The following is a 72,089-nucleotide window of genomic DNA, read 5'->3' as shown; positions in this document are numbered from 1 at the left end:
AGGTATTTGGCTGTGGTTGACTTCCTTGTGGCCTCTTCATGGTTTCCATTAGCCTGTGGAATGCCAAGGCACTTGTAGCTGTCTTGGATATCACCTATGTTGCCCTCTGGTAGGTCAATCCCCTCAGTCCGGATGATCTTGCCTCTCTTTGAGACCATCCGGCCACACTTGTCCAATCCGAATGACATCCCTATGTCATCGCTGTAGATCCGGGTGGTGTGGATCAGCGAGTCTATTTCTCGCTCGTTCCTGGCATACAGCTTGATGTCATCCATGTAGAGCAGGTGGCTGATTGTTGCCCCACTACGGAATCGGTACCCGTAGCCGCTCTTCGTGATGATCTGACTGAGGGGGTTCAGGCCTATGCAGAATAGCAGTGGTGATAGCGCATCTCCTTAGTATATGCCGCACTTGATGTTGACTTGGGCAATGGGTTTTGAGTTGGCCTCTAGGGTTGTCTTCCACATTTCCATTGAGTTCTGGATGAAGGTCCTTAGGTTCCTGTTGATCTTATACAGTTCCAGACATTCCAGTATCCATGTGTGTGGCATTGAGTCGTAGGCTTTCTTGTAGTCAATCCAGGCAGTGCACAGGTTGGTCTGTCTCTTCTTACAGTCTCGGGCGACTGTTCTATCGACCAGTAGCTGGTGCTTGGCTCCTCTGGTGTTACTGCCAATTCCTTTCTGTGCCTCGCTCATGTATTGAGCCACATGCTTACTCATTTTTGCCGCAATGATGCCTGACAGGGCCTTCCATGTTGTGCAGAGACAGGTAATTGGCCGGTAGTTGGATGGGATGGGTCCCTTCTGGGGGTCCTTCATGATTAGGACTGTCCTGCCTTGGGTTAGCCATTCTGGGTGGGTTCCACCCCTCAGCAGCTGGTTCATCTGTGCTGCTAGGCGTTCATGGAGTGCAGTTAGCTTCTTCAGCCAGTACGTATGGATCATATCGGGGCCTGGTGCTGTCCAGCTCTTCATCTTTGACACTCTTTCTTGGACGTCTGCCATTGAGATGGTTACTGGTTCTTGTTCTGGGAGGTTGCTGTGGTCAGCTCTTAGGTCCACTAACCATTGGGCATCAGTGTTGTGTGATGCCTTTCTTTCCCATATGTCTTTCCAGTATTTTTCCACCTCAGCTCTTGGTGGGTCTGACCGGTTGTTGTTCCCCTGCCACTGAGAGTACACCTTGGCTGGTTCAGTGGAGAACAGCTTGTTTATTCTCCTGACCTCTCCCTCCTTGGTGTATCTCTTCAACCGGCCAGAGCTGTTAGTCGCTGTTTGGCAGTTTCGAGTGCCTCTGATCTGAGTTGTACTTCCTGGGTGCCCCTTTATTCACCATGTTCCCTTTCTGTAGTTCAGCTAGCTGGCTAACTTCTCTCTGTGCTGCCTTTATCTTGGCCTCTAATCGTCTCTTCCATGGTGGATACTGTTTGTTATGTCCCGAGCCCACCTTGTGTCCAAGCATCTCCATGATTACTGTTGCTGTACTGTGTATCAGCTTGTTGGTCTCAGTGATGGTTCTTGTGGAGATTGTCTTCAGAGCAGCATTCACATCTACTAGTAGATCTTCTGAAGGTACTTGGCAACTCAGCTTCGGTATTTGACAGGGGCTCCAGGTTTCCAGTTGGGTCACGATCTTCCTTCTCAGGTCTGTTAGTTGTTGGGGCTTGGTACCCAATCTCTGGTTGTGGGGATGATGACATCTCCCCGCTGACCTGTCTTCGATGCATCGTTGTTGTATTTCATTAATCTCTAGTTGTAATAGTAGATTTCGATTACGGATGTTGGAACACTGGGCTAATAGCTGTTTCTTTGTTAGCCTTGATTGTGGGTTTCAAAGTATCCAATGGTCCAATGAGGTCTGAGCTGGTATGACTCTATCAGTTATGTCTTCACTCATTCCTGAGGTAGGCTGATATATCATGAGGGGTTTTTGCCTAAGAACCCTTACTGGATGATGTTTTGCCCCGACCGGGAATCGAACCCCGATCTCCTGCGTCATAGTCAGTGAGCGTTACCACTGTACTATCCAGCTGAGATAGATTATATATATATATATATATATATGTGTGTTAGGGTTTTGCTGGGATTCGAACCTGGTTCGTTGGTGTGATGATCCAGCAAACCCCCACTAGGCCACCAGGGGAATGACTCAAATGCAGAGGCATGAGGCGGAAGTAGAAAAAGTAACAAAAGGTTTATTTATACTATGTACACTATATACAATCCAGGGCAAAAAAAACAAAAAACAAAAACAAAGAGTATAATTCAAAAAGAAAAAGGCAAAAATGCAAAAGCTCAGAAGATCCACAAAACACAGTACAAAGGAAACTGGAGATAAACATAACAGCACAAAGACTCCGTGACAAGAGGACTGAACTAAGGGGTATAAATACACAAACTAATTAAGGACACAGGTGAAGATAATTAGGACTAACAGGCAATTAACAAAAAAAAAACACAAAACACAGGAACAGTGGCGGCCTCTAGAGGCCAAAATAAATATGACACGAAAAGGAAATAACAGCGGCCTCTAGAGGCCAAAACAGTCCAAGTCCTAACAGGACCCCCCCCTCTAGGAGCGTCTCCTGACGTTCCCAGGGCGATCCGGATGGGCCGAATGGAAGTCCCGACACAGTTCTTTATCCAGGACATCCCGAGCAGGAACCCAGCAGCGCTCCTCAGGACCATAGCCCTCCCAGTCCACCAGATATTGCAACCCGCCGCGGACCCGGCGGGAGTCAAGCAGGCGATGCACAGTGAACACAGTCTGCCCCTGGAAGATGCGGGGGGGTGGGGGGTTCCTAGGGGCAGAGGCATACGTAGACATCAGTACAGGCCGCAACAGGGAAACATGGAAAGTGGGGTTGATCCTCAGAGTCCGGGGCAACTGAAGCCGGTAGGAGACAGGGTTCACCCTGCGCACCACCTTGAAGGGGCCAATGTAGCGAGGAGCAAGCTTGCGGTTCTCCACCCGCAGCGGAAGGTCCTTGGTGGACAGCCAAACCCGCTGCCCAGGGCGGAAAGTGTGTGCAGGTCTTCTGTGGCGGTTGGCCTGAGTCTGGTTGGTTCTGGAGGTCTGTATGAGGGTCTTCCTGACCTTGCTCCAGGTCTTGCGACACCGTCTCACATATTGGTTGACCGAGGGCACCCCCGCGTCCTCCTCCTGGTCCGGGAACAGAGGTGGCTGGAACCCGAATTGGCACTGGAATGGCGACAGCTTGGTGGCCGATGACTGCAGGGTGTTGTGGGCGTACTCTGCCTATGGCAGCCAGGTGCTCCACGATGTCGGGTTATCCATAGCCAGGCCTCGCAGGGTGGTTTCCAGGTCCTGGTTGAGCCTCTCCGTCTGACCATTGGACTGTGGGTGAAACCCAGAGGAGAGGCTGGCAGTGGCTCCGATGACCTTGCAGAACCCGTGCCACACTCGGGAGGAGAACTGGGGCCCTCGGTCTGAGACGATGTCCTGTGGAAGACCAAAGACTCGGAAGACATGATTAAATATAAGTTTCTCTGTTTCAAGAGCAGAGGGGAGTTTGCACAGAGGTATGAAGCGGCAGGCCTTGGAGAATCTGTCAACAATGACCAAAATGACCATGTTACCTTGTGACTCAGGGAGACCCGTGATGAAGTCGACTGCCACGTGGGACCAGGGACGCCGGGGAATGGTCAGAGGATGCAGGAGACCCTGGGGACGCTGTCGTGGGTTCTTGGTTCTGGTGCAAACCTCACAGGACAGGACAAATGACCTTACTTCCTGCTCCATGTTAGGCCACCAGAAGCGTCTTTTCAGGAAGTCCAGGGTCCTCCGAGCTCCCGGGTGGGCGGTGAGAGGGGAAGAGTGACCCCACTGGAGAACCTTGGCCCGGGCTTGATGTGGGACGTACAAGAGGCCCGGTGGCCCCGTCCCAGGACCGGGGTCCTGGCGTTGGGCTCGTCGAACAGCCTCCTCAATACCCCAGCGGACAGGGGCCACAATCCGGGACACCGGGATAATAGGCCCGACTTCATTCTCCCTGTTAGTGGCAGAGAACAGCCTGGACAGTGCGTCAGGTTTGGTGTTCTTGGAGCCGGGACGGTACGAGAGGGTGAAGTCAAACCGACTGAAAAACAGGGCCCACCTAGCCTGTCGAGGGTTCAGTCTCTTGGCTTGCTGGAGGTACTCCAGGTTCTTGTGGTCAGTCCAAACCAGGAATGGATGTTGCGCTCCCTCCAGCCAGTGCCTCCACTCCTCAAGGGCCAGTTTGACCGCTAGCAGTTCTCGATCCCCCACATCGTACCGGGACTCCGCAGGACTCAGGCGGTGGGAGAAGTAAGCGCAGGGGTGCAGCTTTCCTTCCGAACGTTGAGAGAGTACCGCGCCGACACCACTGTCCGAGGCGTCCACCTCCACGATGAATGGTTGGGAGGTGTCCGGGAGGACCAGAATGGGTGCCGTGCAGAAGCGGGCCTTGAGGTCTTTGAACGCCTTTTCTGCCTGAGGAGACCAGCCATAAGATCCACCTGTCCCTTTGGTGAGGTCTGACATGGGTGCTGCCACAGAACTGAAGTTCCTGATGAACTTGCGGTAGAAGTTAGCGAATCCTAAGAACCGCTGAACCTCCTTAACGGACTTGGGAGTAGGCCAGTCCCGGACGGCCAGGGTCTTGGCAGGGTCCATTTGGAGTTGGCCTGTCCGTACAATAAATCCCAGAAAGGAGACCTCGGGAACATGAAATTCGCATTTCTGGGCCTTGGCGAACAGATTGTTCTGTAGCAGCCTCTGGAGAACCTGGCGGACATGGTGGCGGTGCTCCTGCACGGTCTTGGAAAAGATAAGGATGTCATCGAGGTAGACAAAGACGTACAGGTTAATCATATCCCTTAAGACGTCGTTGATTAGGGCCTGAAAAACAGCTGGTGCGTTGGTGAGTCCGAAGGGCATCACCTGGTATTCGTAGTGCCCAGACGGGGTGTTAAAGGCAGTCTTCCACTCGTCTCCCTGTCGGATACGGATGAGGTGGTATGCGTTCCGTAGGTCCAACTTGGTGAAGACGGTGGCGCCTTGGAGCAGGTCAAAAGCAGTGGACATCAGCGGAAGGGGATATCGGTTGCGCACAGTGATTTTGTTCAGGCCCCTGTAGTCAATACATGGTCGAAGCCCCCCATCCTTCTTGCCGACAAAGAAGAAACCGGCACCAGCAGGTGAGGTGGAGGGTCGAATGAACCCAGAGACCAGGGCGTCTTTGAGGTATTCCTCCATAGCCTTGCGTTCTGGCTGAAAGAGGGAAAACAGTCTGCCACGAGGAGGGGTAGTCCCAGGGAGCAAGTCGATGGCACAGTCGTAGGCCCGGTGCGGAGGAAGAACGGCGGCCCTGCTCTTGCTGAATACCTCCTTGAGATCCCAGTACTCTGTGGGAACTTGAGATAACTCGGTGAGATCAGGGGGCTCGGCAGGAGACACAGGAGAGCTAGAGAGCAGACAAGAGGCATGGCATGCAGGGCCCCATTCCACAACCTGGCTTGTTACCCAGTCTATGCGAGGGTTGTGGCGAGTAAGCCAAGGAAGGCCTAGAATAACTGGGAACTCAGGTGAAGGAATCAGGTGCAGGGATATTTCTTCCTTGTGACCTTGAGACTGGAGGAAGACTGGAGAAGTAACTTGGGTGACTCTTCCATCACCTAACGCTTGGCCATCGAGGGCAGACACAGACAGAGGGACTTCAAGAGGTGCAGTAGGTATATTGATGCTTTGGGCGAAGTGAATATCCATAAAGTTCCCAGCCGCCCCTGAGTCTATCAAAGCTTGACAAGAGTGGACAGACTCACCCCAGGAGATGGAGACCGGGATGTAGATTCCTTGGCCAGGGAGTCCGGGAGAGAGGGTAGGCCCCGTCACAACCCTCCCTCGGCTGGACGGGGCGGTCCTTTTCCCAAGAGTTCGGGACATGATGCTCGGAAGTGACCAGGCTTGCCACAGTAGATGCAGCACTTGTCCCTCCTTCTGCGCTCCCTCTCAGATGCGGAGAGGCGAGTACGACCCACTTGCATGGGTTCTGGACAGTCACTGAAGGAGGTAGACGGTCTCCAGGTAGAGGTAGGGAGGCTGGGGGGGCTCAAGGCTTGGTGGCGTTCTCTCATCCTGTTGTCCAGACGAATAGCATGTGAGATGAGGGTTTCGAGGTCACTTGGGCATCCAATAGAGGCCAGACCGTCCTTGATGGGGTCAGACAGACCATGGTGGAAGGCTGACACCAGGGCAGTCTCGTTCCATCCACTTACTGCTGCGAGTGTTCGGAACGAGATGGCGTAATCTGCGACGCTTCCTCCTTGCCGGATGGACATGAGCTTTCGGGCTGCGTCGGTACTGATGTCTGCCTGATCGAAGACCCGAAGCATCTCTTCAGAAAACAGCTGGAAATCAAAGCACTCAGGTCCCTGTCTTTGCCAGATAGCAGTAGCCCAGGCTCGCGCCTTACCAGCTAATAAGGTGATCACAAAGGCAATCTTGCGGCGATCCGTAGTGTAGGTGGTAGGCTGAAGCTCAAAGGTGAGTTGACACTGGGTAAGGAACTCTCGGCACTCACTGTGCTTGCCGTCATACCTCTGTGGTGCAGGAAGGCTGGGTTCACGAGGTGAAGAAGGCAGCATGGCAGGAGGCACTGGAGCAGGAGTGGGAGCTGGATCAGGAGCAGGAACTGGATCAGGAGCAGGAGATGCAGGCAGAGATGTCAGCTGTGCCAGGGTTTTCCCAATTTGCTGAAGCAGTTCCTCGTGGCGAGCAAGGGCCTCACGTTGGCTGGTGAGCGTACGTCCATGAGCGTCCATGGTCGCTCCGAAGCGTGTCAAAGCTGCCATAATTCCCTGAAGGTTGGCCGGGTAGACAGTTGAAGCAGCCTCTGCTGAGTCGGTCATGACGGAGTCTTTCTGTTAGGGTTTTGCTGGGATTCGAACCTGGTTTGTTGGTGTGATGATCCAGCAAACCCCCACTAGGCCACCAGGGGAATGACTCAAATGCAGAGGCGTGAGGCGGAAGTAGAAAAAGTAACAAAAGGTTTATTTATACTATGTACACTATATACAATCCAGGGCAAAACAAAAAAAAACAAAAACAAAGAGTATAATTCAAAAAGAAAAAGGCAAAAATGCAAAAGCTCAGAAGATCCACAAAACACAGTACAAAGGAAACTGGAGATAAACATAACAGCACAAAGACTCCGTGACAAGAGGACTGAACTAAGGGGTATAAATACACAAACTAATTAAGGACACAGGTGAAGATAATTAGGACTAACAGGCAATTAACAAAAAAAAAAACACAAAACACAGGAACAGTGGCGGCCTCTAGAGGCCAAAATAAATATGACACGAAAAGGAAATAACAGCGGCCTCTAGAGGCCAAAACAGTCCAAGTCCTAACAATATATATATATATATATATATACTGTATGTGTGTTTGTGTGTGTTAATGTAGCTTGTGCTACATCGACCTCCTTTCTAAACACTAACGTACTTCCTCAACCTATGCATGGCTCTAAATACTGTAGCTCTAAAGTAGTGAATGGACCTCGGTAGAAAGAGAAATAAAGATGTTGCTGTAGCTGTAAAGAAAAATATAAAACCCCATCTCATTCTTATCAGGTCACACTGCAGGAAACACAGGGAGTCTTGTTTCTAAAGTTATTTTTCATTAGCATTTTTTAAAGCTCAGTGCTTCCCTTATCCAACACAATCTACAGCATGGAATGAAAATATCTCACTTGCAGTGTATTTGTAATTACTGGGTAGTTCCAGGAGGCACTTTTGAGTAAAAGCCCTGTAGATATTTCTTGGCACATGGACCAACCAAAAATAGGAATATATTTTGCATCCCAAACATGAGGCTGCGTTAAGAAGAAGAAAGTAAAATGATAAATCAGTTGCAGCCACTGCTAATGTTCTTGGTCATCCAGAAATTATATGACTTGTGGATATAGTAGCATTCGAAGCAGAATATGTTATACATTCAGGTTTTAGGTTGCGTACTGGTGGAATTAACTAAAGGAAAAATATGGACATCTTCCATTTACTGGCCACTTTATTAGGAACACCCATCCATCCATCTGCTGTTCGATGCAGTTCTCTAATCAGCCGATCCCTCGATAGCAGCACAATGCATAAAATCATGCAGATACAAATCAAGAGCTTCAGTTAATGTTCACTTCAAACATCAGAATGGGAAAAACTGTGATCTCAAAGTGTGACTTTCACTGTGGCATGGGTGTTGGTTTGAGCCAGATGGACTGGTTTGAGTATTTCAGAAGCTGCTGATCTCCTGGGGTTTTCACACACAACAGTCTCTAGAGTTTACACAGAATGGTGCGAAAAACAAAAAACACTGCATGAGCGACAGTTCTGTGGGTCGAAACAAACATCTTGTTGATAAGAGAGGTCAGAGGAAAATGGATAGATTGGTTCGAGCTGCCAGGAAGGATATAGTAACTCATATAATCACTCTTTACAACTGTGGTGAGCAGAAAAGCATCTCAGCATGCAACAGCAGAAGAACACATTGGGTTCCACTCCTGCAGCCAAGAACAGGAACCTTAGAATCAACAACAAGTTCCTATTAAAGTGGCTGGCGAGTGTGTGTAACTCAGTCATGAGCATTTAATGTCCATTTGAACTTTTATGCATATATTTTGTGCAGAATTCATCTTCATTCAGAATTTTGTCTGACAAAATGTCTTCATTACTAAATCTGTTATTTAGATTTGATCAATGGATGCATATAATACACATTGGTATCTGCTCTGTACATAATGAAAGCCAGTTGATTTTGTGACGCACATATGAACTAAATAAACAAATAATAAATTGCACTGACTCACTGGTTATTGACTCATTTGTTTTAATAGGTTTGACAGAATCCCAGCATGACTGTCACTGTCGACCCACAAATGGTTTGACTGCTCTCATTACACATACAGCAAGTAACCGAAGCTCAATAACAGCAGTAAGCACCAATAATCGTGCCTGAAATTTATCACTCATATCTCTGTCATAGCAAGTATTGCTGCACACTGGAGAAATAAAAAGTTTGTGTTAATATTTGCATTTATTTTTTAGTATTCATGGAAACTCTGGCTGGAATGAAGCCCTTTGTTGGTCTTTCTTCTCACGGCGTGTCCATCCACACACAGCTTGAGAGTGGGATTCACAGTGTTTGGATCCAGAATCACTTTGGCTTAACAACAAATGTGCTGTGTTGAACAAATGATGATGCAACATTGTTAGTGCTGGTATTTTTAATATAAACACCAAGTGGTGTCTCGATCATTGTGCGTCTACATTAATTGTACATAAGTTAAAATTGTGACACAAAAGGCACGCACAAACAAACAACAACATCATTATTACTCTAAAATGGCTAATGTTTAAGGAAGGGAAAGAATCAAGTGTCAAGAATCAATTATGAATTTTTTTTGTATTTAAATAAAATTCTATTTTATATATATATGGTGGTGTAGTGGTTAGCGCTGTCGCCTCACAGCAAGAAGGTCCGGGTTTGAGCCCCGTGGCCGGCGAGGGCCTTTCTGTGTGGAGTTTGCATGTTCTCCCCGTGTCCGCGTGGGTTTCCTCCGGGTGCTCCGGTTTCCCCCACAGTCCAAAGACATGCAGGTTAGGTTAACTGGTGACTCTAAATTGACCGTAGGTGTGAATGTAAGTGTGAATGGTTGTCTGTGTCTATGCCCATGTTTACATTAGACCGTATCAGCGGATCATCAGATTAACGTTTTTAAAACGATTAGTGTGCACACAGCAACGCCAGTACACGATTCGCGTGCACACAACAATACCAATACGCGGATACGCTCGGCTCCGCAGGCATCCTGCGCTCCAAATCACTCTGCCCTGAACAGCGAGTGCCCTCTGGAGGGTGCGCACTCCGGCCCTGCGCAGCTCACAGAGCGCGCAAGTGAAGCACACTAGCAGTGTTTTTGGGACTGAGCCGCTGTGTGTGTGATCCCAGCGCATATCACTTAACACTTGCAAGTGGAAGGATGGCAAGCCTAAAGACAGTCATAACTACACAATGGGCAGTATTTGCAGTATTTTCATACTTTTATACTCTTTAATGAAAGGTGATACCATGCGGAAGTCCACGCCGTTTTTCAGCAGTCGCGTCACATGACCAACGCCAGCGAATCAGGAAGGTGGATGTCACAGTGACGTTGTCCAATGAGGACGCCAGCTAGAGCTCAGCACAGCGTATTCGCGTATCTCAATGTTTACACAGCACCGGACCAGATACGATCTGGATTGAATACGTGGACGCCGGCTGATTCCCGTTTCCCGGCGTTTCCAGGTGGTTTAATGTAAACGGACAGTGCATCCGCGAAGAAAACGAGACAGATACGGTCTAATGTAAACGTAGCCTATGTGTCAGCCCTGTGATGACCTGGCGACTTGTCCAGGGTGTACCCCGCCTTTCGCCCGTAGTTAGCTGGGATGGGCTCCAGCTTGCCTGCGACCCTGTAGAAGGATATATATATATATATATATATATATATATATATATATATATATATATATATATATATAAAATATTTAAAAAACAGTTATTCCCAAAATTGAGTCGTACACGAGCTGATAGCTGACGAAGCCAATGAAGCCATGTACGATGAGATTGAGTGAAATAGCTGTTTTATTCTATCCACATTCACTAGATTTTGAGAAACAGAGCATTTTTATTTTTATTTTCTGCAAATTCGATAAATAAAAACTTTATACAAAATGCAGGGCTCGAAATTAACTTTTTTTCTTTGTGTCCCCCAGTGGTCCCGAATTCTGTGTTGTATTGTCCCGAATGGAAGCAATAGTGTCCCCATTTTTTTCCTCTCTGAAATAACCAGTGGTTAATATTATCATATGAAGTTACTATTATATTTGTAACTATGCGATTTTGAACCCTTTATATCATTTTTACAATAAGTCACAAGACACAAGCGACACATGTCCTATACATCATCTACTTCAAAATTACAGTTATTGCATTTTCAGTTTATTAAACTTTGGCGATCTCACTGTATGAATAGATACCCGTTTATTTAAAGGGGCCAACTAGCTCATTCAGAAAATGTTTCAACTCCCTACATCTGCAGTACACTTTAGTTGAAAATAAGACCCCTTTTATGTTCATTTCATCTACTTATACCTTGAATATCTGTTGGCACTTATAAGGCCAACTTATCATTTTCACCATTACCGTTATCCATAGCCCTGTGATGACCTGGCGACTTGTCCAGGGTGTACCCCGCCTTTCGCCCGTAGTCAGCTGGGATAGGCTCCAGCTTGCCTGCGACCTTGTAGAACAGGATAAAGCGGCTACAAATAATGAGATGAGATGAGACCGTTACCCATTTTTATGAACTTTCCGTTATCCATTTTATGTACTTTCCGTTATCCATTACCATTACCCATTTTTATGAAAATTCCGTTATCCATTTTATGAACTTTCCGTTATCCATTACCGTTATCCATTTTATGTACTTTCCGTTATCCATTACCATTACCCATTTTTATGAAAATTCCGTTATCCATTTTATGAACTTTCCGTTATCCATTACCGTTATCCATTTTATGAACTTTCCGTTATCCATTTTATGAACTTTCCGTTATCCATTTTTATGAACTTTCCGTTATCCATTTTTATGAACTTTCCGTTATCCATTTTTATGAACTTTCGCTGCCGGGTGCAAATGTTAGCAACATCAGCATAGTGGCAGGTCTGAGCCTAGTTGTGCTGCTGACTGACTAAACTTTCTGAACTAGAAAGACACCAAGAAAACTCACTTATTCTGCTGAACAGTATCTTCCGTCAATATCATCCACATCATTCCTGTTGTATTTTATAACGTGTCTAACAGTGTTCATTAAGTTCATTCAGTTGCTAGCGTTGCCTGCAGACCAGGCGATGACACTTTGGATCCTGAAGGTCCCGGAGACGTTATGTCTGGGCTTTCAGTTTCTTCCCCGCGGTCGGTCCACTTCAACCACTTCAGCATTTTTGTTCTGGCAAGAGTCGGCGCAGCGTGTGCGCTAGCAATTCCATTCCAAGTCCATATAATGCGGACTCCGGCCGAAGATTCTAGAACAGAACGCGCTGCTCTGTAGCCTACGGATGCAGGTGCATCGAAAGTGTAGCTACTATGTATTTTTCACTGTTAACGTTTTAAAATTAAAATTGACAAATTAGGTGAATGTCTACGTATGTGTTACGGCTTTGTAAATAATATTAATGTAGAACTTTTTTTCTAGATCTATTTTTTTCCATTGTCCCGGGATTGTCCCAGATATGATAATTTTGTGTCCCGATGACATTTTTTATGGTCCCCGGGACATCGGGACACCGTTAGTTTCGAGCGCTGACAAAATGTCTGACAAAATCATGTCTGCTTGGAATGTAAACAAATCGGCGAAATGGCAGTAGCAATTTGTGAAAAATTCTCTAATAATAATCCTGGAAAATTAAAAAAAAAGAAGATACATTCTTATCTGTTCTTCTTCAAATACTTTTATTCCATATTTTGTTGCTTTTTTGTATTTTTTTGGAGTTTTGTTTTCAAGTAGAGTTTTTATTTCATCCTTGGTTGGTTCAGCAGCACGCGCCGCCATTTTTTCCCCTCTACTCACGGTATATGAGCTGATAGCCTAGTAGTAGAGTAACCAATCAGAGCGTGCGATTGCTCATATCCAGTGAATGTGGATAGAATAAATGAATGAATGTGTGTGTACACTCACTGAGCACTATATTAGGAACACTATACTAATACTGGGTCGGGGTAGAGCTTCCCTTTACTCTCAGCATAGCCTCAATTCTTAATGACATGGATTCCACAAGATGTTGGAAACATTCCTTTGAGATTCTGGTCCATGTTGACATGATTGCAGCACGCAATTCCTGCAAATTTTTAGGTGCACTTTCATGCTGTGACTCTCTTGTTCTACCAAAGGATTCAGATCCAGTCTCCGGGAAAACCACTGAAGTATACTGAACTCATTGTGATGTTTTGTGTTTGGTACATTATCATGCTGGAAGTAGCCGTTAGAAGATGGTAAAATGTGGGTATGAAGAGATGCACAGTCAGCACCAATACTCAGACAGACTGTAACATTCCAGTGATGATGGATTGGTGTTTATCAGCCCAAAGTGTGAGAAGAAAACAATGGTCTTCTCCTGTTGTAGTCCATCCACCTCATGGTTCAATGTGTTGTGCATTCTGAAATGCTTTTCTGCTCACCACAATTGTACAGAGTGGTTATCTGAGTTACTGTAACCTTTCTGTCAGCTCCAACCAGTCTGGCCATCTCCAGTGACCTCTCATCAACAAGGCATTTCAGTCTGCAGAACTGATGATCGCTGGATAGTTGTTCTTTACTCCACTCTTCTAAGTAAACTCCAGGGACTGTGTGTGTGTGTGTGTGTGTGTGTGTGTGTGTGTGTGTGTGTGTGTGTGTGTACATACTTAAACCAGTCCATCTGGCACCAACACCCATGCCACAGTGAAAGTCATAGAAATCACGATTTTTCCCATTCTGATGTTTGAAATGAACATTAACTGAAGTTCTTGATTTGTATCTGCATGGTTTTATGCATTGTGCTGCTGTCGAGGGATCGGCTGATTAGAGAACTGCATCAAACAGCAGGTGGATGGGTGTTCCTAATAAAGTGGCCAGTGTGTGCGCGCATGCATTTCATAATTTCACATTGAATAACATTCAGTAATATAAACCACATAAAGTTAGTTATATAAAGTTATCTAAATGCCTATGTGTCCAGTTTTAATGTCAAGTGACATTTTAACAAGTGTACATAATATTAAAGCTAGACGGCCTTTCGATTTCATAAAATCGGTGAAATTTAGTTCCCTCAGAAATTTGGTCACTGTGATATATGCTTATTTTTGTAATATCTTTAAAAAAACCAGGCCATTCTGTGGCTGGGAAGTTATTTGATTTGAGGGGATTCCTTAGAAAATAACGTGCATGAAATCGCTTGCTTCGTGCAGTCAAGCAGACAGAGGAAGTCCATGTGCGCATGTGCAGGTTTACCTGAGTCGTCGTCTTCTTCTTCATCTTTCAGGTTTTACGGCAGCTGGCACTACTTACTTACTGCGCAGGCGCCGACATGGCTGCCACAAGTTTTTTAGCTCTCCCAATTTTTATCTATTTTAGCCTATATACCATAAATTTGAGTTTCCAAAATACCAAAAACGTTATGATAACGTTAGGGAGCTCAAGTGGCCAGATTTGTACTAGCTCTGAAGTCTTTCTGTGCCTTAAATATCAAGTCTGTCTCGCTACGAGAACTCGACAGAGTCGAGTAAAGCGACCCATTGTGAAATGGACAAGGCGTGGAGTGACTTCTCTGGCCGTACCAGAAAATAGCATCGTTCTGGATATCACTATCTGCTGCGACATTGAGCCGAATCCAGGACCTGAACATACTGAACGGAGAACATCTGAAACTTCGCCTTTTACACGGCAGCCATCTTGTAACTTGACTTACCGGCTACATTACTCTAGGGGCTCATTACTTCGTCTTCGTCATCATTCGAAGTTGGACACTGACCCTCGCATCCTTCGTGATTTGAAAACCTTAGGGCTTTTGCGATATCTGGGAAAATGAGGAAGCGGCAAAAGCACTGCTAGGAATATTCCTAGTTTAATCACCTATAATCGCTCCGAGACGAACAACCATGGAGTTAGGAATATCAACAACCTTATTGTTCCCAGTCGAACTCCTATTACACCTCCAAGGAGAATGATGTGCCTAGCCGCCGGTAAGTTTGCTGTCCCTAAATGTATGTTCCTGAATATCTGTAGTCTGGTAAAGTCAAAGAAGGGGATCCGTGCTAATGTTGCACTAGAGGCGGACTTGTTCGTGAATGATATTGACATCTGTGTCGTGTCCAAATCACACTTGAAAAAAGCTGCCCCGGACTCCCTCGTCGCTATATCGAACTACACCGTTCACCGAAGAGATTGAAACTGGTTTGGCACTGACAAAAGAGAGAAAGGCGGTATTTCTACACGAGGAACAACGTCAAGGTTAAGAGAGTGACGCGATCTGAGCTCTATGAGTCTATAAGTTTAGAAATAGAATTGCCGTCTGGTCATCAAATGCTATTGTGCGGAGTTTATAATCCGCCAAAGCCCAAATACTCCCAGGACGATCTTATAGACAACATCATTGACACTGTAGATGACTTTCTCGAGTTACATCCTGATGGACTAGTTGTATGTGGTGGTGATATAAATCGGTTGGACCTAGATAAATTATCAACTTTGTCTGGTCTCAAAGTTCTGGTTGATTTCCCTACGAGAGGTGATGCAATCCTGGACAACTGTCTAATGAACAATGAATCTCTTTTCTCCAAGTGTTATCCCTTTGTTGCGCAAATGAAAACAGATCACAAGGGTTTCATACTTCCAGCGGGCGTCAAGCTTAAACCCTTGAGGATAAAACGGACAATGCGCGATTATCGGGAGCATCGAAAAATCGCATTCCATCGTAAGCTCTTAGAGCTTGATTGGTATTCTCTAACAAACAATGATGATTTCGAAACAGCGGTGGAATCCGTCCATTCTACCATCACGAACTTAATGGATGAATGCTTCCCCGCCAAAACTGTGTGTATGTCCTCGAGAGATCCCCCCTGGATGAGCCCGTTACTAAAATTTATCTTAAAGATAAAGGCAAGATCGCAAAGAAATGGAGGAAGGGACTTGGAAAAATGGTCTAGGAAGGCTGCACAATTAATTGCAGAAAATCGCCGCGCTCTGGTCTCAGGCCCCCTTGGATCACGTGCTTGGTGGAGAAAGGTTGATTGTCTTAGTAGTAGAAAGGAAAACAATCACAGCTCAAGTCTAGATCAAGAGTTTGTAAGGGGACTGAATGACTACTTTGGAGAGCTCTGTTCAGATCAGAACTACATCACCCCGATTCCAGCTGAAACGGGTGATGCCTCGATCCCACAGCTTTCAACAAGGCAGGTTTTCCAGGTTCTGTCTAAGATAAAGCGCACAGCCACTGGCCCTGACGGCATCCCCTATTGGGTGTGGCGGGATCATGCGGCAATATTTACACCTGTAGTTGAAGCGCTCTGGAACTCATCCCTTAGTCTGCACTCATGGCCCAAGATATGGAAAGAGGCAGATATTAGCCCTATTCCCAAGGTCGATATCCCAGAGGTAAAGGCAGACTTTAGAGGTATAAATGTTACACCTGTAATTGCTAGGTCTTTTGAAAGAACTGTTTACGAGGCTTTTAACAAGAAACATGTGGAGGAATTTTTAAGTGATTCTCAGTTTGCCTACCGTAAAGGTGGCAGTTGTGTAAATGCATTATTGAAGTTGCAACATGTAAGCTTAAAAGCCCTAGATAAGAGGGAAAATGCAGCGGTTAGGCTATTTACTATGGGCTTTTCTAAGGCATTCGATAATGTGAGACATGACCTATTGCTTGAAAAACTTAAGCTTTGTCCGCTTAATCCTCACATGATTAATTGGTATATTAGCTTTTTAGCTGATAGGAAACAACGGGTTGCCTATAATAATATAATATGCGAGTGGAAATCGGTAAATAAAGGCACAACACAAGGAAGTGTGAGTGGGCCTTATTTATTTAATTTATTTTTAAATGATTTAGATATAGAGCACCCGGAAATCACTTTAATTAAGTATGCGGACGATACCACAATTGTAGTAGAGGTCCCAAGAGACCAATCAGATAAATCGAATTTAGCTTTGGAACAGTTTTTTAATTGGACCGTAAATAATGGAATGAGCTGTAATACAGCCAAATGCAAAGAGCTGGTTTTAAGGAAAAAAGGCAACAATAGTGTCTATCCAGCCATTAGCATCATAAAGCGGCATCAGAGTATAAAGCTTTTGGGTGTAACTTTTCAGGAAAATTCTAAATTTAGTGTACACATTGGTCTAAGTTAAGTGAGGCTAATAAATGCTTGTATGTGATTAGAAGTCTCCGTAAAGAGGGTTACACTCAAGAGGAAGTGGACCATCTTTTTAAGGCCATCGTTATGCCTAAGATTATCTATGGCCTGCCCGTCTATGGAGCTAGTCCATCGGATCTTAATGTAGTACAGCAATTTTTGAGAAGGTGTTTCAAGAGGTGCTACACATCGATACCTTATAACATACATGAATTACTGCAACATCACGATCAGCGCCTCTTTGATAAGTGTAAATACGCATCCTCTTCATGGATTTCTTACACCTTACTCTATATATTCAACACAGCGCCTCCGCAGTAAACATATTGTAAGACCTATTACTAACACAGAACATTTTAAGAACTGCTATTTTAATAGGCTTATTTTTAGATATAACTTGGGAGTATGATATATGTAAATAGCCACTTGTATATTTCTTGCTTAGCGCAGACGTTTTTTTTTGTCCTATTAATTTTTAACTGTTATTTGTAATGCTTGAAATGTATTTTTTATCTTGCGAATAAAGACACAATCAATCAATCAATCAATCCAGTGCTGCATTACTGCCATGTATAGGTTTACCTTGACCGTGCGCTGACAGTTCCATCATTCTGTCGCTAAATGAACAGCTGATCACACCGAGGTGCTCGCTGACCACCGATATTTATTAGTTTGGTCCTGCGTTTCCTTTCCTGCGCAACATAATGTCTTTTCTTCTCGCGTTCCGTTACTGTAGTCGGTCTTTCACGTTTCATTCGCACACTCACGTCCTCCATTTTTCTCTCCCATTTCAGATTTGTATCCCACAATGCCTTGCATAAACAGGGAAAGCCCACCACATGATACATGATGTAGTATCTTGAATGAGGTCACGGTGAAGCAAGAAAAAAATGGTGGAGAATTTCGGGCCACGGGGCTCTAAATTCATTAATTGTTCTTTTAGGAAAAAAAGTAATAAAATTGGAAGTCTGTGATTCAAATTCAGTAGTTTTCGGTCCATGAAAAAAAATAATTGGGTGTCTGGGAAAATCCTTTTCATGACTTAAACATGAAAAATCTGAAAGGCAGTTGTAGGTACATTTGGTAATTATTAAGTGATCAATCTCATTAAATCAGTCTCATTAAATTTGAAGGTTAATAATTAAATTGAATCAGTCTCATTTGAATCGTTTAAATTGAATCAGTCTCATATTATCATTAAATCCCTCATGGAATCAATTAATACCATTAATTGTGATGCTTAATAATAAATTACCAAACAGCTAAATTATGGTATATTCCAAATTATGATCACATATCATATTACATAAATTATATGCACCTTTTTGAATTCTTTGGGAGATTGGGGACTTCAAAGATATTGGAACACAAATAAAACACACAGTTTCAATAATAAATGAATTTATTATAACAAAGATAAAAATGGATAATAGCAGATTGAAATATATACAAACAGTGAGGTGTGTGTGTATGTGTGTGTGTGTGTGAGAGAGGCCTTGTGTAGGTATGGCCTACACAAAAGAATTAGCTTTGGTTGCTAAGACAAAAGAATTAGCTTTGGTTGCTAAGACAAAAGAATTAGCTTTGTGTAGCTAACTAAGATATGCTTGTGTGTGAGAGAGAGAGACCTTAGGTATGGCTTACAAGAGGGTTAGCTCTTGTAGCTAACTCCACGTGTGTTTGTGGGGGAGGAGTTGACCATGTGGTTAGGCCTAGATTAGCCTCATGTGGCTAAGCTAAGACAAAGAAATGCTAGCTAAGGTGTGTGTGTGTGTGGGGGAAGGACCGCCACGTGTTAGAGACAAAAGATTAGCCGTGTGTAGCTAACTCCACATGGTGGAGGCCTTGTGATCCCTTGAGACAATACAATTAGCCCTGGAGGCTAATAGAACAAAAGAATTAGCCGTGTGTTTAGCTAAGGTTTTTTTTTTGTTTTTTTTGTTTTTTTAGCTAAGGTGTTTGTGAGGCCTGTGAGCTAGCTTTGGTTGTTAATTAGACAAAGAATTAGCTGTATGTGGCTAGCTAAGGCCCAAGGATCCTACCTCGTGGAGTTAAGACAAAAGGTGTTAATAAGGAATAAAAAGAGAAGCATGCAAAGCCTATCTATTAAAACAATTGAGATTAAAACAAAACAGAACAATCAACAATTCAACACACTGCGTGTCTATAGTGTAACAAATAAACCTGAGTTTAAATTCACACTACTTCAATAAAAGCTAATTCCTAAGACTAGCTTTAATTATGCCCAAAAATGCCAACTCTTACTTAGTATCTTGCTTATAGCAAGATTATGAGAAGATGTTCCGAGACTTTGGAGTTTCGCCGTGGTGAAGCACGTGAGTCGCTTCTGTAGAAAGCGTAGAGAACTTCCTGGTCCGGCTCGTGGTCGCTTGTGATGAAAAGAAAGTCTCTGATTGAACAATGTGCACAGTGCTTCAATCAGGAGGAATTCTGGTTTTCTAATTATAAATTAACTGCTTTGAGCTGCAGTCATACGTACTTAATGAATGAAACCGGTTGTGACTCACTGAGTTTAAAATCATGCTATTCTGGATTTTTACCGTGGCCAGTGGTAAACAAAGAAATCGCGCTGAATGGTGGATCTTGCAAGAAAGAAAAGAAAAAGACGTCTTATCTGCTTTGCCCGGCGGAGCGAGCAGCCTCTTTGTGTCTGCAGACCACTGGTCCCGCGACGGAAAGAGAGCGAGCTGAGCGTTTCTGGGTCTCTTATGCATTCATGGAGGACGTGACGTTGGTGATCCCACCCACACGTGACGTAGGTCAATGTGGAAGTTGGCTGATGGGAAATGTAGTTTCTTAAAGAGACGGGCTGTTGTAGTTCTTAGATGGACTGTGTACCTACGCAGTTTACCTTTAACTGCTTTAATTCATGTTTCCAGACTTCACTTCAGAATATTTGCAAAGGAACTTGAGAACATATATGTTATTTACCAGCTGGGAGGTCCGTATGGTGAAATACCGTAACCGAGGTCTTGAAAGTACTGAGCGAGGCCCTCTGGGCCGAGGTCAGTATTCAAGGCCGAGGTCACAGTAGTTCACCATACGGACCGACCTTAAGCTGGTAAATAATATATTAATTTTTTTCTTTACCAAATTCTAACAGAAAACGAGAGCGCCCGAAAGGGAAAACCGAGCCGAGCCGCCATTTTGAATCCTCATTCACGGCTATAATGCAAATTGCTTCCTCCTCAGTATACAAGTGCACTTCCATGGCAGGAAAAAAACTACATTTTGCCGCCTATGTAGTCCCCTATTTATACAAATAGGAGTCATTCAGGATTCAGCCATGTTTTTGCTCGGTGTTAGCAAGTTAGAGGTTTTTACCTTTCTCCTGAAATGTTTTCTTTTATTTCTTCTTCCTCAGGGTAGTAAAACTCGCTTTTGCTGTGAACACTGTCGTTATCGCTATCCATGCTGTAAAATTAATGCTATTTTGAATCCTCATGCATGGCTGTAATGCAAATGGCTTCCTCCTCGGTATACAAGTGCACTTCCATGGCAGGAAAAAAACTACATTTTGCCACCTATGTAGTCCGCTATTTATACAAATAGGAGTCATTCAGGATTCAGCCATGTTTTTGCTCGGTGTTAGCAAGTTACAGGTTTTTAGCTTTCTCCTGAAATGTTTTCTTTTATTTCTTCTTCCTCAGGGTAGTAAAACTCGCTTTCACTGTGAACATTGTCATTATCGCTATCCATGATATAAAATTAATGCTGTTATACTGAGAAATGCTGGCAAAAATTTACAAGATTTTTAATAATCTTATAAATAAATCTTATAAAAAAAGATAAATGTTGACAAAAAATTCTACTATGTTTGTTGTTGTTGTGAACGAGCGAGTGGCCAGAGGTCCATAACCGGGGTCCATATCGTAGGATACGGACCCGCTCGTCAGCCAGTCAGGGCACAGGATTTGATGGAAACCGGACCGCAAACAAAATAAATTCTCTTAATTTTCTTGTCTGTTGCTGACAATGGTCCTGCTGGTCTGATATGAAAATATAGAATTTCATCCAGTAGTTATGTCAGTGTAAGGTGCTGAAAGAGTCTGTAGGTTTTAGTAGTCATAGGGAAGTCAGAGGCATGGAAAACTTGTTTATAACTTCCTGTAGGCTGTGACTAATCTCTCAAAATATATTTCCTGTAAAACATGCTCAGAGTTGGCTTTAGTTTCCATTTTGTGATTGGTAAGAACAAACTTTTTCAAATACCAAAATTGTTCTGCCAATAAACCCATTACATTTAAAAGAAAAAGTAATTATTTTTCATGAAAAGTAATTACAGACAAGTTTTGAGATATATGCAGCATTTTCCAAGCACTTCAGCTGTCACTACACAAACTGAAGTTTAAAATCACAACGGCAGAAACCACCTGTGCTGCAACCATGAAAAATGCTTTCACTTTTGACTTGTTTATGGCAAATCCCTGCCATAAAATTATGACCACTGACGGGTGAAGTGAATAACACTGATTATCTCATTTCAGTGGCACCTGTCAAGGGGTGGGATAAATTAGGCAGAATGAGAACAGTCAGTTCTCGAAGCCGATGTGTTGGAAGCAGGAAAAATGGGCAAGCGTAAGGATCCGAGCGACTTTGACAAGGGCCAAATTGTGATGGCTGGATGACTGGGACTGAGCATCTCCAAAATGGCACATCTTGTGGGGTTTTCCTGGTATGCAGTGGTTAGTACCTACCAAAAGCAGTCCAAGGAAGGAAAACCAGTGAACCAGCAACAGGGTCATGAGTGTTGAAGGCTCACTAATTCGCATGGGACACAAAGGCTAGCCTCTATGGTCCAATCCCATAGAAGAGCTACTGTAGCACAAACTGCTGAGAAAGTTAATGCTGACACCTTTCTGTTTTAGCCAGCATGAACTTTTTCAGCAGTTTATGTAACAGTAGCTCTTCTGTGGGATTGGACCTTATGGGCTAGCCTTCGTGCCCCATGTGAATCAATGATCCTTCAGCACCCATGACTATATATTTTTTGTGTATGTAATACTATTCTGAGCAAAATATATTTAGCAGACAGCTTTAGATTGGAGACTTGCAGACGCAACTAAAGAATATGGTAGATGGGCATCATGGATCTCGATCATGAACATTTAATGCCTACTTTAATTTTCCCAAGATTTTCACCACTAATCATTACAAATATTAATATATTTTTAATTTACAAAAATAAAAGTAGAAAAATAAAACATTTGAAAAGATTTTTACAAAGTACAATTTATTTTCATAATAAAAAGTGGAATTTCTTTCACATTTCTTAAGTGTACAGACTAGCTTACACAATAAATGCCATTTAATATACTACATTTAAAGTCAGCAGTGCCAGTAAAGCCAATTTACAGCCACAAAAATAACATGGAACTATATTATGCAATTGCGGATTTCATTAAAGAATTTGGTGAGAAAATGAAAATTAATATCTGTAAATTATAAAATTGTAGCTTTTTTAAAATACATGTGCAATGTTTGTAGTTCATTCATAAAAAAAAAAAGTGCAAGTTTGGGGTCCATCTACCAATTGATTCTAATAGAATAAACTGTGTGGCTATAAGCGTGAATGTAAGTGTGAATGTGAGTGTGTATGTGAATGTGTATGGCTGTTTTTCTCATAGTTAGCCCTGTGATAAATTGGTGACATGCTCAGTGTGTACCCTGCGTCTCACCCAAAGTCAGCAGGGATTTGACTCCAGCTCCCCCACGACCCTGATAGATATAAATGATGGACATTTCAATCAATATAAAGACCAGTTAAAAGTCATGTTTTGAGAATCTTTAGAGGTTGATCTGTCTCCACGGTTCCAAACACAGGGTAAAGTTTCTCACACTTACTGAATTCTGCTACAAACTTGTAAATAACTTTCCTTTTCAATGCATCATAGAAAGTAAGCTGACCTTCCTCCAAATCTAGATACACTCCTATCTTCGAAGGCGGCTCCTGATTGAGTTTGATGGCTGGTTCAGTCAGAGCTATGAGAGAACCTAACTGCAGACGCAGAGTCCAATACCCTGTTGTTGTGTTCAGTTTGGCAAAGCCATTGCGCTGTGCAGACTCTTTCACTACACCGATTCTCCAATCATATTTCCCCTTTACATCTACCTCCCAGTAATGTTTGCCTGTACTGTAGCCTTCTTGAGCTTGGACACACATCCAGCCATCATACTTATGCTTGGATTTTCTGTAGTAGTCATAGTAACTCTTTTCAGCATGAAACTCTTTGTGGGTCTTTGTTCTCACAGAGTGTCCATCCGCAGACAGCTTGAGAGTGGGATTCGCAGTGTTCGGATCCAGAATCACTTTGGCTTAAAAACAAAGAAGTGATGTGTTGGACACATGATGATACAGCATTGTTAGTGTCAGTATTTTTAGAATAAACACCAAGTGGTGTCTCAGTCACTTTGAGTCTAAATCAGACGTCAAGGTGTAAATGCAATACCTGGTGATCTTGTCAGGGTTTTCCATTCTAAAACAAGAAACACATCCACCATGAGCATTAATACAATGGGTCAATCAGCTGTATCAAACATCTGCAGGCGTTAAGTCTGAAAGTAATTTCCAAAATTAGAACTGACCTGCCTTGGGAATCTGCGAACCACCTGGAAATGAAAAAAAAAGGCATTACACAAAAGGCTTATTTAAATCTGAAGAAACATATTGAAGTCTTCATTTAAGTTCCATGTGATTTTTGCAGTAATAATTCATTCGACTCCGACAGTTTAATCCAGTGACACAAAATACAATCACTCAAGAACTGAACAGTGGCTCTATAATGCTTTTAATCTCACCTGCTTTTTCAGATTTCTCTTCCTGATGTGTAAGGTGTGGCAACTGGAATGACAAAGATGTAACATGAACACACGCTGCAGGAACAGACATGACCTTACAATCTAATTCATCATAAGATCATATCTTCAGTCACACATGAGTGCGTTTACCTCAGACTTGTTTTTCTGTGGCTGGTTTCTTATGCTGTTGTCTCTGATGAACATCTGTCCTTTCTTCCTCGGTTTCTCTAAATCCAGTGGCACAGGAGTTTTATTCTCTCTGACACTTTCTGAGCACTAGATGAAGAGAAATACCATCAATCATTTAGGAGGTGATATAAACTCTAAATAGTGGATAGACTGAAACTCATTTAAAGCTCATGGGACTGTCCATATTTTGCCCCCAAAAAACTTGTGCAAGTTATTATGACATCATTTTCACTTGTTTTCATTTTATTTTGAAATATCTGTTTGCTGTGGGTCATTTTGTGGCTTCTTTAAATAAGTGAGTAAAATGTAAAATGTTTAAAATGTGAACATTTATTATGGTAAATATGCAAGCCACAAACCAAATTAACCTGTTATTCCTGGAGAACTGCTCACATTTAGAAATGGGAAAGAATGAAGAATTCAGTATGGATTTTTCTCCCCAAACTAAACTTACCTTAAATTTGAAAGATGACAAAATGGCCTTTATAAACCCCACCTAGAAAAAAAAAATCATACTTGAAACTTTCCATGAAGAAACAAACTCCATTTTAACTGAATTATTCAGATGTGTGATAAATATGCATGGTTGGTGTGTTTTGGGTGAACTGTGTTGTTGGTGAACTAATGATGAGTAGATTGTTATTGTATCTTACCTGCTTTAGGGACATTCTTGGTTTAAGAAAAGGCTCTGACTTGCAGACTCTTTGAGGTGCCCTCCCTTTGTGTAGATTTCCCAGACTGGCATGACTGAGGGAAACCCCAGCGTTGTCTTCTCCTGTAAGAATAAAAGGAAACCTGCTTATCAAAAACATTTGGCACTCTTCTTCTTTTATTATTATGTCAATAAGAAAAGTCATCACACTGAAGATGATGATTAACTAAAGACAAAGTCAATAAGGAATAAGGACAGTGTGGGTGCGCTGCTGTAGGGAGCTGCTCATAAAAGTTACTTTGCTTCTGAAATGTTCCTTTGTACACAAGAATTTCTCAACATACTTGAATCCACACATACACTAACACAGTGAGAACGCACTTGTTTCCTGTGGAAGGAAATGAATTCTAACACTCAGGAGTGTTAAAGACACGAATCACAAACCAGCCAAACTAGAAATGCTACAATCATACACAGGCAAGAGGATTAACACAACGTAAAGTAATGGACAACATGAATAAGTCAAATACACAGACTCAGAGGGAGTGTGTACATACAGTATACAGTACAGTATACACTCAGTTTTGCACACTTTTACATGTTTCTGTTTCTTGTTATGATCGTACAATGTTGACATCTAAAAAGAGGAAGTGGTCAAATGACATAACCCTCACTGTTCTCATTCTGCCTTCACATGCAAAGTTACAGAGCAGTGTCTCTTCAAATCTAATATTATTTAACACATTCTCACACTCAGAATAAAGAAAGCTGCTCAACATTCAAAGTGTGTTTACAGGTTTAATGTGTCCCAAGTGCACGAATACAAACAGTATAAACGATTTTAATCAGTTTCATCAGAGGTTACTTCAGACTTGTATTTTTTGCAGTGGAAATTGTAAATAAAAAATCATCCTGTTTCTTTTTTACCTGTTGTTGAGGAGATCATGTCGGTCTGACATGAAAATATCAAAATTAATCCAGAAGTAAGGTCTATTCAGTTTGTTGAAATGGTCCATAAGCGTTGGCAGACAGAGAGAACTGAGAAGGAACAAAACATGAACTTGTTTTTCACGTCCTCACATGGAGGGAGTGGCTGCACTGTCAAGACTTGTTCTCTGTCTACAGTTGATTGACCTTCTTTCACTTTTGCTGTTTTGAAGTGTTTTGTTTTATACACACACACAGCGGTGTTTTTGATTCTCTTTGTAATTTTCAACATTTTATATGGCCTAAAATATTGTAAGATTTTCACACACATAATAAAAGTCAATAAACAGAAACCAATTAAACAATTGAGACACAAATCTACTTGGTAATTTATTTATTGAGGAAAATAATGCAATATTTTACATCTCTGAGTGGCAAAAGTATGTGAACCTTTGCTTTCAGTATCTGGTGTGACCCCGCTGTGCAGCAATAACTGCATCTCGTAACTGTTGCTCAGTCCGACACATCGGCTTGGAGGAATTTTAGTTTTAATTTTCATTTTATTCTTGTGCACATTGCAACTTGCACATCTCCACATACACATAATTACAGTGAGTGGCAAGTTATGGTATTGCTAATATTGCTATTGCAAATTACATTATGTTTCATTGCATATGAATAACAGAAGGACTGTATTATCTGAATAAAGTACAATATAAAGTGTATGTACATGTTAAATACAGGTTATTGTGTATAATAGTATTACACAAGTTATTACCAGAGGCAGCCAGATTTTGATTTAAAATGTCCTGCTATTTCATGGAGTCCATGATGATTTTACAGTTGGGATCGAGTTCTTTTCATTATAGCCATTCTCCTTTTTACACCAAACCCACTTTGAGTGTTTTATTGTAAAAAAGCTACATTTTTGTCACATCAGAAGTTGTTGTAGTGTTTCGCAAACTTCAGGCGCTAATGTTTGTGGTTAACTGACAGAAAAGGCTTTTTTTCTGGTGTACCTTCCAAATAATCTGTTGACATGGAGGTGGAGTCTGATGGTGGTTTTGGAGACGTGGAAACCCCAAGAGTTTACTTTTTTCTTGTAATTCACCAACAGTGATCCTTGTTTTCTCTCTCTCTCTCTCTCTCTCTCTCTCTCATCCTCCTCCTCACTGTACATGAGGGGAAATAAACTTAGTTTCTCTTCGAGGCAAGTTGGTAACAGTTCCAGTTGATGTCCAATGTTTTTTAATTTAACAATTTTTTTTATGATTGCCCTAACAGTAGAAATGAACATTTTCAGGCAAGTAGCTATTTTTTTAAAACCATTCCCTGACTTATGAAAGTCAACAGACCTCCCTCATTTGGTTTGTGTGTTCTCTTATCTTTCCCATGTTAATGGATGACTATCATCAGGAAGTCATGAATTACAGCTCGAAGGTTCCTACACATTCCAATCAACTCAAAAATGGGCAATTTAATGGGAAACATGCTTCAGTTACATCGAGTTCACTATTATTTCCAGGGGTGCCAAGACTGGTACATGTGTTTTTGTTGGAAATAATTATTTCTTGATGAGGAATTTGTTTTTCTCTGAATAAATTTATTTCAAATAAAGGTTGAATTTTTCTAATTTTTTTTTCAGTATGAGATGAAACTACTTCAACAAAAGGTGGATTTTTTCTAACCTTTTATTTTGCTAATCTTTACAAGGGGTGCCAATAATTGTGGAGGACACACATACAGGGACACGCACACAAAATTATCAATAATTTGATTCATTTAAGGCTGGTTTGATTAAATTATCCATCCATTAACTGTAACCACTTATCCTGTACAGGGTCGCAGGCGAGCTGGAGCCTATCCCAGCTGACTACGGGCGAAAGGCGGGGTACACCCTGGACAAGTTGCCAGGTTATCGCAGGGCTGACACAGAGACACACAACCATTCACACTCACATTCACACCTACGGTCAATTTAGATTAGATTAGATTAGATTCACTTTATTGATCCAACATTGGGGAAATTCACGTGTAGCAAGAAATTGTCATACAGATAACAAATAAAACTGAAATAAAAATTAGACAAACGAAAGATTAAAAAGATTGACATATCAATTGCATTGATGAGAGATGGCAGAGGTAGTAGTTGTGAAGTAGTGCAAATATAACGACAAACAGGTTATTGGTGCTACATTACAAGTTGTGGGTGTTATACAGTCTGACAGCATTTTAGAGCCACCAATTAGCCTAACCTGCATGTCTTTGGACTGTGGGGGAAACCGGAGCACCCAGAGGAAACCCACACAGACACGGGGAGAACATGCAAACTCCACACAGAATGGCCCGTCAGCCGTGGGGCTCGAACCCAGAACCTTCTTGCTGTGAGGTGACAGTGCTAACTACTACACCACCATACAGCGTTTGATTAAATCAGTTATGACATAATGAAAAAGAGCAATGTTTCATTGTTTTCTTTCATCATTCACAACACAAAATTGTCATTTATTATTGAACGAAAGTGGCATCAAGGGTGAAGTAACAAAAAAAAACACCTGATAAAAATGGAGGTGATGAAAATGGATGTGAACTGAAAAATCGTGATAAATTGTCAAATCATTTGACAAACTTGGTTGACATTTTACTTGAAACAGTGTTAGTCTGATAATCAACTCAACAGATATTATTTATATGAGGCGACAATACTAACCACAAATATATATAGTGGTTAGCACTGTTGCCTCACAGCAAGAAGGTTGTGGGTTCGAGCCCAGTGTCTGACGGAGGTCTTTCTGTGTGGAGTTTGCATGTTAGCCCCATTAGGCTAATTGGTGGCTCTAAATTGACTGTAGGCATGAATGGTTGTGTGTCTCTGTGTGTCAGCCCTGCGATGATCTGGTGACTTGTCCAGGGTGTACCCTGCCTATCACCCATAGTCAGCTGGGATAGGCTCCAGCTTACCCACGACCCTGCACAGGATAAGACGTTATGGAGGATGGATGGATATTATAGATAGATAGATAGATAGATAGATAGACACACACTGATCAGCCCACTGACAGATGAAGTGAATAACACCGATTATCTTATTGCAGTGGCACCTGTCAAGGGGTGGGATAAATTAGGCAGAACGAGAACAGTCAGTTTTTGAAGTTGATGTGTTGGAAGCAGGAAAACTGGGCAACCGTAAGGATCTGAGTGACTTTGACAAGGGCCAAATTGTGATGGCTGGATGACTGGGACTGAGCATCTCCAAAATGGCACATCTTGTGGGGTTTTCCTGGTATGCAGTGGTTAGTACCTACCAAAAGTGGTCCAAGGAAGGAAAACCAGTGAACCAGCAACAGGGTCATGGGTGTTGAAGGCTCACTAATTCGCATGGGACACAAAGGCTAGCCCCTATGGTCCAATCCCACAGAAGAGCTACTGTAGCACAAACTGCTGAAAAAGTTAATGCTGACACCTTTCTGTTTTAGCCAGCATTAACTTTTTCAGCAGTTTATGCAACAGTAGCTCTTCTGTGGGATTGGACCTTATGGGCTAGCCTTCATGTCCCATGTGAATCAATGATCCTTCAGCACCCATGACTATATATTTTTTGTGTATATAATAGTATTCTGAGCAAAATATATTTAGCAGACAGCTTTAGATTGGAGACTTGCAGATGTAACTAAAGAACATGATAGATGGGCATCATGGAACTCGGTCATGAACATTTAATACCTACTTTAACATTTCCCAAGATTTTCACCACTAATCATTACAAATATTAAATTATTTTTAATTTACAAAAGTAAAAGTAGAAAAATAAAACATTTGAAAAGATTTTTACAAAGTACAATTTATTTTCACAATAAAAAGTGTAATTTCTTTCACATTTCTTGAGTGTACAGACTAGCTTACACAATAAATGCCATTTAATATCTCATCTCATCTCATTATCTCTAGCCGCTTTATCCTGTTCTACAGGGTCGCAGGCAAGCTGGAGCCTATCCCAGCTGACTACGGGTGAAAGGCGGGGTACACCCTGGACAAGTTGCCAGGTCATCACAGGGCTGACACATAGACACAGACAACCATTCACACTCACATTCACACCTACGCTCAATTTAGAGTCACCAGTTAACCTAAACTGCATGCCTTTGGACTGTGGGGGAAACCGGAGCACCCGGAGGAAACCCACGCGGACACGGGGAGAACATGCAAACTCCACACAGAAAGGCCCTCGCCGGCCACGGGGCTCGAACCCAGACCTTCTTGCTGTGAGGCGACAGCGCTAACCACTACACCACCGTGCCACCCGCCATTTAATATACTACATTTAAAATCAGCAGTGTTCAATAAAGCCAATTTACAGCCACAAAAATAACATGGAACTATATTATGCAATTGCGGATTTCATTAAAGAATTTGGTGAGAAAATGAAAATGAAAATCTATAAATTATAAAATTGTAGCTTTTTTTAAAATACATGTGCAATGTTTGTAGTTCGTTCATAAAAAAAAAAAGTGCAAGTTTGGGGTCCACCTACCAATTGATTCTAATAGAATAAACTGTGTGGCTACAAACGTGAATGTGTGTATGTGAATGGGTATGGTTGTTTTTCTCTGTGTTAACCCTGTGATAAATTGGTGACATGCTCAGTGTGTACCCTGCCTCTCACACAAAGTCACCTGGGATTTGACTCCAGCTCCCCCACAACCCTCATAGATATAAATATCGGACATTTCAATCAATATAAAGACCAGTTAAAAGTCATGTTTGGATACACTTTAGACGTTGATCTGTCTCCACGGTTCCAAACACAGGGTAAATTTTCTCACACTTACTGAACTCTGCTTTAAATGTGTAAATAACTTTCCTTTTCATTGTATCACAGAAAGTAAGCTGACCTTCCTCCAAATCTAGATACACTCCTATCTTCGAAGGCGGCTCCTGATTGAGTTTGGTGACTGGTTCAGTCAGAGCCATGAGAGAACCGACCTGCAGACGCAGAGTCCAATACCCTGCTGCTGTGTTCAGTTTAGTAAAGCCATTACGTTGTGCAGACTCTTTCACTACACCGATTCTCCAATCATATTTCCCCGTTACATCTACCTCCCAGTAGTGTTTGCCTGTACTGTAGCCTTCTTGAGCTTGGACACACGTCCAGCCATCATACTTATGTTTGTATTGACTGAGGTAGTCATAGTAACTCTTTTCAGAATGAAACTCTTTGTGGGTCTTTGTTCTCACAGAGCGTCCATCCGCAGAGAGCTTGAGAGTGGGATTCGCAGTGTTCGGATCCAGAATCACTTTGGCTTAAAAACAAAGAAGTGATGTGTTGGACACATGATGATACAGCATTGTTAGTGTTAGTATTTTTAGAATAAACACCAAGTGGTGTCTCAGTCACTTTGAGTCTAAATCAAATGTCAAGGTCTAAATGCAATACCTGGTGATCTTGTGAGGGTTTTCCATTCTAAAACAAGAAACATATCCACCATGAGCATTAATACAATGGGTCAATCAGCTGTATCAAACATCTGCAGGCGTTAAGTCTGAAAGTAATTTCCAAAATTAGAACTGACCTGCCTTGGGAATCTGCGAACCACCTGGAAATGAAAAAAAAGAAAAGGCATTACACAAAAGGCTTATTTAAATCTGAGAAAATATACTGACATCTTCATTTAAGTTCCATGTGATTTTTGCAGTAATAATTCATTCGACTCCGACAGTTTAATCCAGTGACACAAAATACAATCACTCAAGAACTGAACAGTGGCTCTATAATGCTTTTAATCTCATCTGCTTTTTCAGATTTCTCTTCCTGATGTGTAAGGTGTGGCAACTGGAATGACAAAGATGTAACATGAACACACGGTGCAGGAACACACATGACCTTACAATCTAATTCATCATAAGATCATATCTTCAAATCATACATGAGTGCATTTACCTCAGACCTGGTTCTCTGTGGTCGTCTTCCTATGTTGTTGTCTCTGATGAACATCTGCCCTTTCTTCCTCGGTTTCTCTAAATCCAATGACAGGAGTTTTATTCTCTCTGACACTTTCTGAGCCCTAAATGAAGAGAAATACCATCAATCATTTAGCATGTTCTCTCATCTCATTATCTCTAGCCGCTTTATCCTGTTCTACAGGGTCGCGGGCAAGCTGGAGCCTATCCCAGCTGACTACGGGAGAAAGGCGGGGTACACCCTGGACAAGTCGCCAGGTCATCACAGGGCTGACACATAGACACAGACAACCATTCACACTCACATTCACACCTACGGTCAATTTAGAGTCACCAGTTAACCTAACCTGCATGTCTTTGGACTGTGGGGGAAACCGGAGCACCCGGAGGAAACCCACGCGGACACAGGGAGAACATGCAAACTCCACATAGAAAGGCCCTCGCCAGCCACGGGGCTCGAACCCGGACCTTCTTGCTGTGAGGCAACAGCGCTAACCACTACACCACCGTGCGGCCATTTAGATATAAACTCTAAATAGTGAATAGACAAACTTATTTAAAGCTCATGGGACTATCCATATTTTGCCCCCAAAAAACTTGTGCAAGTCATCATGACATCATTTTCACTTGTTTTCATTTTATTTTGAAATATCTGTTTGTTGTGCATCATTTTGTGGCTTCTTTAAATAAGTGAGTAAAATGTAAAATGTTTAAAATGTGAACATTTATTATGGTAAATATGCAAGCCACAAACCAAATTAACCTGTTATTCCTGGAGAACTGCTCACATTTAGAAATGGGAAATAATTCAGTATGGATTTTTCTCCCCAAACTAAACTTACCTTAAATTTGATCAAAGACAAAATCATCTGTATAAACCCCACCTAGAGAAAAAGATAATTGAATTTTTCCATGAAGAAACAAACTCCATTTTAACTGAATTAGTCAAACTGATGTGTGATAAATATGCATGTTTGGTGTGTTTTTGGTGAACTTTGTTGTTGGTGAACTAATGATGAGTAGATTGTTATTGTATCTTACCTGCTTTAGGGACATTACTGGTTTAAGAAAAGGCTCTGACTTGCAGACTCTTTGAGGTTCCTTCCTTTTGTGTGGATTTCCCAGACTGGCAAGACTGAGGGAAACCCCAGCGTTGTCTTCTCCTGTAAGAATGAAAGGAAACCTGCTCATCAAAAACATTTGACGCTTTTCTTATTTTATTATTATCTTAATAAGAAAAGTCATCACACTGAAGATGACCATTAACTAAAGACAAAGTCAATAAGGAATAAGGACGGTGTGGGTGCGCTGCTGTAGGGAGCTGCTCATAAAAGTTACTTTGCTTCTGAAATGTTCCTTTGTACACAAGAATTTCTCAACATACTTGAATCCACACGTACACTAACACAGTGAGAACACACTTGTTTCCTGTGGAATGAAATGAATTCTAGCACAATCAAACACAAGCAAGAGGATTAACACAACATAAAGTAATCGACATTCAGTCGTATGCACACAGACTCAGAGGGAGTGTGTACATATACAGTACAGTATACACTCAGTTTTGCACACTTTGACATGTTTCTGTTTCTTGTTATGATCGTACAATGTTGACATCTAAAAAGAGGAAGTGGTCGAACCACATAACCCTCATTGTTCTCATTCTGCCTTCACATGCAAAGTTACAGAGCAGTGTCTCTTCAAATATAATATTATCTAATGCATTCTCACACTCAGAATAAAGAAAGCTGCTCAACATTCAAAGTGTGTTTACAGGTTTAATGTGTCCCAAGTGCACGAATACAAACAGTATAAACGATTTTAATCAGTTTCATCAGAGGTTACTTCAGACTTGTATTTTTTGCAGGGGAAATTGTAAATAAAAAAATCATCCTGTTTCTTTTTTATCTGTTGTTGAGGAGATCATGTCGGTCTGATATGAAAATATCCAAATTAATCCAGAAGTAAGGTCTATTCAGTTTGTTGAAATGGTCCATAAGCGTTGGCAGACAGAGAGAACTGAGAAGGAACAAAACATGAACTAGTTTTTCACATCCTCTCATGGTGGAAGTGGCTGAACTTTCAATACTTGGTCCCTGGCTACAGCTGATTGACCTCCTTTCACTTCTTATGTGATGTGAACATTGAAAGTGCTGTGACACTCCCGAAGTGGAGCGTTAACACAGATCATTACTTCCTGCAGACTGTACAACCAGCACTGCTCACAGTAGACTCACATCTGTATGTCTGTCAATAGTTGATCCATGGGGGGGGGGGGGGGGGGGGGGGGGTTCAGGTTTTTTTCTGTTTTATCTTTTGCAATTACGACCACCTGATGTGTGCAATAAGTGTGTTCATCTACTTCATAATTCCTTTTATTTAATATTTATCTTAGGCATATTTGTCTCTTTTTAATGTGTGTGTGTGTGTGTGTGTGTGTGTATAGAGAGAGAGAGAGTGGAATTGGAATTTTCAATATTTCTGCATAAATATGGCCTAAAACATTGGAAATTTTTCATACACATCCTAAAAGTAGATAAACAGAAACCAGTTAAATAATTGAGACACAAATATACTTGATAATTTATCTCTCATCTCATCTTATTATCTCTAGCCGCTTTATCCTTCTACAGGGTCGCAGGCAAGCTGGAGCCTATCCCAGCTGACTACGGGCGAAAGGCGGGGTACACCCTGGACAAGTCGCCAGGTCATCACAGGGCTGACACATAGACACAGACAACCATTCACACTCACATTCACACCTACGGTCAATTTAGAGTCACCAGTTAACCTAACCTGCATGTCTTTGGACTGTGGGGGAAACCGGAGCACCCGGAGGAAACCCACGCAGACACGGGGAGAACATGCAAACTCCACACAGAAAGGCCCTCGCCGGCCCCGGGGCTCGAACCCGGACCTTCTTGCTGTGAGGCGACAGCGCTAACCACTACACCACCGTGCCGCCCTTGATAATTTATTACTGAAGAAAATAATGTAATATTGTTAGGACTGGGACTGTTTTGGCCTCTAGAGGCCGCTGTTATTTCCTTTTCTGGTCATGCATACCTGCAAACTCGTCAGAGAAAAAAAGGTGACAGTGTCCGGGGGGGGGGGGGGGGGGGGGGGGGGGGTGCGGATAATGGTGACGCCGACACTGAACTCAAGTAAGTGTTAAGAAATAAGAAAACAATAAAAGAACCAAAACACAAATTATATTATACTGAAAAACATTTATTTTTTCCTTCTCTAGCCTGGACAAGGGCTTCACAAACACTCTTACGCACGCAAACACCATGGAGGGAAACTGAAAAACACTATTTTTCAGTATGTTTTGCATGAATAATGAAAATGAATGAATATGTTTTACTTGAAAAACATTCGTGTTTTTTTTTCTTCTTAGCCTGGACAAGGGTTTCACAAGCTCGCTTTCGTTGTTTGGCCGCATGCCTCCTTCTGGCCAGACCCTCCTCTTCTGCCTTGGTTCTTCTGGCTGCGGCAGCGCTTGAGGATGGCTGGCAGTCGAACACCCTCCGTCTCTCCATCTCCTTCAAGGCTGCTTGCTTTCTTAAAGCTTTGTCCTTACTTCCAGCCGACAGGATGTTTTAACACATCTTCTGATCCACTGGCCCATACTTTATGTCTTCTCTATTGAACATTTCTACTGCAGTCTTCTTTTGGGTCAGCATGGTATGTTTCACAGTTTGGATGGCACTCAGAGTGCTGATGCTCATGCTGCCACTTTTTGAGTCAATGATTTCTGACATGTAACTGAAAGATGACTCAATCAGTGGCCCATGGCCTCGCATTCGTTGCATGCATTTCAGTGGTCGCTTCAAGTCTCTTCTAAAAAGTGGACATGCACACTATTCAGGCGCGACCTAATACGATCAAATTGATCGCAGTGCAACGCACGAACATTAGTACGAATGTTTTGCAACGTTTTGTGCACCTACAAGACTGATGCACGAGTTTTAAAGATCATAGGATGAATCGCAGCTCCCTGTGCGTCTGTTTTGCAACAATGAGACTGTTGCGCAACATTTTATGTAATCTTGCAATGTTTTACTATCAGTGCGCGATTTATCAGCTTCAATTTGCCACGCTTTGTCACTAGTATATAAACTCTGTATAGTCAGCTGCTTCAGACCACCACTGACCATGGATGCTGCTGCACCAATACCTCCTCGCCGTCTATTGGGATTGCTGAATGTCCGAGTACAACTCCAAGAACTCCAGCGAAGACGTTTGGGCGTGCTGGCATTACTTATCCGTCGTCGACTCTAACCTGACTCGTACGTGCACTCGTACCATGGATTCGTTAATTGCACGAGCGCCGCGCGTTCAATCGTCCAATTACCAGATGATTCGCGCCACCCTATCGCACTATCTTACAACACCTGCTTTCATTGTACAACAGTCGCAAGATATATCGCAAGATTTCATGCTTTTGCATTGCACAACGGTCGCTTTAGACGTGCAGGTTTTGCACGACTACTTTTTCATATGCGATTATTTCGGCAACAGTTAACGATCAATATGAAAATGTATCGGTCGCACGAATGTTTGTTCGCTTCTGATCGTGATCCAATTGTGAAACATGCTTTAGCAAACAAATATCTGTTGTTTTAGCTCCAAAAAGGCTGACTTACCCTCAATTACCATCAGAGTTTCCACATTAGGTTCAGGGGTCTCTTAACAAGCGCGAACATAGATGGCAGTGTGTTTCAAGATCCTGAGGCAAAGGCTGAGATTCCGATTGGTCCAGAAAAAATGTCAATTATAAGAATTGTCCAATAATGGCCTATAACATGGCAGCAAGCCCACCCCCCCTCTCTTGACAGGCGCGAGCTCAGTTGAGATTACGATCGGCCCAGATGCCCCCCCCACCCCAAAAAAAACCTCTCCGGTTCTACACGATTCACATGAATGACCAATTGACAATGAAAAAGGTGACTGTCGCCAAAAAGCGACAAGTTTGCAGGTATGAATGAGAGGGTGGTGCTTGAAAGTTTTTGAGCCCCTTTGAAATTTTCAATATTTCTGCATAAATATGGCCTAAAACACTGGAAAATTTTCATACACATCCTAAAAGTAGATAAACAGAAACCAGTTAAACAATTGAGACACAAATATACTTGGTAATTTATTATTGAGGAAAATGATGCAATATTTTACATCTGTGAGTGGCAAAAGTATGTGAACCTTTGCTTTCAGTATCTGGTGTGACCCTGTTGTGCAGCAACAACTGCATCTAAAGGTTTCTGGTAACTGCTGCTCAGTCTGACACATCAGCTTGGAGGAATTTTAGTTTTAATTTTCATTTTATTCTTGCGCACATTGCAACTTGCACATCTCCACATACACAATTACAGTGAGTGACAAGTTATGGTATTGCTAATATTGCTGTTGCATATCGCATTATGTTTCATTGCATATGAATAACAGAAGGACTGTATTATCTGAATAAAGTACAATATAAAGTGTATGTACATGTTAAATACAGGTTATTGTGCATATTAAACAAGTTATTACAAGAGGCAGCCAGATTTTGATTTAAAATGTCCTGCTATTTCATGGAGTCCATGATGCCGTGTACCCGAACAAGGTTTCCAGGGCCTTTGGAGGAAAAACAGCCTCGAAACATCACAGAACTTCCACCATATTTTACAGTTGGGGTCGGGTTCTTTTCATTATAGCCATTCTCCTTTTTATACCAAACCCACCTTGAGTGTTTTATTGCCAAAAAGCTCCATTTTGTTACATCAGACCATAGAACATGGCTCAAAGTTGTAGGATTATTTCACAAACTTCAGGCGCTTACTGTATGTTTGTGGTTAACTGACAGAAAAGGCTTTTTTTCTGGTCTACCTTCCAAATAATCTGTTGACATGGCGGTGGAGTCTGATGGTGGTTTTGGAGACGTGGAAACCCCAAGAGTTTACTTTTTTCTTGTAATTCACCAACAGTGATTCTTGGATTTTTTTTAACCTCTCTTACCATCCTCCTCACTGTACGTGGGGAAAAAATAATCTTGAGTCCTCTTCCAGGCAAGTTTGTAACAGTTCCAGTTGATGTCTACTTTTTTATTGTTGCCTGAACAGTAGATGAAAATTTTCAGGTGAGTAGCTTTTTTTTTCATAACCATTCCCTGACTTACAAAGGTCAATACACATCTCTCTCAATTGGTTTGTGTGTTCTCTTATATTTCCCATGTTGATGGATGACTAAGTGAATTTTTCCTCTGTGTCACCTCATATTTGTACCTCAGTTAATCAGGAAGGTTCCTACACACTCCAATCAACTCAAAAGTACAATTTTATGGGAAACATGCTTCAGTTACATCATGTTCACTATAATTTCCAGGGTTGCCAATAATACTGACACGTGTTTTTGTTGGAAATAATGATTTTTTGATGAGGGATTTCTTTTTGTCTGAAAAAAATTATTTCAATTAAAGTTTGGATTTTTCTCATTGTTTCAGTGTGAGATGAAACTACTTCACCAAAAGGTGTATTTTTTCTTGCCGTTTTTACTCATATTTACAAGGGGTGCCAATAATTATGGAGGACAACTCTCTCTCTCTCTCTCTCTCTCTATATATATATATATATATATATATATATATATATATATATATATATATACACACACACACACACACAGTGGGGCAAAAAAGTATTTAGTCAGTCACCAATTGTGCAAGTTCTCCCACTTAAAAAGATGAGAGAGGCCTGTAATTTTCATCATAGGTACACTTCAACTATGAGAGACAAAACGAGAAAAAAAAATCCAGAAAATCACATTGTCTGATTTTTAAAGAATTTATTTGCAAATTATGGTGGAAAATAAGTATTTGGTCAATAACAAAAGTTCATCTCAATACTTTGTTATATACCCTTTGTTGGCAATGACCGAGGTCAAACGTTTTCTGTAAGTCTTCACAAGGTTTTCACACACTGTTGCTGGTATTTTGGCCCATTCCTCCATGCAGATCTCCTCTAGAGCAGTGATGTTTTGGGGCTGTCGCTGGGCAACACAGACTTTCAACTCCCTCCAAAGATTTTCTATGGGGTTGAGATCTGGAGACTGGCTAGGCCACTCCAGGACCTTGAAATGCTTCTTACGAAGCCACTCCTTCATTGCCCGGGCAGTGTGTTTGGGATCATTGTCATGCTGAAAGACCCAGCCACGCTTCATCTTCAATGCCCTTGCTGATGGAAAGAGGTTTTCACTCAAAATCTCACGATACATGGCCCCATTCATTCTTTTCTTTACACGGATCAGTCGTCCTGGTCCCTTTGCAGAAAAACAGCCCCAAAGCATGATGTTTCCACCCCCATGCTTCACAGTAGGTATGGTGTTCTTTGGACGCAACTCAGCATTCTTTCTCCTCCAAACATGACAAGTTGAGTTTTTACCAAAAAGTTCTATTTTGGTTTAATTTGACCATATGACATTCTCCCAGTCCTCTTCTGGATCATCCAAATGCTCTCTAGCAAACTTCAGACTGGCCTGGACATGTACTGGCTTAAGCAGGGGGACACGTCTGGCACTGCAGGATTTGAGTCCCTGGTGGCGTAGTGTGTTACTGATGGTAGCCTTTGTTACTTTGGTCCCAGCTCTCTGCAGGTCATTCACTAGGTCCCCCCATGTGGTTCTGGGATTTTTGCTCACCGTTCTTGTGATCATTTTGACCCCACGGGGTGAGATCTTGCGTGGAGCCCCAGATCGAGGGAGATTATCAGTGGTCTTGTATGTCTTCCATTTTCTAATAATTGCTCCCACAGTTGATTTCTTCACACCAAGCTGCTTACCTATTGCAGATTCAGTCTTCCCAGCCTGGTGCAGGTCTACAATTTTGTTTCTGGTGTCCTTTGACAGCTCTTTGGTCTTGGCCATAGTGGAGTTTGGAGTGTGACTGTTTGAGGTTGTGGACAGGTGTCTTTTATACTGATAACGAGTTCAAACAGGTGCCATTAATACAGGTAACGAGTGGAGGACAGAGGACCCTCTTAAAGAAGAAGTTACAGGTCTGTGAGAGCCAGAAATCTTGCTTGTTTGTAGGTGACCAAATACTTATTTTACTGAGGAATTTACCAATTAATTCATTAAAAATCCTACAATGTGATTTCCTGGATTCATTCCCCCCATTCTGTCTCTCATAGTTGAAGTGTACCTATGATGAAAATTGCAGGCCTCTCTCATCTTTTTAAGTGGGAGAACACTGTAAAAAAAGAATAGTTGAGAATACTTGAAATTTCAAGGCAACAGTCTGCATTAAGAATTTTATGTTTTGCCAATGATGTGCCCATGATAATCCAAACTATGATAAAACTGTTATCTTTATTAAGAATTCTTAATTAAGTCAATTTTCAATTCCTCATTCTGCCAACATAGATTTCTCTTTTTGCTGAACAGTGGCATTCACAGTAGTACAAAAAGGCAATTGAGGTTATCAGACTTTTTTCACCTTTATTTGGATAGGATAGTGTAGAGACAGGAAATGAGCGGGACGGGGAGGGATCGGGAAATGACCTCGGGTTGGAATCGAACCCGGGTCCCCGGATTTATGGTATGGCACCTTATCCACCTGAGCCACGACACCATACCCACGGTGTTGGTTTTAAAAACTTTATTTCAATATTGAAGTTTTGTAATTGTGTAGAACAATGAAAAAAGGCATGTATAGTTTAATGATAAAGTGTGATAACCTCGGGGGTGTTGTGGCTCAGGTGGATAAGGCGCCATACCATAAATCCGGGGACCTGGGTTCGGTTCCGACCTGAGGTCATTTCCTGATCCCTCCCCGTCTCTCTCTCTCCCACTCATTTCCTGTCTCTATGCTGTCCTATCCAAATAGAGGTGAAAAAAGCCCTAAAAAAAAAAATTGTGATAACCTCAATTGCCTTTTTGCACTACTGTGAATACCACTGTTCAGCAAAAAGAGAAATCTATGTTGGCAGAATGAGGAATTGAAAATTGACTTAATTAAGAATTCTTAATAAAGATAACAGTTTTATCATAGTTTGGATTATCATGGGCACATTGTTGGCAAAACATAAAATTCTTAATACAGACGGTTGCCTTGAAATTTCAAGTATTCTCAACTATTTTTTTTTACAGTGAACTTGCACAATTGGTGGCTGACTAAATTGTGCAAGAGATGGTAAGAGAAGTAAAAAGTTCTCCAAAGCTCACTGTTAGAGAATTGCATCAAAGAGTAGCATCTTGGGGTCACAAAGTCTCCATAACAACCATCAGGCGCTATCTACACGCCAACAAGCTGTTTGGGAGGCATGCACGGAAAAAGCCTTTTCTCACTTACCGTACAAGCATAAATGTAAACGTCTGGAGTTCGCTAAGTGGTACTGGGACTATAACTGGGACCGTGTGCTTTGGTCAGATGAGACCAAGATAGAGCTTTTTGGCAACAAACACTAATACATCACAAAAGACGAATATGTGGAAAAGCACCTCATGCCCACTGTGAAGTATGGGGGAGGATCGGTGATGCTGTGGGCCTGTTTCTCTTCCAAAGGCCCCGGGAACCTTGTTAGGGTGCATGGCATCATGAACTCTTTGAAATACCAGGACATTTTAAATCAAAATCTGGTGGCCTCTGCCCGAAAGCTGAAGATGGGTCATCATTGGGTCTTTCAGCAAGATAATGACCCTAAACATGTGGCCAAATCTACATAAAAATGGTTCACCAGACACAAAATCAAGCTCCTCCCATGGCCATCTCAGTCCCCAGACCTCAACCCAGTTGAAAACCTGTGGGGTGAGCTGAAGAGGAGAGTGCATAGGAGAGGACCCAGGACTCTGGATGATTTAGAGAGATTGTGCAAAGAGGAATGGTTGAATATCCCTCTCTCTGTATTCTCCTATCTTGTGAAATGTTATAGGAGAAGATTAAGCGCTGTCTTGTTGGCAAAAGGGAGTTGTACAAAGTATTAACATCAGAGGTGCTAATAACTGTGGCACACATGATTTCATGTAAAAGAATTATTTCTTAATGTGGGATTTTTTTTCCCACTGAATAAATGCATTTGAATTAAAGGTTGGATTTTCTCTTTTTTTTTGCATTGTTGTCCTATATTATTAAAAAAAAAAAGAATTTATTAGAAGCCTAAGAACATATCTTAACGAAGGGTGCCAATAATTGTGGAGGGCGCTGCATATGTATGTATGTATGTGTGTGTGTGTGTGTGTGTGAGGAGTGTCATCTCATCTCATCTCATCTCATCTCATTATCTCTAGCCGCTTTATCCTTCTACAGGGTCGCAGGCAAGCTGGAGCCTATCCCAGCTGACTACGGGCGAAAGGCGGGGTACACCCTGGACAAGTCGCCAGTTCATCACAGGGCTTGTGAGGAGTGTAAGTAAGAAAATTAATTGATAAAAATGGAGGTGATTAAAATACATGTTAGTTGAAAAATAGAGATGAAAATGGATTTGAAATAAATATGTTTAGTTGATAAATTATTAGATGCAGGCATTTAGTAGATGCTCTTATCCAGAGCAACATACAACATACCCAGGGCAGCCTGGGGAGCAGTTGGGGGTTAGGGGTCTTGCTCAAGGGCACTTCAGCCATTCCTGCTGGTCCAGGGAATTGAACCAGCAACCTTTTGGTTTCAAAGCTGTTTCCCTTTAAGCCATGGGCTTCCCCTCAAATTAATCAAAATGGTTTTATTAATTTAAGGCTGATTTGATTAAATCAGTTACGATATCATAAAAAGAGCAATGTTTCATGGTTTTTGTTCATCATTCACGACACAAAACTGTCATTTATTATTTAATGAAAGTGGCATCAAGGGTGGAGTAACAAAAAAAAAACCCTGATAAAAATGGAGGTGATGAAAATGGATGTGAACTGAAAAATAGTGATAAATTGTCAAATGATTTGATAAACTTGGTTGACATTTTACTTGAAACAGTGTTACTCTGATAATCAACTCAACTGATTATTATTTACAGCAAGTAATTTGTGTTAATTCTGCCCAAAGTATCAATCAAAAATAAAACTGAGGAGAATTTTTTTGTTTTTCTGTTTTAAAACCAAAACAGGAAACCAGAAAATTAAAGGAGCAATGCTTTGTTTTCTTCATGACTGTGGTTAATTGAGCCTCTGTTCCTGAATCCACAGTGATTAGCCTCAGGTAAAATTTGGGGCCGTGGCTTTGAGATGCGTCGCGGTCATCGCACCGAAAGCAGAAAGCGCTCTTCCAGAAGCTTCTACACAACCAGAGCAACATAACCTTCTACAAAATGATTTATAAATTTATCATTTTTAAAATTTGGTTGAATGTTTCATAGCATCTCTCTAAGTTGACGAATTATTTTGCCAATTTTTTAAATGTCAAAATGTAAATATAAAAAGCTTTAGCCCATGCGCTCATAGATACTGTGAACCAGTGCTTTAAGTGGGCCGGTACGCACCGGTACGGAGTACCGGCACTTATCAATTTTAGCCCCTAGCGTACCAGGACTTTTTACGGCGTACCGGCACTTCTCATGAGCTCATCGTACTCTGTCTAGAAAGTTCTATTTCTCTCCTTGCGATTTGTGATCATACTCTTCCTGTATGCTCACGCATATCAATATCTCTCAGTGCTTTAAGTGGGAAAAAATAAGTGCCGGTACTCACATTATTTGACTGTTGCCAGGTAAATTATGCGGTGGGTGACAGTAACAGCAGACCAAGTAATATTTAAATAAATTTTACAAATATTTTTACAAAATAAGTTTGTTTTTTATTGAGCTTTCACATTTCCAGATAATTTATGTTTATCTTGTTCATTTGGATATTGGCCCAAGGGAGGTCATCGGGGGGGGGGGGGGGGGGGACCTCAGGCTGATGCACAAGGGAACTGTGGACACACATGAGAGAAATACAGAGATGAAAGATGTAGACAGTGTGTGTGGTTCGTCGTTCTTTGTCATCATATTCACCCGGTCCGTCAGTAGTCCGCGCTCTCTTTTGGCCCTTTTGAATCCACGCCAACATTCGCGATGTATGGTAGTTTAATTTAGCGAATTAACCTAAGTTACCTCAAACCAACCGCAGAACCAGAGACTACCACAATGACCGCCCAGTAACTCAAACTCGCGGTAATGTTCAGCAGCACTCAACGTTCGCGAGACCTAGTGACACTTCAATATCCCTCCTCCTCTCGTCTCCTCCGTCCTCTGTCCTCCTCCACTGTCAAACACAGACTGTATACGGTCTATGGCAGCCCTATGGTCAAACACGGTGCCGGAGGGCAGAGGACACGATTGGAGGAGAGACAGTGCTTTAAGTGGGCCGGTACGCACCGGTATGGAGTACCGGCACTTATCAATTTTAAGGCCAATTTATGCTGACAACCCAGTCCTCACAGATGGTGTCGCAGATGGCGTCTGCGAAGCCTCCCCCCTTCGCAGACGCTCTGCGCGCACCACCCAAAAATTGTGAGACGGAAAAAAGAACGACGGACCACACACACTGTCTACATCTTTCATCTCTGTATTTCTCTCATGTGTGTCCACAGTTCCCTTGTGCATCAGCCTGAGGTTCCCCCCCCCCCCCCCCCCCCATGACCTCCCTTGGGCCAATATCCAAATGAACAAGATAAACATAAATTATCTGGAAATGTGAAAGCTCAATAAAAAACAAACTTATTTTGTAAAAATATTTGTAAAATTTTAAAATTATTTAAATATTACTTGGTCTGCTGTTACTGTCACCCACCGCGTAATTTACCTGGCAACATTCGAATAATGTGAGTACCGGCACTTATTTTTTCCCACTTAAAGCACTGCTGTGAACTGCTCTGTTAGGTTTCCTATCTATCTATCTATCTATCTATCTATCTATCTATCTATCTATCTATCTATCTAAAATTATAGTTTTGTAAAGCACTTTTTTCAGAAAGGTGGCATTTCCATTTGCTTTTCATGTCATGCATGTGACTTAAATGCCAAAAATGTGTTTGCATTTCAATTTTGCAAAATCTTGTTTTATACAACTGTCTGAAAAACTGCCTCATGTGAGGCATAAAACCTTTTTGCAACATTTGAAAGTTTTTTTTTTTAAATTTGCCTGTTTCCATTACTCTTTTTTTTAGATCACTACTTTAGGTTGGGGAGGAGAAACTATTGCAAGAGGAGAAAACCCAGCTTTAATCACATTATATCACTTAATACACATACAGACTATTCGCAGTTATGTTTTGTCAAAGTCATCTAAACATGTAGACATCACCGTTCTCATCCTGCCTTCACATGCAAAGCTGCACCACAGTGTCTCTTTAAATCTTATATTATTGAACACATTCTCACACTCAGAATAAAGAAAGCATAACAATCACAGTGTGTTTACAGGTTTAATGTGTCCCAAGTGCACAAGTACAAATATTATAAACTATTTTAATCAGTTTCATCAGAGGTTACTTCAGACATACTTTTTTGCAGGGGAAATTGTAAATAAAAAAAAGCATCCTGTTTCTTTTTTTTTTTTTACCTGTTGTTGAGAGGGTCATGTTGGCCTGATATGAAAATATCAAAATTCATCCAAAAGTAAGGTCTACTCAGTTTGTTGAAATGGTCCATAAGCTTTTGGCAGACAGAGAGAACTGAGAAGGAACTGTTTTTTCACATTCTTATGTCCATCCATCCATCCATTCATTATCTGTAGCCGCTTATCCTGTTCTACAGGGTTGCAAGCAAGCTGGAGCCTATCCCAGCTGACTACGGGTGAAAGGCGGGGTACACCCTGGACAAGTCGCCAGATCATCGCAGGGCTGACACATAGACACAGACAACCATTCACACTCACATTCACACCTACGGTCAATTTAGAGTCACCAGTTAACCTAACCTGCATGTCTTTGGACTGTGGGGGAAACCGGAGCACCCGGAGGAAACCCACGCGGACACGGGGAGAACATGCAAACTCCACACAGAAAGGCCCTCGCCGGCCCCGGGGCTCGAACCCAGGACCTTCTTGCTGTGAGGCGACAGCGCTAACCACTACACCACCGTGCCGCCCTAAATAAAATGTGTGCTTTACATTCACTTTTCAGTTTTAACATTCAGTTGTCAACATTCAGTTGTCTTTGCTCTTATGCTGTTTTGTTAGCTCCTCTACTTTCTGTAGCTTCTGGTCAGCATTTAGGTTTTTCAGCTTGTCCTGATGTCTCGTCTCGAAGTGCCTTCTTAGATTAAATTCTTTCAGTACAGCCACATTGGCTCCACAAATAAGACACACGGGTTTGCCAGCAATGTCAGTAAACATATACTCAGCCTCCCATCTGTTTTGAAAGGCTCTATTTTCTGAATCAACTTTTCTTTTCGCCATTGTCAAAGGCTAGCTTTACAGACAGTAACCATAGAGACAGTAACAGACGCTTGACTTGAATAACCCGGGAATGTTGGTGCGCTGCATTATGGGACATGCAGTTTGTGTGTTATCCAGTCCTGTCGCGAGATCTCAGTCTTAAGGGGGACTTATGAAATCCACCAGGGGGGCACCACTATTATTAGCTTATTTTTGCACACTATTCGGGCAGCCCTAATCCCGCACAGTAATCATCACATTAAACATAACCAACAGCAAACATGACCGGACCAGCAACAGCCTGCGACATCAGTCCCCTCTCTCTCTCTCACACACACGCGTGCACGCACACAACAAGTACACATAACGTATTAGATCACAAGCAGCATCTCAAACTAAACAAACAAAAACTCCACGGCGGGTGCATTTCAAAGCAACCAACAGAGGGGTAGCTACCAATTGCCATTACACACACAATTTGGACCTACTTTTGGCCCTTTTCCACTACCCTTTTTCAGCTCACTTCAGCTCGCTTCAGCTCACTTCAGCCCGACACGGCTCGCGTTTCGACTACCAAAAACCAGCACGACTCAGCTCGCTTCAGCCCTGCTTAGCCCCTAAAACTCGCACCGTTTTGGAGTGGGGCTGAAGCGAGCCAAGCCGTGCCGAGTGAGGTTGGGGGCGTGAGCAGACACTCCCCTGTGCACTGATTGGTGAGGAGGCGTGTCCTCACATGCCCACACACGCCCCGCGAGCGCGCTGGGATCTGTAAACACCGCAAACCCGGAAGAAGAAGAATTACGAATTACGAGAATTTCTGAAGCCTTATGCGCCTCGCCTCATCTATACGCTCTTGCCAGTATCTGTTGGCGTTGTCGGTGACAACAAGCCACAGCACCAAGACCAGCAACACTAACGACTCCATGTCCTCCATGTTTATTGTTTACTCTCCGGGTCGTGAGACTACTGCTTAAAAGCTCACTGAATCAGTGACATACAGAGAGCATCGTGGACGAGTTCGCGGAGCGCAAGGCTCGTCGTATGCCCTTCAAATAATGCGCGCAGTAGGCTATTGATGTTTTATTATGAGTCATGTACAGTATGTCGCCTAATGTTTTTTTGTTTCTGAGTTACATGTTCGTTTGAAGGACTTAATGTACAAAATAACATAGTTGCACCCCGGAGTGTTGAAATTGGTAAACACAGTGCATTCAGTGAGGTTTGCACCGCCCTCCTTTTATTTCTGACTCTTCCTGTCACCACTCTGAGCGCTCATTCGTATGCCCTTCAAATAATGTGCGCAGTATAGGCTATTGATGTTTTATTATGAGCCATGTACAGTATCCTAATGCTTTTTGTTTCTGAGTTACATGTTCGTTTGAAGGACTTGATGTACTAAATAACATATAGTTGCACCCGGTAGTGTTGAAATTGGTAAACACCGCAGTTGCGGACATTTTGTAGCCTAAAATGATGTTATGATAAGCTTTAATAAAGGGCAGGGTCATTTGCCCCGCCCCCGGCCCAGCTCTGACTTGTTCCGCCACTGTCACTGATGTCACTGTTTGCGCTGCTTAACGACATCACGTGACGTCCACCCACTTTCGCTAACTCCACCCAATGTGTCCACCCACTTCCAGCCAGCACGGTTCAGCGCGGTTGTAGTCGAAATGCAACTCCAACAGCCCCGCTCAGCTCGACTCAGCACGACTCAGCACGGCACGGCTCAGCCGCGTTTGTAGTGGAAAAGCGGCATTTGAGTAGAGTGCCAACGCTGTCCTCTCTTTCATCTTCTTTGCCAACGACATCATGTGTTGGTTTATCCGAAGTTGCCGGTGTTGGGGTTTTGAACCAATTACGTATATCCATATTTAAGAGAGCGCGGAAACTAGCTGCTGTCTGCTGGCATAAACTCGCGCTTCATTTTCCCACCCAAAAATGCGGGTAACTGATTGGTGCTTGTCAACACTGACTGATGTAATTACGTAGCTAACTTTCCAACAAACTCACACAGTTTTAATATGTTTAATGTCTTAGTGATTATGCAACACTGGAAGTTTTAACCCAAAGCGAGTACAATAAAATGAAATTAGGATTTTATTTATCTATTTATTTATTTGAGATCTGTGATTGGTGGGCTTGCACTGCCCCCAATGGCCCACCCACAGCGACGGCCTATCAGCGCATCATATCACCGGGCCATTAATAACGATAATGTATAATGTAAAATGGTCTCGCGGGCCGGATATAATTGTTTGGCGGGCCTTAAATGGCCCGCGGGCCTTGAGTTTGACACATGTGCATTACAGTAATTCATTACTTTTGTAACGCGTTACTCCCAACCAGGGGCGCCGCTAGAAATCTTGGGCCCTATGAAAGATTACAATTTAGGGCCCCCCGGTAAAATTTTCAAGCTCAAGCAACTGAATTTTAAGTCTGTTTTTGGCTGGCACTTTTACTTTACTACGCGTGTGATCAGCTACCTAGCAAGTTTAGGTGATACAATTATTTGGTATATGAACATTTTAAATGCAGAACTGTCAGAATTAGACTGAATAGACTGTTGCCTTAAAATGAACATTCCATGATATATATGGAAGATATATATATATATATATATATATATTTTTTTTTTTTTTTTTTTTTTCTTTTATGAGCAACTATTATTAGGCCACTCAGTAGCTTATGGAGTTCATTCAATCCAAATGTTTGTGTTGAGATAAATTGCATGCATCACTGTATCAGTATGGATTTATAACATTCTGTATGCACATTATGGATACTCCAGAGCCCTCCAGCAAACATCATCAATAATCAGGATTACAAAATGTATTCCTTTGTCTCCTCCATTTATTGACTTATTGTATGTGATCAAATGTATGCCTTGATGAATAACTACACTAGTTTTTTGATACAATCACATAGTGCACTGCAAGAAATCCACAAAGTGTTTTTGGTTTCTTTTAGGCATCACACATTTATTAGAAAACACAGCAAATGTTCAAATATTCAAGTTAAATACCTAGCAACAGTATCAATAAATCCACACATGAACAATAACAATGATATCTATGACCACAGCTAATGTGCAAAATATTAAAGTTAAATACTTAACAATATCAACAAATCCACACATGAACAATGGCAAAACATCTAGACTTAATTATACAATAAAGATACCTATGAAAAAAGGTGATTTTTTTTCACACACAGTGTGATATCCGGACTTCATAATTTATCACACCTGCTCCTGCTTCGCAACTTCTAGAATGTACACCTCTGTTGCGCGCAGAGAGAAACTGACAGCTGATCTAAACTGCGCTAATCCCGCGCCCAGAATCACACTGTACCATTAGTAAAAAGGGTGGAGGGGTGAAATGACAATATCATAAATAATTCAAGAAAAATGTTATAGCAAATCATAACCATGTATAATTTGCATATTTTAACAGATGAAATGAAATATTTTATTTCAAAAACTTACACAAGACAAAACTATTAAAATAATATTAATATCCCTCACAGGGCCCCCCTGTCAGTGCCAGGCCCTTAGAATCGTCCTAACTCCCCCAGCGGCGCCCCTGCTCCCAACACTGCTTATATGTACAAATATAAGTTTGTAAATATTTCTGAAGTATGTATATACAGTATAGCTTATACAATAAGTGGCATTTAATATACTAAGATTAAAATCATCAATATTAGATAAAGCCATTTATACATCCATGAAAATAGCATCACACTATATTATGCAGTTGCAGATTTCATAGAAAACAAGGCTACAAAAAGAAATTAAAATCTGTAAATTATAAAATTGCAGTTTTTTTGAAAAATGCATGTGCAATGTTTGTAGTTCATTATTGAAAAAAAGTGCAAGTTTGGGATCCACCTGCCTAACTGATTTAAATGGATGAAACTCTGTGGCTATAAGTGTGAGTGTGTATGGTTGTTTTTCTCTGTGATAGATCAGTGACATGCCCAGTGTGTACCCTGCCTTTCACACAAAGTCACCTGGGATTTGGCTCAAGCTCCCCCATGACCTTGACAGATGATGGATGTTTCAATCAATTTAAAGACCAATTAAAAGTCATGTTTGGATAATCTTTAGAGGTTTATCTGTCTCCACAGTTCCAAACACAGGGTAAAGTTTCTCACACTTACTGAACTCTGCTTTAAATGTGTAAATAACTTTCCTTTTCACTGCATCACAGAAGGAAACCTGACCTTCCTCCAAATCTAGATACACTCCTATCTTCGAAGGCGGCTCCTGATTGAGTTTGGTGACTGGTTCAGTCAGAGCCAGGAGAGAACCGACCTGCAGACGCAGAGTCCAATACCCTGCTGCTGTGTTCAGTTTAGTAAAGCCATTACGTTGTGCAGACTCTTTCACTACACCGATTCTCCAATCACATTTCCCCGTTACATCTACCTCCCAGTAGTGTTTGCCTGTACTGTAGCCCTCTTGAGCTTGGACACACATCCAGCCATCATACTTATGTTTGGATTTTTTGAGGTAGTCATAGTAACTCTTTTCAGAATGAAACTCTTTGTGCGTCTTTGTTCTCACAGAGCGTCCATCCGCAGACAGCTTGAGAGTGGGATTCGCAGTGTTCAGATCCAGAATCACTTTGGCTTAAAAACAAAGAAGTGATGTGTTGGACACATGATGATATAACATTGTTAGTGTTAGTATTTTTAGAATAAACACCAAGTGGTGTCTCAGTCACTTTGAGTCTAAATCAAATGTCAAGGACTAATTGTAATACCTGGTGATCTTGTGAGGGTTTTCCATTCTAAAACAAGAAACATATCCGCCATGAGCATTAATACAATGGGTCAATCAGCTGTATCAAACATCTGCAGGCATTAAGTCTGAAAGTAATTTCCAAAATTACAACCCTGATTCCAAAAAAGTTGGGACAAAGTACAAATTGTAAATAAAAACGGAATGCAATAATTTACAAATCTCAAAAACTGATATTGTATTCACAATAGAACATAGACAACATATCAAATGTCGAAAGTGAGACATTTTGAAATTTCATGCCAAATATTGGCTCATTTGAAATTTCATGACAGCAACACATCTCAAAAAAGTTGGGACAAGGGCAATAAGAGGCTGGAAAAGCTAAAGGTACAAAAAAGGAACAGCTGGAGGACCAAATTGCAACTCATTAGGTCAATTGGCAAGAGGTCATTAACATGACTGGGTATAAAAAGAGCATCTTGCTGTGGCAGCGGCTCTCAGAAGTAAAGATGGGAAGAGGATCACCAATCCCCCTAATTCTGCGCAGACAAATAGTGGAGCAATATCAGAAAGGAGTTCGACAGTGTAAAATTGCAAAGAGTTTGAACATATCATCATCTACAGTGCATAATATCATCAAAAGATTCAGAGAATCTGGAAGAATCTCTGTGCGTAAGGGTCAAAGCCAGAAAACCATACTGGGTGCCCGTGATCTTCGGGCCCTTAGACGGCACTGCATCACATACAGGCATGCTTCTGTATTGGAAATCACAAAATGGGCTCAGGAATATTTCCAGAGAACATTATCTGTGAACACAATTCACCGTGCCATCCGCCATTGCCAGCTAAAACTCTATAGTTCAAAGAAGAAGCCGTATCTAAACATGATCCAGAAGCGCAGACGTCTTCTCTGGGCCAAGGCTCATTTAAAATGGACTGTGGCAAAGTGGAAAACTGTTCTGTGGTCAGACGAATCAAAATTTGAAGTTCTTTATGGAAATCAGGGACGCCGTGTCATTCGGACTAAAAAGAAGAAGGACGACCCGAGTTGTTATCAGCGCTCAGTTCAGAAGCCTGCATCTCTGATGGTATGGGGTTGCATTAGTGCATGTGGCATGGGCAGCTTACACATCTGGAAAGACACCATCAATGCTGAAAGGTATATCCAGGTTCTAGAGCAACATACCGTATGCTCCCATCCAGACGACGTCTCTTTCAGGGAAGACCTTGCATTTTCCAACATGACAATGCCAAACCACATACTGCATCAATTACAGCATCATGGCTGCGTAGAAGAAGGATACGGGTACTGAACTGGCCAGCCTGCAGTCCAGATCTTTCACCCATAGAAAACATTTGGCGCATCATAAAATGGAAGATCCGACAAAAAAGACCTAAGACAGTTGAGCAACTAGAATCCTACATTAGACAAGAATGGGTTAACATTCCTATCCCTAAACTTGAGCAACCTGTCTGCTCAGTCCCCAGATGTTTACAGACTGTTGTAAAGAGAAAAGGGGATGTCTCACAGTGGTAAACATGGCCTTGTCCCAACTTTTTTGAGATGTGTTGTTGTCATGAAATTTAAAATCACCTAATTTTTCTCTTTAAATGATACATTTTCTCAGTTTAAACATTTGATATGTCATCTATGTTCTATTCTGAATAAAATATGGAATTTTGAAACTTCCACATCAGTGCATTCCGTTTTTATTTACAATTTGTACTTTGTCCCAACTTTTTTGGAATCGGGGTTGTAGAACTGACCTTCCTTGGGAATCGGCAAACCACCTGGAAATGAAAAAAAGGCATTACACAAAAGGCTTATTTAAATCTGAAGAAACATATTGAAGTCTAGTTCCATGTGATTTTTGCAGTAATAATTCATTCGACTCCAACAGTTTAATGCAGTGACACAAAATACAATCACTCAAGAACTGAACAGTGGCTCTATAATGCTTTTAATCTCACCTGCTTTTTCAGATTTCTCTTCCTGATGTGTAAGGTGTGGCAACTGGAATGACAAAGATGTAACATGAACACACACTGCAGGAACAAACATGAGCTCATTACCTAATTCATCATAAGAGCATATCTTCAAATCTTACATGAGTGCATTTACCTGAGACTTGTTTTTCTGTGGCTGGTTTCTTATGCTGTTGTCTCTGATGAACATCTGCCCTTTCTTCATCGATTTTTCTAAATCCTTTGGCACAGGAGTTTTATTCTCTCTGACACTTTCTGAGCACTAGATGAAGAGAAATACCATCAATCATTTAGCAGGTGATATAAACTCTAAATAGTGGATAGACTGAAACTCATTTAAAGCTCATGGGACTGTCCATATTTTGCCCCCAAAAAAGTTGTGCAAGTTATTATGACATAATTTTCACTTGTTTTCAGTTTATTTTGAAATATCTGTTTGTTGTGGGTCATTCTGTGGCTTCTTTAAATAACTGAGTAAAATGTAAAATGTTTAAAATGTGAACAATTATTATGGTAAATATGCAAGCCACAAACCAAATTAACCTGTTATTCCTGGAGAACTGCTCGCATTTAGAAATGGGAACGAATCAAGAATATGTATTTTTCTCCCCAAACTAAACTTACCTTAAATTTGAAAGATGACAAAATGGCCTTTATAAACCCCACCTAGAAAAAAAGATCATACTTGAAACTGTCCATGAAGAAACAAACTCCATTTTAACTGAATTATTCAGATGTGTGATAAATATGCATGTTTGGTGTGTTTTTGGTGAACTTTGTTGTTGGTGAACTAATGATGAGTAGATTGTTATTGTATCTTACCTGCTTTAGGGACATGACTGGTTTAAGAAAAGGCTCTGACTGGTAGATTCTTTGAGGTTCCCTCCCTTTGTGTAGATTTCCCAGATTGTCAAGACTCTGTGAGACCCCAGTGTTGTCTTCTCCTGTAAGAATGAAAGGAAACCTTTTTATCAAAAACATTTGGCACTCTTCTTATTTTATTATTATGTCAATAAGAAAAGTCATCACACTGAAGATGACCATTAACTAAAGTCAAAGTCAATAAGGAATAAGGACAGTGTGGGTGCACTGCTGTAGGGAGCTGCTCATAAAAGTTATTTTGCTTCTGAAATGTTCCTTTGTACACAATAATTTCTCAACATACTTGAATCCACACGTACACTAACACAGTGAGAACACACTTGTTTCCTGTGGAAGGAAATGAATTCTAACACTCAAGAGTGTTAAAGACACAAATCACAAACCAGCCAAACTAGAAATGCTACATACACAGGCAAGAGGATTAACACAACATAAAGTAACGGACAACCTTAATTAGTCAAATACACATGTACACTCAGTTTTGCACACTTTGACATGTTTCTCATCATCATCATCTCTAGCCGCTTTATCCTTCTACAGGGTCGCAGGTGAGCTGGAGCCTATCCCAGCTGACTATGGGCGAAAGGCGGGGTACACCCTGGACAAGTCGCCAGGTCATCACAGGGCTGACACATAGACACAGACAACCATTCACACCTACGGTCAATTTAGAGTCACCAGTTAACCTAACCTGCATGTCTTTGGACTGTGGGGGAAACCGGAGCACCCAGAGGAAACCCACGCAGACATGGGGAGAACATGCAAACTCCGCACAGAAAGCCCCTCGCCGGCCACGGGGCTCGAACCCGGACCTTCTTGCTGTGAGGCGACAGCACTAACCACTACACCACCGTGTAAGTAAGTAAGTAATTTATTTGTATAGCACATTTAAAACCAAAGTGCTTCACAGTAAAATAGTAAGAAAAATAAAATAGAATAAAATAAATTAAAAGAAATAAATACAAAATATACAGAAATATACAGGTACCAGTACTGACAGATGAGACAGAGCAAACAAGACAGGAAAGAAACAACAGCACAGCAATACAACAATACATACAGTAATAGGGTCTCCATCCCAGAATCCCACAATTTCAAAGGTCATTGAAGGCAAGTCTAAACAGGTGTGTTTTGAGAGAGGTTTTAAACACTGACACCTCAGATGCAGATCTCAGTTCCTGTGGTAGACTATTCCAGAGACGTGGGGCATAGACACTAAAGGCCCTATCCCCTTTCATGGAAAGCCGTGCACGTGGGACCATCAGCTGTCCCTGGGATGCAGATCTCAGTGACCGTAAAGGGACATATGGACTTAACATGTCCACTATATTTGTTGGAGCATGTCCATGTAATGCTTTAAAAACTGTCAGTGCTACCCACTGACATGTTTCTGTTTCTTGTTATTATCACACAATAATGACATCTAAAAGGAAGTGGTCAAACCACATAACCATCACTGTTCTCATCCTGCCTTCACGTGCAAAGTTACAGAGCAGTGTCTCTTTAAATCTAATATTATTGAACACATTCTCACACTCAGAATAAAGAAAGCTGCTCAACATTCAAAGTGTGTTTACAGGTTTAATGTGTCCCAAGTGCACGAATACAAACAGTATAAACAGTTTTAATCAGTTTCATCAGAGGTTACTTCAGACTTGTATTTTTTGCAGTGGAAATTGTAAATAAAAAATCATCCTGTTTCTATTTTACCTGTTGTTGAGGAGATCATGTTGGTCTGATATGAAAATATCAAAATTAATCCAGAAGTAAGGTCTATTCAGTTTGTTGAAATGGTCCATAAGCTTTGGCAGACAGAGAGAACTGAGAAGGAACAAAACATAAACTGGTTTTTCACGTCCTCACATGGAGGGAGTGGCTGGTCAGACAGATCACGGAATCCAGGGACACATGTCAGCCCAGGGGCATTTTGAGTTATTGACAGATTCAGAAAGTACAGTTTCTAAGCTTTCCAATGATGCCTTCCATGTGGAGATCTGACAATATTTGAAGAATGTGTGGCCTTTTGAAAGTGCATACCTCTTCAAACAGGAAAGGGAGAAAAATCACCCTCAAAGTTTTCCATCTCAGCTACTCTGGGTGCTGGGGAAACCAGAGCACCCAGAGGAAACCCATGCGGACAACATGCAAACTGCACACAGAAAGGCCCTCACCGGCCACGGGGCTCGAACCCGGACCTTCTTGCTGTGAGGTAACAGCACTAACCACTACACCACCATGCTGCCCACTGACATGTTTCTGTTTCTTGTTATTATCACACAATAATGACATCTAAAAGGAAGTGGTCAAACCACATAACCATCACTGTTCTCATCCTGCCTTCACGTGCAAAGTTACAGAGCAGTGTCTCTTTAAATCTAATATTATTTAACACATTCTCACACTCAGAATAAAGAAAGCTGCTCAACATTCAAAGTGTGTTTACAGGTTTAATGCGTCCCAAGTGCACGAATACAAACAGTATAAACTATTTTAATCAATTTCATCAGAGGTTACTTCAGACTTGTATTTTTTGCAGTGGAAATTGTAAATAAAAAATCATCCTGTTTCTATTTTACCTGTTGTTGAGGAGATCATGTTGGTCTGATATGAAAATATCAAAATTAATCCAGAAGTAAGGTCTATTCAGTTTGTTGAAATGGTCCATAAGCTTTGGCAGACAGAGAGAACTGAGAAGGAACAAAACATGAACTGGTTTTTCACATCCTCACATGGAGGGAGTGGCTAACAGCCACTCCCTCCATGTGAGGACGTGAAAAAACAGTTCATGTTTTGTTTCTTCTCAGTTTTCTCTGTCAGACAGATCACGGAATCCAGGGACACATGTCGGCCCGGGGGCATTTTGAGCTATTGACAGATTCAGAAAGTACAGTTTCTAAGCTTTCCAATGATGCCTTCCATGTGGAGATCTGACAATATTTGAATAATTTGTGGCCTTTTGAAAGTGCATACCTCTTCAAACAGGAAAGGGAGAAAATCGCCCTCAAAGTTTTCCTTCTCAGTTACTCTGGGTGCAGGGAGGGCACATAATGGTGCTCACTTGCATGACATTAAGGAAAGCCCTACCCCCTACTAGCTAGCATGATGCTACTTTCATGTAAACAAAGATCAACACGTCAATTTTCCTTCCATGCAAAGTATGCCCAAAACAATTATGAAGTACAAAAATAAGTCCTAAAGTATACTTTAACATTTTGTGGTTAAAGTGAAATAGTGAAATTAAATAGTGAAATTACATGCCTGTATGCAGCTTAAGTAGCCACGAGCTCAGCTCGTATCATACAGCTGATTGGCGAAAAAAAAAAAAAGACTTAAATCTTCATGTGAATGGCCCATATGGTAATTTACCCACACCCCCCAGCAGGCTACAGTCCTGACAAAAACGAGACAATTTGCAACAAAAAATGTACGCTTTTCCAACAAAACAATCTATTATCTGAAATACTGATTGCATTCTTCAAGATCTCAACTTGCACATTATGGAAAAAAACGAAAATCACAAATTTCGAAAAAAAAAAAAAGCTTCTTTTGCGATTTTCTCGGATTCGTTTCGGCCGACATGTGTCCCTGGATTCCGTGAGGTGACATGGCCATTGAAAGTGCTGTGACACTCCCGAAGTGGAGCGTTACCACAGATCATTACTTCCTGCAGCTGTTAGACTGTACAACCAGCACTGCTCACAGTAGACTCACATCTGTATGTCTGTCAATAGTTGTTCCATTGGGGTTTTGTTTCAGGCTTTTTTCTGGTTTTTTACAATTACGACCACCTGATGTGTGCAATAAGTGTGTTTCATCTACTTCATAATTCCTTTTATTTAATATTTATCTTAGGCATATTTGTCTCTTTTTAATGTGTGTGTGTGTGTGTGTGTGTAGAGAGAGTGAGTGGAATTGGAATTTTCAATATTTCTTCATAAATATGGCCTAACATTGGAAAATTTTCATACACATCCTAAAAGTAGATAAACAGAAACCAGTTAAACAATTGAGACACAAATATACTCGGTAATTTATTACTGAAGAAAATAATGTAATATTTTACATCTCTGAGTGGCAAACGTATGTGAACCTTTGCTCGGTCTGACACATCGGCTTGGAGGAATTTTAGTTTTAATTTTCATTTTATTCTTGCGCACGCTGCAACTTGCACATCTCCACATACACATAATTACAGTGAGTGACAAGTTATGGTATTGCTCATATTGCTATTGCATATTGCATTATGTTTCATTGCATATGAATAACAGAAGGACTGTATTATCTGAATAAAGTACAATATAAAGTGTATGTACATGTTAAATACAGGTTATTGTGCATATAGTATTATACAAGTTATTATCAGAGGCAGCCAGATTTTGATTTAAAATGTCCTGCTATTTCATGGAGTCCATGATGCCGTGTACCCGAACAAGGTTTCCAGGGCCTTTGGAGGAAAAACAGCCTCGAAACATCACAGAACTTCCACCATATTTTACAGTTGGGATCGAGTTCTTTTCATTATAGCCATTCTCCTTTTTACACCAAACTCACCTTGAGTGTTTTATTGCCAAAAAGCTACACTTTTGTCACATCAGACCATAGAACATGGCTCAAAGCTGTAGGAGTATTTCACAAACTTCAGGCGCTTATGTTTGTGGTTAACTGACAGAAAAGGCTTTTTTTCTGGTCTACCTTCCAAATAATCTGTTGACATGGCGGTGGAGTCTGATGGTGGTTTTGGAGACGTGGAAACCCCAAGAGTTTACTTATTTCTTGTAATTCACCAACAGTGATCCTTGGGGATTTTTTTAACCTCTCTTACCATCCTCCTCACTCAGTGCGTTTACATGCACATCCAAATCGAGCTGCTGTCGGTAATCGAGCTAAGGGTCCCAGCAGGGGTGCCAGAGAAATCCAATCCTACATGCACACAAGGAAATCGAGCTATTGTGTGGGGTGCATTGTGCACCCAAGCCACAGGTGGCGCTACACGCCCCATCGTGTTGGTACACTTCCGGTTGTCGTCATGAAGAAGAGCTATTTAAGAGTATAAACAAAGTTATCAGCAGTGTTGCCAGATACTGCTGACGTTTTCCAGCCCAAAACATGTTCAAATCCGCCAAAATGCACTTAAAACCGCCCAATCTGGCAACACTGGGTTCCGTGTTCACAAGTTCCGTGCTCAAGCTGGGCCCTGTACTACAAACGGAGGTTAAACTACCCAGAAGTAACCCAGGGTTCCCCCGCTAAACCGGGGTTGACAAAACCTGGTTATCTTGTTTGGGGTTAAACGGTACTACGACGCCAGTTATGAAGTTGATTTGTTGAACCTGTGTTAACCTAATCAGGGTTAATGCGCGTTCACGTTAAAGGGGAGGTTATCAGCGCAAATCACCACTGTTGACAATGGCACGGTCGCCGTACTTCACGGAGGAAGAATGCGCTGTCATAATGCAAAGCTACGAGGAGTTCAAAACAACATTAAGAGCAAAATCTAACACAGCGGCTGCCAATAAGGAGCGGCAAGCATGTTAGCAACGAATTGCCGATCGGGTAAATACGCAAGTACATTATCCCTTCTACATGTTCCAGAACAGAAGTATAGGATGAGAGAAAGCTTCATGATCAATCACAAGTCACAGAAAATGGTCCTTCGACGTGGCCCCAGTCATATATAGCTTGTTTAATGTCCAAAAAATCCTGAATAAAATTTGGTATGGTAAATTCATGGAGTAGCCTACTTAAGCTGATATGTGCACAGAGTCACATGAATTAGGATGACTGACTGTTCAGTCCCTTTGACTAAGTTGGTGTATGTCCTGTGAACATTTCAGAGGCAACAGCAGTGCCAAACGCACCTGGCAACAGGTGAAAATGAAATATAAAAACATCATTTATAATGGTAAGTGTGTGTGTGCGCGTGCAAGCAAGCATTCATTTGCCTTTTATTTATTCAAGTTTTATCTGTTTGCCTAATAGTTCAAATTGTTTTGTATATAGTTTATAATGTTGTTGTGTGATATTAATGATAATATTGTGGGAAAACTACTTTGCACGGACGTTCATTTAATTTATTCTATCGTCATTTTGTTTGTTCTATTTTTGTGTATTTTATTTATTTATCTGTTTGTCTAGTTGTATCTATTTTTCTAATATATTTTTTGCATTAATAGTTTGTTTTTTCCTATTAAAATAATCTTGTGTTCTTGTTATAACTTTATCTATTTATCTGACTGTTTAGTTGTATCTATTGTTACAATTTCAATATTTTTAATATAGAAAGTTTGTTTTTTTCTATTAAAATGTTCTTGTGTGATAACTAGTTCTTGTGTTATATTTATTGTAGTTGTATCTATTTTGTATCTCAGACTTAAATATTTTTGTAAAACAAGTGTTTTTCTATAAAATATTCTTGCATTCTTGATAACTATGTTCTTAAGTGGGTTCTTTTTTTTTTTTTTACAGAAAAACCGTTCTGCATGGACATTCATTGAAGCCCTCATTGTTTAATGGTTATTTATGAGCGTTTAGGGGTTACAATAATGTAAGTCTAGGTTGCTTTATATAAAAGGTATGTCCAGAAATATTGATGTCACTGTCTAAGCAGAGGGCTCTGGCTTCTTTAGACGCTGTCTTCTTAAAACTGAATAAATATTTAAAAAGAGCCAAATGAGCCAGTCTTTTGAACGGCTCTTTTCAAAGAACGGATCACAAAGATGCAGATCCCATCAAAGAGCCATAAATCCCATCTCTAATCTGCGCTTCGATATCGCACGGGTCATCCAGGTACGCTGGCATTGTCTCTAGAGGAAATGTCGGTGGAGAGGTGGTGTTTAAAAAGGGTGTGGTTAATCAGAAACCTCAGGTTAACCAAGAACATAACCTGAGACGAGCAGGCTTGAGATGCAGCGTAAATTGCCATGGCAGCATACCTCGGTTTGAACATAGCCAACTTTCATAGTATGGGTTAATCAGGAAGTTACGCTGCACGTGATCAAGTTACTCTCAAAGTTACCCTGGTAAGCCAGAAAACCCGCTTCGTAGTACAGGGCCCTGTTAGGCTTGCTCTAACAGACTGTATGGCTACAAACTGTCCGGCACAGACCACTGTTTTGTAAGACAACTTATTTTGCACAATTGTATATTTTTCTAAAGTCCATTTTTTGCTTACAAAATTTATTTATTTTTTGCTTACAATTTAACTTATGTCTTAATAAACACACAAAAAGTTCAATTGTTTTGTTTTTATTGACATTCTTCAGATGTTGGACATATATATATATATATATATATATATATATATATATATATATATATATATATATATATATACACACACACACACACACACACACACACACACAAATACAGTGACTTGTTTATGTACACAATTCACAGCTATGCAACAGCTGTACAGTTGTATTTGGTGATACAGTAAGTGAGCTAAATTTTAACAGTGCAAACAATGCCACAAAAAGAAAAAATTCATGCTGTTGTCATGATTCGTTGTCATGCCGACCGAGGCTGTTGTGTTTCCCGCTTGTGGTCTCGTCACTCGTCACTTCCGGAAGGGGCAGTGCTGAAGTAAGTAGCTCGACTACGTAGCTTGATAGGGTTTACATGCACTAAGTAGCTCGGCTAAAATCGCATAATCTAGGTCGTGTAGCTCAATTACAAGAAATCAAGTTCGGTTCGATTTCAGCCTAGCTAAGGTGTTCCATGGCATTTAGAACTTCGATTTCAGTCGAGCAACGGCAGAAATTCGATTTTCTCTATGTGCATGTAAACGCACTGACTGTATGTGGGGAAAAATAATCTTGAGTCCTCTTCCAGGCAAGTTTGTAACAGTTCCAGTTGAAGTCTACTTTTTTATTGTTGCCTGAACAGTAGATGAAAATTTTCAGGTGAGTAGCTTTTTTTTTTGTAACCATTCCCTGACTTAGGTGGGGTTTACATTAGACCGTATCAGCGGATCATCAGATTAACGTTTTTAAAACGATTAGTGTGCACACAGCAACAGCAACACCAATACACGATTCGCGTGCACACAGCAACACCAATACACGGATACGCTCGGCTCCACAGGCATCCTGCGCTCCAAATCACTCCGCCCTGAACAGCGAGTGCCCTCTGGAGGGTGCGCACTCCGGCCCTGCGCAGCTCACAGAGCGCGCGAGTATAGCGCACAAGCAGTGATTTGGGACTGAGCCGCTGTGTGTGTGATCCCAGCGCAGATCACTTACCACTTGCAAGTGGAAGGATGGCAAGCCTAAAGACAATCATAACTACACAATGGGCAGTATTTGCATCAGTATTTGCAGTATTTTCATACTTTTATACTCTTTAATGAAAGGTGATACAAGGCGGAAGTCCGCGCCGTTTTTCAGCAGTCACGTCACATGACCAACGCCAGCGAATCAGGAAGGTGGATGTCACAGTGACGTTGTCCAATGACGACGCCAGCTAGAGCTCAGCACAGTGTATCCGCGTATCCGTGTATTCTCAATGTTTACACAGCACCGGACCACACACGATCTGGATTGAATACGTGGACCCTGGCGGATTCCCGTTTCCCGGGGTTTCCAGGCGGTTTAATGTAAACGGACAGTGCATCCGTGAAGAAAACGAGACAGATACGGTCTAATGTAAACTTGGCCTTACAAAGGTCAATACACATCTCCCTCAATTGGTTTGTGTTCTCTTATATTTCCCATGTTGATGGATGACTAAGTGAATTTGCCCTCCGTGTCACCTCATATTTGTACCTCAGTTAATCAGGAAGGTTCCTACACACTCCAATCAACTCAAAAATGTACAATTTAATGGGAAACATGCTTCAGTTACATCGTGTTCACTATAATTTCCAGGGTTGCCAATAAAACTGGCACGTGTGTTTGTTGGAAATAATGATTTTTTTGATGAGGGATTTGTTTTTCTCTGAATAAATTTATTTCAATTAAAGTTTGGATTTTTTTCATTGTTTCAGTGTGAGATGAAACTACTTCACCAAAAGGTGGATTTTTTCTTGCCTTTTTTACTCATATTTACAAGGAGGACAACTCTCTCTCTCTCTCTCTCTCTCTCTCTCTCCCTTTTAACTCCCTCCATCGCACCACACCCCTCAACATCGGGATTTCAGGAGTAGCTAAGGGTTGAGTAGAAATGTGAGTTTAAGGTCTAGCTGGGACTAGTTTTTAAGCTACAGATCCCTTTGTTACTCTCCCTCGTGTGCTCTCCTTGTTGCCCCCCCCCCCTTTAGGAGGTGCCTAGCAAAAAGGCTCGTGCACTACATTCACATACCACACCTATCTCAGCCGTGCATTCACACAGCCTCGTTCCCTCACTCCCCTCCTCTTTGTTGTGCACCTGCATACACCCTCTCTCCCTAGCTCCTCCTCATCTCGTTAGTGCGCAGCTGCACACACGCATGCACATGCCTACACTCACACACACACTCTCACACACACACACTCACACAGACACACAAACACGTGATTTCCCTCTCACATTTTAACATTCACTCACCCCTACACTGTAACACTTACATAGAGCCCATTACTTCTGATCACCATTAGTGCCTTGGTTACCATCATATGCACTGCTGATTTCTCATCCTGTTTACTGCTGGTTATTATTCTACTTACGTTATACACTACTGATTATTACTTGTATACATTGTATCACCATTTATATTGAATTATTCCTTGGCTGCTATTGTTGCTATATCTGATCAGTATTAGTTTGCTAATTCATGCCAGCTATTTCAATAAATGGTACCTTTGGAGTGAACTGTGTCCTGTCTATTGCTACAACATTCACTGAGTGCCAACTTCTGCCAACAAATATTCTAATTGCCTTCGCCCATTTGGTTGTTATATGAATGATATGAATGTTATAGATCTAGAGTAAACATATTACATTCAAGCTACAACACTCACTAAAACTATAGCAGCATCACCACTAAGTTATTCCATTGGTTTTAATAGTTTAGCTATAAACTATTAGACACTTGAATTAATGATTAATGAATTTATGAGACTGATCCCTTTTTACATGAGACTAATTCGATAAGCCTATTGCACCTACATGTGCGCGCGCGCGTGTGTGTGTGTGTGTGTGTGTGAGGGATGTAATTAATAAAATTAATTGATAAAAATGGAGGTGATTAAAATGCATGTTAGTTGAAAAATAGAGATGAAAATGGATTTGAAATAAATATGTTTAGTTGATAAATTATTACATTACAGGCATTTAGTAGATGCTCTTATCCAGAGCAACATACAACATACAGCCTGGGGCTGTAAAGCACTTTTTTTTTTTCAAAAAGATGGCATTTCCATTTGCTTTTCATGTCATACATGTGACTTAAATGCCAAAAATGTGCTTCCATTTCAATTTTGCAAAATCTTGTTTTATACAATTGTCTGAAAAACCATCTCATGTGAGGCATAAGAATCTTTTTGCAACATTTGAAAGTTTTTTTTTTATTTGCCTGTTTTCATTACTCTTTTTTTAATCCCTACTTCAGGTTGGGGAGGAGAAACTATTGCAAGAGGAGAAAACCCAGCTTTAATCACATTATATCATTTAATACGCATACAGACTATTCGCAGTTATGTTTTGTCAAAGTCATCTAAACATGTAGACATCATCGTTCTCATCCTGCCTTCACATGCAAAGCTGCACCACAGTGTCTCTTGAAATCTTATATTATCGAACGCATTCTCACACTCAGAATAAAGAAAGCTGCACAACAGTAACAGTGTGTTTACAGGTTTAATGTGTCCCAAGTGCACAAGTACAAACAGTATAAACTATTTTAATCAATTTCATCAGAGGTTACTTCAGACTTATACTTTTTTGCAGGGGAAATTGTAAATAAAAAAGCATCCTGTTTCTTTTTTACCTGTTGTTGAGAGGGTCATGTTGGTCTGATATGAAAATATCAAAATTAATCCAGAAGTAAGGTCTATTCAGTTTGTTGAAATGGTCCATAAGCTTTTGGCAGACAGAGAGAACTGAGAAGGAACAAAACATGAACTGGTTTTTCACATTCTGATGTCCATCCATCCATCTATTATCTGTAGCTGCTTATCCTGTTCTACAGGGTCGCAAGCAAGCTGGAGCCTATCCCAGCTGACTATAGGCAAGAGGCGGGGTACACCCTGTGTTAGAAATCCCCCAGCTGGAACGGTCAGCTTCTCGAGACCAATGCCCTCGTGCCACCAACAGATATCTGGGACGGAACACCGTAAAAAAACAGAGAACCAGGGATCGGTTTCACTGCTGTTTATTCACAGTTTTCTTGCCAAAGATGAAATTTTACAGACAACTTTTATAACAAAATTATAATCTCCCTAAACAGCAGCTGTGTTATGTATTGTCTATCGAATGTGTTTGTGTGTGTGTGTGTGTGTGTGTGTGTGTGTGTGTGTGTGTGTGTGTGTGTTTATGTGTGACCTCAGAGAGGGATGGGTATGTGTGTTTGGGTGACCTTGGCGTGTAGAGGGTGAAAATGTGTGTGTGTGTGTTATGTGTGTGCGCATGTAAGTGTGCTAAGTCTTGTGCTAAGTCAGCAAATTACATCTTAATTTCATTAATATGTAGTAAAACAATCATAGGCAAAACATCCCATATCAAGAATATGTCCTTAACAACATTTACAAGAATATGTCCTTAACATCAGCATTTACCATTTTAAACAAAGACATGTTTATGTCTAGTCTAGCAAAGTAGTTTAGCACTTCTCTGTGACTGGAGGAAGGTCACACAGTAATTTACAAGTTACACAGAATTCAATGCCTTCTAGCTGGCATTCTAACTACAATATTAAGAATAAGTATTAAGTATTAAGAATTACTGCCTTCTTGGTCAAGAATAAATATTTACAATTATTTATCCTTACAAAGGAATAAAACCTTACAATATGTGTGTGTGAATGAAACCTTCAATCATAAGCAAAATAATATTCATATCAGCGATTCAGCAATTTCAGCATTTATGCACGTCAAAGCATGCGAGATGTTTTTACGACAATTCTACTATGTTTAGTCTTAGCAAAGAAGTGTGTGTCTTCTCTACTGGAGGAAGGTCAGGTTACACAGGGATAGTTTAAAATCACTGTTATAATAAAGGATCTTAAAAAGCTCTAAAATATTAAATCATAAAGTCTTAACAATCCTAAATCACGTGTAGCTATAAAACTAACTTAAATCATGGCTTTAAATCTAACAATTCCCCCCTTTAATACTAATTATAGTATTAAATTAGATTTTAATTAGATTAGTGTTACACCCTAGCGGGACGATAATATACATTGTTTTCCCTGTGCGGGGGTTTACGGGTAAGAACATTTATCATCTTATACATTCTATCCATTAAGCACTTCAAAATACAAGGTCCCAGGAAAATAAACAAAAGAAAAATTACAATTACAGGGATACACATAGAAAGAATAGCAGTCCAATTACCAAACAGTCTAGAAAACCACCCTGCCGCATCCCTATGCTCGTCATGCTCTAGCTGTTGAGTGATCTGTTTCATTTGATGTACGGCTGCACCTATTTCGCCATCTGGGTTATCATTAGCAGGAACAAAAGTGCAACAGCTTTCTCCGACCATAGCACAAACACCCCCCTTTTCTGCTAACAAAATATCAAGGGCCATACGATTTTGAGTAGTCATTAGACGCAGGGCGGTTAATTCAGTCCTAATACCATCTACAGCTCTAATGGTTTCATTAACAAAGCTGGCTAAGCGATAATGTGTTATTTCTACTTCCCTCCATAGATCAACTACGCCAAAATGAGGAAACATTGATGTCCAAAAACGGTGCCATCTAGAAGTAAGCTGATGTTGCAGGGGTGAGAAATTACGATAGACATCTCGTTTCGGGTGATGAGCAGAGAGGGGATGGATAGCAGTGATAGCGTTCTTGAGTCGTATGGGAGCACAAATGCCTGACCACTTGGTGGGAAAAGAAACAAAGAGATTGGATCTATTACCGCAGTACCAGTACCAGTTTAATGCTAATTTAACACCAGGATAATTACTAGGGTGTGGTAGAACACAATTAGGATGAGCCCTACATGTATTATTGACATACCCGATACTGTTGTGTGTACAATTAGTTAGTGGAGGGTTACATTGGCATAAATTTGGGACCCAGCGAGGACATGGAGAGGTTGCGGAATTCTGATCATATATGTGATTACATTGAGACTTAGGAATGTGTCCCAAATACACGTTCCTTTTTTTAGAGTAATTTGTTCTTAAACAGTGAGGAAAAGTGAAATTAGAAGGCATATCCAACTGTAGAGTAGTGAGGATAGAATCTTGTACTGTAATGTCGGGGGTATCTGTGCCAGATACTAAAGAAGTCTGGTTTAACATTGATACCACAGAGGGGTGCGGAGAGTAATTACAGAAAGGGCCCCAAAATTTAAAAGGTTGGCCCTTCGGGCCCCAAGCATAATATAAGGCTTCAGAGCACAGCGGCAAAGGTAGGCGTGTAATAATAGTAGAAGACGGCATCAAATGACATACATAACAACTTTCATTTGTGTGTGTTCGTGCAGCCCAGTTAGCGAATTGCCAGAAGATGTTGTCTCGAGGTCCAGCTCGAGCAGGTAACCCTGCTCCAAGCAGCAGTAGAGTGATCACGAAAGCTCGAGCAGGTAACCCTGCTCCAAGCAGCAGTAGAGTGATCACGAAAGCTCGAGCGGGTAACCCTGCTCCGAGCAGCAGTAGAGTGGTCCCGAAAGCTCGAGTGGGTAACCCTGCTCCGAGCAGCAGTAGAGTAGTCCCGAAAGCTCGAGCGGGTAACCCTGCTCCGAGCAGCAGTAGAGTAGTCCCGAAACTCGTGATGAGGACTGTCATGGTTGTAGTGAGGATGATTGGTCCCAAACGGATCTTTCCCCCTCTTTGTTCACAACATCCCGCAGGCAGCAACCCGATTCTCAGTCGGTCAGGGCTGCACACAGGTCAAATCTGTGTAGAGCACAGAGAGAGAGGGAGAGAGAAAACAGAGACTGGATAGGGACACAGAAAAAAAATGTTAATAGCAAACTTGTCATTGTAACACAACTTTGTTATGGAGCCTTCTTCAATCGCGTGGTATGGATCCACTGTGGAAAAAGGTCAGTTAAAACAGCAGTACGAGTAATGGCGACTATTTCTGCAGGCCCACTATATCTAGGTTCTCCCAATTGTCCAAATCATTTAAAAAGTCGTACCAGCACCTTGTCTCCCACTTGGAAGGGGTGTGTAGGTGCTGATGGTGGAAGTGATGTTGTACTATTAACCTTAGTACAAATTTTATGCAACTTATCGATAAGGGCTGCAGAATACTCATCCATATGTGTTTTCAAATCAGAGGTACCCAGAGCCGGAGTCCCTTTCCTCCAGGGGAGAGGGAAAGGTCTTCCAAAATTAATTTCGTAGGGGGAATAACCTAGACTAGGTTTTGTTGTCATGCGAATTTCAGCCAGAGTGGCTGGCAATAAGTCTACCCAATTTTTTGAACCTGTGGTCTGCATAGCCTTAGTTAGTTTGTCTTTCAATGTTCGATTAGTATGTTCTACGATACCAGAGGATTGAGGGTGATACGGAATGTGAAAACGCCAGTTTAGTGAGAGATACTTACAAAGGTCTTGTATGACTTTTGAGGTGAAAGGGGTACCCTTGTCTGAGTCTATGGCATCTGGAACCCCATAACGAGGTATTATTTCTTTTGCCAGAATACAAGTAACTACCTTCGTGTTCTCTCGAGAACAAGGAAAGGCTTCTACCCATTTAGAGAATTTGTCCACAATCACCAGGAGATATTTAAACGGCCCACAGGGAGGCATGTGTGTGAAGTCAATTTGCCATTCTAGGAATGAAGATGTAGGTATGGGTAAACACTCGTGTTTCGCGACTGCTTTAGAGGGATTATTCTGTGCGCAGATGAGGCATCTCTCGAGAACTGAGTCCACCAAACTGTTTAAATTGGCTATACAAAAAAGTTTGTTCATGTCCCCCTTCACCCCCCTTTGTGCACGATGTGTCACGCTGTGAAATTCACGCACGAGGAAGGGAAGGCAATGAGATGGAAGACAAAGGCAGCCATCCTGACTGTACCATAGGCCATCAGAGGCGACATAAGCGCCTTGTACCTGCCAAAAGGCAGAATCATTTGGAGAAGCTGAAGCCTGTAAAGAAAGAAGGTCTAGATCTGGAATCAAGCTACTAGCAAGACAAGATGTATTACATGACGAAGGATCTAGGCCGGGAGACATGACACCAGAAGCAGCAGCAAGTTTTGCAATACGATCAGCAAGAGAATTACCCACGATTTCCGGTGTGTTTCCCGAGGCATGCACTTTAGTTTTAACTATGGCGAGTGACCTAGGGAGATGACAAGAAGCAATGAGGTTTTGTACTAAGGTAGAGTGTGAAATGGGCTTCCCATCTGCGGCATGGAAGCCTCGAGACTGCCAAATCTTCCCAAAATCATGAGCCACACCAAAGGCGTAACGAGAGTCTGTGTAGATTGGGACATCCTTGCCCTGAAACAAAATACAAGCACGCATTAGCGCATACAACTCGGCTGCCTGAGCTGAAGAGAAAGGAAGAGCATAGGCCTCATGCACAATATCAGGCAGTGAACACACAGAATAACCACAGAGGAAAACACCATCTGAGGGTTTAGAACAAGAGCCATCAACAAAGAGTCTCCCCTCCTCCCTTTGGGCTGAACACAAGGACGAGGTTGGTCTAGTTCATTGTGTTCCTTATGAGGCTAAGCTTAAGCACGTGCTTCCTGTTTACGTTAAACAGTATCCTCTCTCTGAAAACAAAGCCAAAGGAATCGATGTCATCCTACAGTCCCTCCTTGAACAAGGCGTGGTGAGACCGTGTACCAGTACAATACACCTGTCAATCCAGTACCTAAACCTGAGGGTACCTGGCACTTTACTCAGGACTTACATAAGATTAATGAACTGATTGTCCCTGTGGCACCCATTGTACCTGACGTTTCCTCTGTAATGTCACAAGTTGCGGCTCATCATTGCTGTTTTTCCGTTATTGATCTCTGTTCTGCTTTTTTCAGCATTCCTGTTGGAGAAAACACACAGCCTTTGTTTGCATTTATGCACAGACGGAAGCAGTATACTTGGACATGCCTACCGCAAGGTTTTATTGATTCTCCTGCTGTTTTCTCAGCCGTAATTCGTAACGCACTTTGTGACCTCTCCCTCCCTCAGGGCTCTGTGGTCCTGACGTATGCAGATGATCTTCTGGTATCCGCTGAGTCACCGGAAATCTGCCGAGATGCCTCCTTGCGCCTGCTCCGACATCTGGCGCACAAGGGCTTCAAAGTTTCCAGAACCAAGCTCCAGTTCTGCATGGACACTGTTAAGTACCTGGGTTTTGAACTTTCACAAGGTTGTCGTAAGCTGTCATCTGATCGAGTGCAGGTGATTCTAGACACAAAACGCCCTGCAACTAAACATGCACTGATGTCTTTTCTGGGTCTTATCAACTACTGCAGACAATGGATCCCTGACTGCTCCTTATATGACAAGATTCTCCGTTCTGCAATCTCTCATCACGATCCACTGCAACATCCTTTGACCTGGACTGACACTATGATTAACGCTTATCACTCCCTCAAAAGCGCTCTCTGTTCAGCCCCGGCTCTGGGTTTACCTGACTACTCAAAGCCCTTTCATCTCTACGCCTGTGAACAACAAGGCACAGCGTCTGCTGTTTTGGCTCAGGAGCATGGGGGAGGGATCCGTCCGTGTGCGTTTTTCTCCAAAACATTAGACACTGTTGCTCAAGGCTTACCTGCGTGTCTAAGGGCTGTCGCTGCCTGTGCTCTGATGGTTTTAGATGCGGAAAAATTGGTTTTGTCTCACCCACTGATCTTGCACTCGTCACATCAAGTTAAACAGGTATTGCAAAATTTACAGACTCAACATATGACTGCGCAGCGACACTCTGGATATGAAACCATTCTCTTTTCTACTGACAATCTGGAAATTCGTGCCACATCCTCTTTTGATACTGTAGGTCACGCTCTCGCACGCCTTCTTAATTCTCAGAACGACACTCTGGAGGACACCGATCATGATTGTCTATCTGAAATCTTGCATACTACCAGTATCAGGTCTGATCTCTCCTCCAGCCCTCTAGGGACGGGGGAAGTACTCTTTGTTGATGGCTCTTGTTCTAAACCCTCAGATGGTGTTTTCCTCTGTGGTTATTCTGTGTGTTCACTGCCTGATATTGTGCATGAGGCCTATGCTCTTCCTTTCTCTTCAGCTCAGGCAGCCGAGTTGTATGCGCTAATGCGTGCTTGTATTTTGTTTCAGGGCAAGGATGTCACAATCTACACAGACTCTCGTTACGCCTTTGGTGTGGCTCATGATTTTGGGAAGATTTGGCAGTCTCGAGGCTTCCATGCCGCAGATGGGAAGCCCATTTCACACTCTACCTTAGTACAAAACCTCATTGCTTCTTGTCATCTCCCTAGGTCACTCGCCATAGTTAAAACTAAAGCGCATGCCTCGGGAAACACACCCGAAGAGAAAGGAAGAGCATAGGCCTCATGCACAATATCAGGCAGTGAACACACAGAATAACCACAGAGGAAAACACCATCTGAGGGTTTAGAACAAGAGCCATCAACAAAGAGTACTTCCCCCGTCCCTAGAGGGCTGGAGGAGAGATCAGACCTGATACTGGTAGTATGCAAGATTTCAGATAGACAATCATGATCGGTGTCCTCCAGAGTGTCGTCCTGAGAATTAAGAAGGCGTGCGAGAGCGTGACCTACAGTATCAAAAGAGGATGTGGCACGAATTTCCAGATTGTCAGTAGAAAAGAGAATGGTTTCATATCCGGAGCTTCGCTGCCCAGTAATATGTTGAGTCTGTAAATTTTGCAATACCTGTTTAACTTGATGTGACGAATGCAAGATCAGTGGGTGAGACAAAACCAATTTTTCCGCATCTAAAACCATCAGAGCACAGGCGGCGACAGCCCTTAGACACGCAGGTAAGCCTTGAGCAACAGTGTCTAATGTTTTGGAGAAAAACACACATGGACGGATCCCTCCCCCATGCTCCTGAGCCAAAACAGCAGACGCTGTGCCTTGTTGTTCACAGGCGTAGAGATGAAAGGGCTTTGAGTAGTCAGGTAAACCCAGAGCCGGGGCTGAACAGAGAGCGCTTTTGTGTGAATGAAACCTTCAATCATAAGCAAAATAATATTCATATCAGCGATTCAGCAATTTCAGCATTTATGCACGTCAAAGCGTGCGAGATGTTTTTACGACAATTCTACTATGTTTAGTCTTAGCAAAGAAGTGTGTGTCTTCTCCACTGGAGGAAGGTCAGGTTACACAGGGATAGTTTAAAATCACTGTTATAATAAAGGATCTTAAAAAGCTCTAAAATATTAAATCATAAAGTCTTAACAATCCTAAATCACGTGTAGCTATAAAACTAACTTAAATCATGGCTTTAAATCTAACACCCTGGACAAGTCGCCAGGTCATTGCAGGGCTGACAAATAGACAGACAACAATTCACACTCTCATTCACACCTATGGTCAATTTAGAGCCACTAATTAACCTAACCTGCAT

At 41.7% G+C, this 72,089-nt stretch overlaps 3 protein-coding genes across 4 annotated transcripts; all 3 read right to left on the bottom strand.

The window, feature by feature from the left end:
• Positions 1-22,212: 22,212 nt before the first annotated feature.
• LOC132891645 (butyrophilin subfamily 3 member A1-like) lies at positions 22,213-25,690 on the bottom strand. The gene is made up of 8 exons (XM_060929431.1): positions 25,563-25,690; positions 24,637-24,758; positions 24,438-24,479; positions 23,945-24,070; positions 23,795-23,837; positions 23,582-23,605; positions 23,446-23,472; positions 22,213-23,311 (listed from the first exon to the last, which is right to left on the bottom strand). The coding sequence occupies exons 1-8, from the start codon at positions 25,579-25,581 to the stop codon at positions 22,767-22,769; spliced, it is 948 nt and encodes a 315-aa protein (XP_060785414.1). The 5' UTR covers positions 25,582-25,690; the 3' UTR covers positions 22,213-22,766.
• A 3,697-nt stretch (positions 25,691-29,387) lies between these two features.
• Positions 29,388-56,144, bottom strand: LOC132891646 (butyrophilin subfamily 3 member A1-like). 2 transcript variants are annotated; one of them, XM_060929434.1, is made up of 9 exons: positions 56,031-56,144; positions 55,165-55,275; positions 53,395-53,516; positions 53,197-53,238; positions 52,709-52,834; positions 52,558-52,600; positions 31,133-31,156; positions 30,997-31,023; positions 29,388-30,862 (listed from the first exon to the last, which is right to left on the bottom strand). In XM_060929434.1, exons 2-9 carry the CDS (start codon positions 55,181-55,183, stop codon positions 30,318-30,320), a joined length of 948 nt encoding a protein of 315 aa, XP_060785417.1. In that variant the 5' UTR covers positions 55,184-55,275; positions 56,031-56,144; the 3' UTR covers positions 29,388-30,317. The 2 variants fall into 2 exon arrangements, with proteins under 2 accessions (XP_060785417.1, XP_060785416.1); XM_060929433.1 differs by lacking the exons at positions 29,388-30,862; positions 30,997-31,023; positions 31,133-31,156 and adding exons at positions 49,490-50,471; positions 50,606-50,632; positions 52,354-52,377 and having other exon boundaries at positions 56,031-56,140.
• Positions 56,145-64,816: 8,672 nt separating this feature from the next.
• Positions 64,817-70,314, bottom strand: LOC132891209 (uncharacterized). The gene is made up of 2 exons (XM_060928680.1): positions 70,288-70,314; positions 64,817-67,484 (listed from the first exon to the last, which is right to left on the bottom strand). The coding sequence occupies exon 2, from the start codon at positions 67,330-67,332 to the stop codon at positions 65,743-65,745; it is 1,590 nt and encodes a 529-aa protein (XP_060784663.1). The 5' UTR covers positions 67,333-67,484; positions 70,288-70,314; the 3' UTR covers positions 64,817-65,742.
• Between the last annotated feature and the right edge of the window lie 1,775 nt (positions 70,315-72,089).

The sequence above is a fragment of the Neoarius graeffei genome, chromosome 9, assembly GCF_027579695.1.
Source record: "Neoarius graeffei isolate fNeoGra1 chromosome 9, fNeoGra1.pri, whole genome shotgun sequence".
Classification (NCBI taxonomy): Eukaryota; Metazoa; Chordata; class Actinopteri; order Siluriformes; family Ariidae; genus Neoarius; species Neoarius graeffei.
Note: the sequence above shows the minus strand (reverse complement) of the source record. Positions and strands in the feature narration are given on the sequence as shown.

Bases quoted from the DNA above. Each gene is read 5' to 3' on its own strand.
- LOC132891646 (XM_060929434.1), bottom strand. The intron at 52,835-53,196 runs GTAAGTTTAGTT...CTCTTCATCTAG, and splicing joins TGTCATCTTTCAAATTTAAG to TGCTCAGAAAGTGTCAGAGA. The intron at 52,601-52,708 runs GTAAATGCACTC...TTGTCATTCCAG, and splicing joins CACAGAAAAACAAGTCTCAG to TTGCCACACCTTACACATCA.
- LOC132891209 (XM_060928680.1), bottom strand. From the start codon at position 67,332: ATGACAGTCCTCATCACGAGTTTCGGGACTACTCTACTGCTGCTCGGA.
- LOC132891645 (XM_060929431.1), bottom strand. The intron at 24,071-24,437 runs GTAAGTTTAGTT...CTCTTCATCTAG, and splicing joins TGTCATCTTTCAAATTTAAG to TGCTCAGAAAGTGTCAGAGA. The intron at 23,312-23,445 runs GTATTGCATTTA...TTTGTTTTTAAG, and splicing joins AACCCTGACAAGATCACCAG to CCAAAGTGATTCTGGATCCG.